The sequence below is a fragment of the Coptis chinensis genome, chromosome 4 (genome assembly GCF_015680905.1).
Source record: "Coptis chinensis isolate HL-2020 chromosome 4, ASM1568090v1, whole genome shotgun sequence".
Classification (NCBI taxonomy): domain Eukaryota; kingdom Viridiplantae; phylum Streptophyta; class Magnoliopsida; order Ranunculales; family Ranunculaceae; genus Coptis; species Coptis chinensis.
This window is the reverse complement of record NC_141459.1, coordinates 59,092,129-59,164,217: the sequence shown is the minus strand read 5'-3', so window position 1 is coordinate 59,164,217 and position 72,089 is coordinate 59,092,129. Positions and strand designations below refer to the sequence as shown.

The window sequence follows — 72,089 nt, the reverse complement described above, 5'->3', positions numbered from 1 at the left end:
ATAATCAACAGCACACCTTACTTACAATGTCATTACCCAATCCATCGAGTTTGTTGATTCACCAATGAATCTCACTCATTTGATGATTTAAAGTAATGTACAATGCACGTAAGTGCCCGTTATTATATCCGGATTAGGAGGACAATCATCCATAATAATAGAGGCGTTTGTTCTCTTATATGGTCAGTATAAGGAAAAACAACCTCACTTGGTCCTGTTCAATACACACAAAGTGTACTAGTGTAATCCTATAGTCAAGATAAGATTAATACCAGATTATACTACAACCGTACCAATGGTTTGTCCAAATCCATCTAGGTTGTGAACGATTACTTATACTTTATAAGGTACTGATGATATGATCTTCTGTGTGTCCACACCATATCATCTACAACATAAAGTATTAGACACATGCATATAACTAATAACATATATAATATGCATAACATTTGCCCATATGATTCTCATTCAAAATATAAAGAATTAGAGTTAATACAAAAGTAATGCTTTTAGTATATAACACTATCAATTGTATGTTAGGGTTGTTATTAAAAGCAAAGACATTGTCTGGCTGTGGTGGTGGTTGTTCATAGACAAGAGGACAATTGAAGTCGGAATACTCAAAACTAAAACAAAAATTACAACGAGGAGAGTTTATATGTTCATGACAGGAGTGGGTTTCGATTCTTGTTTATTAACAGAGAGGGCATCGACCTTACGAGTGAAGGATTAAATTAAAGTTCAAAGTTCAGGATCTTGTTTTCCCTTAAACGTATTGGTTGCCTTAATTGTTGAAGAAGAAATATTGGAACGGGAGTAATCGTTACCTCCCCAGTTGTTGCTTTTCTTGGATTGAGTATTTAAAAAGTTATAAGCATCTGTGGCTCTTTTACTTAGGAAATTTCATCCATTCATGATATCTAAAGTCTCTTTATGATGTTGGGATAAGCCTTTGAAGAAGGCACGAACTAGTGTGTCTTTACCAAGATTATGATGGGGACATTCTACAAGAAGATCAGTGAAATGATTCCAAGCCTCAGAAAAAGATTCTTTAGGCTTTTGGCGAAAGAAGTGTATATTTTGAAGCATTTCGTCAGTCTTCTGTGGTGGGTAGAATTGTTCCATAAATAATTCAACTAGTTTTTCCCATGTGTCAACAAAGTTTGGCTTTTGTGTTGTTAGCCAAGCAGTTGCTTTGTCAACTAGGGTGAAAGGAAACACCCTTAGCTTTATTTGTTCAGGTGTTACATTAGGATGATGGAATGTAGTAATAACTTGTTGTATCCTACGTAAGCATTGATAAGGCTTATCATGGTCTAAGCCATGGAAAACAGGTAGCAGATTAAATATATTGGGGGGGATTCTAAAATCTCCCATGGTATCTGCAAGAATTATGCAGGACTCAGGTCCATCGTTCAAAGCCTTATAAAAATCAGAGAGGGGTCTCTCTGCTATTTCTCCACCCATTACTACAAATTGTAGTTGGGGTGGGTGTAGGTGGTATGTGTAAATTTCTAGATAGACGATTATTTTTGCATCTATAATAAACTAATAAGGCAGGTTTATGCGTACTAGATCTTAATCTCATGCAAGTTTTAAGTCTAATATGTAATTCCTAACGAGCATACAAAAATAGCCTGATTATTACTAGAAATAGAATCCTCTTACAGTAGATTCGAGGATCCAGAGAGGTGTTACCTGGAGCGTCCTTGCTACGCGTATAAATAGCACCTTTAATAGCCTTGAAGCACATCTACTTAAAACTTTTCAAACCAACGGCCGGGCCACTTAAGAATTGAGAGAGGTTGTCCGTGCGTGCACGTTCCTTAGTTAGATAACCCCAATTCTTTGAGTTTTCTAGACACCGTAAAGTATGAAAAAAAAATTACGCAATTACTAAAGCGGTTGAGCATACGAGTACTATATTGTACTCGTGAGGTAATATTGCAAAATAAATTTATTCTACCTAACCTAGGGCGCGCACGCGCTCCAAAATATTCTAAATTGGGCACGGGTCACATTTTGGTAAAAAGTCTTTTTCTTTTTCCGTAAATTAACTAAAAGCTTTATTGATAAGGTATTAATGGATGCTACAATTCTAACCCTAATTTACTTAACTAAACCTAAACTAAACTATTCTAAACTAATTAGAGACTAAGAGGAGGAAGGAGAAATAAGTTTAGCCTTAACCCTCTTTATATAGGAGAAGGTTAGGGTTACATTTTCATCATGAGCTAAAAAGGGGGACTTTGGGCCTCTAATATGAGCCCAAAGTCCATTAGGTTAAGTCTAAAGAGGCCACGACTGCTAAAAATTACTTAAGTGCCCTTTTTGTTCACTTTTATAGTTCTGATTGGGGAAAGGCCAGGTCCATTGGAAAGTTTATTCTGAGCCAGCAGTCGTTTTGACATAAAGTAGGCCCAATTCTGAAGCCCGAGTCCAAATATACGCCTATTTGAAGTTCTATTGACTTTTCTATTTTTTTTCTACCCGAATTGACTTTGACTTCTAAGCTTTGACTGCGCTTGAAAAGGCTTTTTCTTCTTGATTCTTGGGCTTTAAACATATAACTCTTCTAGCAATCATCTTGACTCTTTTTTCATGCAAAATGACATCTTTAAGCACATAAACTATACTAACTCTTATTTATTATAAGCATAATTAGCTGAAATAGAATACTATTAAGGGGTTTAAACTACACTTTTGGGTGCTTATCAGTTCTCTTAGAGCAAAACGCTTACTTGAACTAAAACGCTTTCCATAGCTTAAACGTTCTCTATGCTAAAATGCTCACTCAAGCTCACAGGCTACATAGCCTTAATACTTCTTACTAGTTGAAGACCTACAACTCTAGGGTCAACTAAGTGCAGAATGCTATCTAAGAGCCAAATGATTACGTGAACTTAAACGCTCTCCAGAGCTTAAACGTTCTACACAATAAAACGCTCACTCGAGCTCAAGGCTACATAGCTCGCACACCTCTCACTAGTTAGATACCTACACTTATAGGGTTAACTTAGTGCAAAACACTTATGAAGAGTAAACACACTCACTCGAGCCCAAAACGCTCTCTAGAGTCAAAACGTTATTCATAGCAGTATGGTCAATCGAGCTCAAATACCTCAAGGCATCCTAAGTCTTCCTAGACAACAGGACATACATCTCCAAGTCAAATTCATACTGAGATGTCAAAACAACATGCAATAAGCATTCCAACAAAAGTAAGACAAAGCAAACATGCATTTCATAAGTGCAAAATACGAACTGCCTGAATATACTCAAGAAACCAATTCTTTAAAGTCTACCGAACTGCCACTTATGTGGAAACTAGTTCGTTTATATATATATATATATATATATATATATATATATATATATATATATATATATATATATATATATATATATATATATCATAACGGTAGATAAAGCGAACTGTCCTGGTTACCCCAGGGTCTCAGTTCTTAATGTATATGGCCAATACCACAACAAACATAAAAGGCGAACTGCCCAGGCAAGCCCAGGAAACCAGCTCTAATATTTCAGGCTCAAGGCCAATCAACAGACTCTTACTCATACAACTTTCCTAAACAATGTGTTCAAAAGTCTCAACTTGAAGCGGATCCAGCTCGGTAGAGGAGATAGGATCGGTCGAGATCGCAGTAGGAGGGACTACAAGGTTCATTCCCAGTTCGTCACCAGCAGGAGGGTCAGCAACAATAGGCACCAGGGCAGGAGCGGCATCGGCATCTATGGGTGAGGAGACCTCCCTCTCACCTGCAACCATAAGAGCATGCTCCTCCTTGAGCCGCTCATGCTTATACTCTAGCTCTTCTAATTCGACGCACATCGAATTGTATGCCTCCTTCACCTGTAGTGTGACAGCCTTACACTTCATAGCAAAGTCGTTGACTGTGGCCAGCTTCCCCTTTAGGTATCTCAACTAGTTAACCACGACCGTTCTCTCCAAAGTCACGGAAATGAGTTGAGCTTTCAGATCGTTCAGCTCCTTCTGCTCAGCCTGTTGCACATCTTGAACGTTTTCGAGCTCGCCTTTCTCCAAATCAGCAGTCTGGGCGCCGTCTTCAATTTTTGGTAGCCAACTATAAGTTGCTCCCATTTACAAAATATCACACACCCAAATACAACATATACAGACGAACAAAATCAATCAAGTTGTAAAAATTTGGCACTTACCAAACAGTGGTCCAGTTCCATCGCTTTCAGATTCTTTGTCAAGTCCTTAGAATCCAAGTCCTTCCTATCTCCGTCCAGCCTCATCCCTTCTAGCAAGCAGGACGCTATAGGTGCAAATTTCTAGTTACAATCCGACCTCTTCACAGTTGTCTTCCTCCCAGTTCTCTCATTCACATAGACAAGGTTGCGCTCCAAATTATCCTTACCCGCACTAGGACAATCCTTCCCAACCTCTTTCCTAACAACCTTCTCTTTCCTTTTACCACCAAAAGCGCCCCCTACAATGGTGGTCGACCCAATTAGAGCGTCCCCAAGACCTAGAATGCTGAAATCGACCTGGGTCTTCGATCTGGGGACACGAGCTGTCTTCCCACCACTTCGGTCACCACTAGCTGCCGCAGAACTGCTACTAAGAACGTGTTCAGCCGCTTTAATGACCTTCGCAGCTCTCGTGTCAGGCTCATCAGCCTTCCTCTTCAGTGAACTCTTCCGTTCACAAGGAGTGAAGGAGATGTCCTCCATATCGAAGGGGGAACTTGAATCTGTAGAAATAATTTTGATTTGGGTTGTGTTGTTCATCTTAAATCCTTTGTTTGGAGGAATGGTTTTGATGGTGTAAAAACTAAACTTCTAACTCTTCTCTCCTACTTTCTAATGAGTATTGAAATGTTTTCTTAATGTAAAACTCTTGTTGCTTGAGAGAAAACTAGAACTTCATTTTAGTTTAGTTATATAAATCAAAACTTGGAATGAACTTGATTTGAAAAGGTAACTAAATCACAAATTTGTTTTCATTTGAACTTGTCAAATGAACCCAACTTGGTGGTGGAGTGTGAATTAAATAGACTAGTGATGAAAACAAGAGTGAGTAACTAGGATTAACTTTGTAGAAACTTGTAGCAACTTGAAGGAAAAAAACTTGTAGAGAATGGAACTTGATAAAACTTGAAATGAAGAACTTGAAGAACAATAATGGAAATTGAAATAAAGCAAATAAAATAAAATTAAATGACTTAAAATTAAATGACTTAAATGTAAATTTAGGTTACACTACTCCTAATCAAACCAAATGGTTTGGACCCTAAAAACATTGGATACCTAATTCTCTACGTCTCTTTGGTTTATATAGGACACCAATTACATATTTGCCCTTTCTTCTAGAAACACCTTGAGGATAAGATTAAGCTTTGTGGGCTTTTGACTTAAGGCCATAGAATTAAATTCTTGAGTTGGCTTTAAGTCCCTGAGTCTATAGCTTTTAGCTTTGAGTCCTTGAGTCTTTAGCTTTTAGTCTTGAGTCCTTGAGAGTTGACTTTGACTTTTTGGCAATTTTGCTCCTAAACTAAAATCTTCCCAAGCAGCGTCAATAGCACAATCCTTTTTGCGCTAAAATGCACGTTTTAGGAATATCGTCATAAATGGCTTGTATCCTGCAAAAGGTAGCAAAGGCTATAAGTTGTAAATATAAAAAGCTATAAAAAGGGCATAATTGAAGCATTGTAAATATAATAAAACACATATTTAAGGACTGATCAACTACCCCCAAACAGCATTTTGCTTGTCCTCAAGCAAAGATAAGAGAGAAAAAACTAACATCACAAATGTGTGATTTATTCTACTAGTCTCCTTTCGTGGAGTGCGATTGCATTTACCATATGCAAGAAAGTCTTAAACCACTAGGAATTCCCTAGTGGATAAGCTTAAGCCTCGTGAGAGTTTTCCATAGAAGGTACTCACAAATTTCTTCTATCTAGTACAAAGGGTCTTGTCTCCTTGTTATTCTCAGAAGTCTATACATCTCGTTAGTGGGGGAATAAAGAAAAGCTCCTTTGAACTCAGAATAACATATACACAGTAATTTAATCATCTAATGATAAACGTGCAAAACATGAGCGGTGAAATACAAAAGCAGAGTCATTTTCGAAACTTTTGGAGAGCGTCCTAAAAGTGGATTCTCATAAGGGTGTGTTGCAATCACAACTCTCTGATAGATTCACTCAAGTTTCATTTTCTCAAGTGCAGAGGGCATTTATGTTCCTCACATACACGAATGATGTCCAAAAAAATCGAGGTTGATTGATCACAATATCCACTTACTATCACACTATCCTATTCCTAGTCGAGCTAGAGGTCTTTTATTAGGAATTACAGGGCTAAGGTAGTGGTTTAGAAATAAAGGGAAGGGAAAACAAACTCTGGTAAGTTGAGAAATTGGGTCTTCAGGATATTTCTAACTAAAGAAGAACCTCGTTTTGTTATTTTGCTTCCGAATTTGTGATTCATTCTTTAGCCCTTTGGCTTTGTGACTCCATATGATTTTGATTTTTTTGGAGTTCTAACTTTTCTTTTGATTCTTTTGAAATCGACTCCTTTTGATTTTGAACTTTTGGGAGATTTTGATTTTTGAATCTTTTCTTTCTTTTCTTTTCGAAGCTTCTAACTATTATGTTTTTGTACAAGGCCTTCTATTATCTTTTTATTGTTCATCCAATTTTCAACTCGTTAGCTAGGTACGCTTTTTATTATGTGTGTAGTAACGGTTCAGGGATTGATGGTGAAGAAATAAAAAGGTTTTTAGAAATTAGTGAAGGCTCAAGGGGGGTAATTAGAGGAAAAACTGTATTTTTGGGGTTTTAACGTTTTTTTAGCTATGTCAATCCAAAAAGGGCCTAAATTCTCTCCTAGGATATGGCGTGGTGATCAAGCAAGTGGACGTATTATCTTTCTATCTGAACATTCTTTGTGTCATCACTCAATAATCATTTAGATTAGGCTTTTGGCTATATTCTCACAAGATATGGAACTTAATTGTTCTAACCTCGGCTTTAGAAACTTACTACTATATACAATAAAATGTTGATGCATGTCATTCATAAAAAAATGTAGAAACTATTGTATATGTATATTAGTCTGAGTTCGAAGCATGAATCTTTACTCTATTGCTATAATGAGACTTCTAAACCATTTGCTCATCATAGAAAAAGAAAAACAAGACGTTTAGTACTAAACAGAAAAATATATTTGGTCTTTCTGAAATATTTTAAGAAAGAAAGAAATATAAAAATATACTTAGTATATCTAATATAAGGATTGCTATATAATAAATGTCTAGTTTTCACAAAATATTACTATACCACCCCCAAACAGAAATTTGCTTTATTCTCAAAGTATGAAGAAAAGGAAAGAGATTACCATAGGAACATGAGCAAAAACGGCAGTAACCTGTACTTTGTTCTTCGTGATCAGAATATACCACCCCCAAACAAGTTTAGAGCGTGGTTTGATAGATAAAGAACAAGATGTACATGAGTTATTGTACTAGGGATTTACGTAATTATCCTACTATGAAATACTTAACATGCATGCAGAATTATACTTAGAAGTTAAGAAATAAAAAGATGGGAAATACAAGTATATAAACAACTATCTATATGAAATGTGTGTGTGTGTGTGTGTGTGTGTGTGTGTGTGTGTGTGTGTGATAACTATAAAATGAATAGTTTACCTACGAAATGAACTACGTAATCCAAAACGTAGTAAAACTAAACTTCCTTCTTTTTTACTTCAAATCTATTATCAAAGCTTCTACTCTCAATGCTAATCGCGAATTGCACTAAATGGAGTACTGAAGTTCGTTCCACTCCTAGTTCCCTAGCATGGATTGTTTTCTAAGTCTAACTAGTCGTTTAAGTCTATGAGAGCTTTACGAAGGGTGTTATACTAATGATGAAACTAAAATGAGTCTACGTTGAATTTAACTACTAATACTATGGAAATATGCTTGTTTTTTTTTAATCTAGATAAAAGGATTAGAGGGAATTGAATCCACCTCAAATCCAACTTAATAACCTAGTATAGATTCTTGTATCTCGATTCTCACGCTTCTTAAAATTGAAGTTCTAATCCCTAGTGTTCATGGCATTTCTACCGAGTACTAACTAGCATGTGAAGTCGTCCACCCATTCTCATGGCTAAACACGACTTTCTAGAGTGGAATAGATTCTACAACCAATTCTATACTAACCACTAAAGTTTTCATCAAGGCTTCATCAACCCCTCTAATGGAGGATTTAGCCTTGATTCATCAAACTAACAATTCCCATTAATCTAAACTAAACATAATGAAAAGATTCTAACTTTATGCGATTTCACTAAACAATAATCAAAAATTGCACTAATAACTATGAAATGATAACAAACAATAATGGAATTTAGATCTATAAATCAAATTGTCAAAATAACTATTTTTATTATCTAATCAATCAAGAACAATAATTTGAGAGTTTAATCTAAAACAAGAATTGAAATGAAATTAAACTTAATTAATCTAATGAAAACTAGATCTAGAATTAAGGTTTAATGGAGGCTAACTAATCTAATTTATTTTCTAACCTAACTATCTACCATTAACAATGAACTAAGCTTTTGTTCTTATACATTCAGATCCAAAATTCGTGCATGGGCTTGGAGCCATGGGTTGGGCCAGAGAATAAAGTTGACTTCCACAGACTTTTCGTCCACTTCTGCTCCTCTGATTGGGTCAAGGCTTGGACCATTACAAAGCTCTTTCCGAGCCGGTCGTTTTGACATAAGGTATGCCCATGAAAAAGTGGTACATTTCTCGTGGACTTTGTGTGCATAAAAACGTCGGTGGTCTAACAATATGATTATTAAGGGGTTAAAACTACAGTTTTGGGCTCTTATCAGTGTGTGTTTTGGTTATTTTTCTCAATCTAAATGTATCTCTAAGCATATAGAGGGTTTATACAAGAGAATAAAATCATACATTTATCCAGTATCATTTTGGTTACTCTGGGACGTAAGATTTTCATTTTTATATCCTCAAGTTTTGAAAACTATGTAGAGATGTTATAAAGATAACTCATACAAAAACTATTATTTCTAAATCTAAGTTTAAAAAACAAACCATAACAGGTGATCTTAGTTAACTTTCGTGTGGGCTCTTTATTGAACTCAATCCAGTCAGACTGTGGCTTCAGTTATGTGTGTTGGAGGATTTACTGTGCAAGACGTAAGATGTCTTGTAAGAATATCATGGTGATATGGGCGACCCTTAGTAACACATAACTGATCCTCAAACCGCCCTTAGAAGAATGGAGATTGCGTACTTCTAAGGGTTGGTCTATGTGGAATCCATTGCCCGTGTTTTAGAAGATCATATAATTATTGTTGTATCGAGAATCATCTATTATGAGAACGGAGAAAAACAAACATTTATGAAAGGGTAAGAGAAGGATTTTTCTTTTTGTCTTTTTGGGTTTTTGTTCCTAAATTACTTAAAACAATAACAGAAAGAAAAAGAAAACTACTAAGAAAAATCACTTTGAAGAGAGTGATCCACCGAATAGAAGGACAAGATTTTTGAATTTAGGTGACTCAAATTGCGAACCATCCCATGGTTTAGCCTCCCTAGATCTTCCACCTCTAGTTTTGCAAGTAGGAAAACCTAGTGAAGAGGACTAGCTCTATTTCTAGATAATCTAGTCTCTCCTCTCATACTCTCTAGTTAGCCCTAGTTAAAGTTATTCCAGCTAGATTGTAAGACGAAACTCGAAAAAACTAGAAATCGCCCACAGAAGGAAAAAAAATTTGAAATAAAAGGGCTCAAGTTGCCAACCATCCCATGGTTTGGCATGCCTATATAAGACGAAGCATGTTATACAACCATAAGTCACCTTCACGCAATCACCATCTCACCTCTGCTTTGTTTCACATCTCTTCTTTATAGAGAAAATACTACTCAAGCGTCAATAGTGAAGATTGAAAGAAAGAACTTATGTAAGACAGAAAACTGGGAAATAACATAAAGCAGGAAATGTAAAGTAAATTACAGGAAAAGAAAACTATTTTAAAAGAATGCAAAATAAAGAAATAAAAAATGTATACTTGCTCCATAAGGGTACACTACTCAAACTCTAAGTAAAAGTGCAAACAAGGAATATGCAAGGTATATGTGGACTCAAGGCTCCGACACTTACAACCACACACTCCAAGTGGAGTGGCCCGGTTACCTTTGTGATGCATTCCCATGGAATGCATCGATAAAGCATAGCATGAATCTTTTATAGTTAGATATTCAAGACTATATGTGGGGTCGTTTTAAGTCAGATTCCCCAAGACTATGCATAAGATGAATGATATGTTATTAATTATATACTAATAATCTAAACAGTTGGGGATTAATATAGAAAAACATATTAAAACATTTACCCCCAAACAGAATGAAATGATATAGTTAGAGTGTAAGATGCAAAATGATAAAAGAAAGCTTATGTAAACCATCATGGAACTTATGCAGTAACCCATCATTGAATTGTCTAAGAGAGTGTGAGTGTGGTAGTAGTTGTTTTTCATGAGGCTTAGATGATGCGACATATGACAAACTGGGTTTTTCAACCACTTGAATAAATGGATCATCATATGCTCTCAAGAACTCATATTCTACCTTAGATTCTATTTCCTCTTTTTCTGGCACTTCAATCAATGTGGGGCTCTTCTCAACTGGAATGATAGTCTCGGGAGTTTGTATGTTGGGCAAAGTCTCTTTATTGGGAAGGTTTAGAAAATTATGAAGGATTTCATAGGCAATTGGCTTAAGTGTGAGCTTGAGGTTTCTTTGAAATGTTTTAGTGGTGTAGTCCTCAAAAATTGGTGGATTTATGATGAATGGAGGTTGGCTTCCGAGAGGTGTTAACTCGGGGGAATGATGGTCAGGTGGTGGCTCTTCATATGATCTCGAGGACTAAGGGAACTCTTCATCTAGCTTTGGCGTTTCCACAAATTTGTGGTTCATATCAGCAATATTAAGGATGTCACAAATTTGTTCCATCGATAAGTTTTTAACGACCAAACTAAAATTAGATCCACTTTCCACTATAGAATTTATATTCTCTTCTTCAAGCACTTCATTTTCTGTGTCCTCTTTATCTAGAACTTCATAAATTTTTTCAATGTCATTGTCCAAGTTTGCGAGTTACTTTCCAACACAGGTTCTAGAGTTTCTTTTGTCGAAGTGTTCTCATGCATATAGTTATTATCATAGAATCTCGAATTCACACGATAGTCAGGTGGATGGTGATGTGGTTTTAATTGGTCATAAATATCATGATAGGCTTTAGCAATTGGCTCTATTATAGAAACACCTTGTTCCTCTTTTTGGTTGGGTTCTGGACTAGTAGGAAGAATATTAGTCTCGGATGTGGTATCGATTGCAATGGATTGGAGAAAACAAAAGGTTTTTGCTCTTTGTTGAATTTGTATTGTTTGCTCGGTCATTGCTTGGTAAAGTTGGTCTGTGATAGATGGTGGAGTGGAATATGAATTTGAAATGGATGGTGATGTGAATGATAATGGACTATTAGTGAACCCATATTCCGATTGACTGGGTATATATATGAATGATGGTTGACTATTTATGGTGGAATTACATGAATTGTTTGCATGATTAGAAAATTCTGGCATGTATTGGGTACTAGGGAAATTTGAAAATTGAGGTTCGTAATCATAAGAATATTCCATAGGAGGCTCGAACTCGGTATATGATGTGTATTGAGAGGCCCAATGATACGTACTACCACAACAAGAACATGGTTCTGGGTTTGCATTATAATTCCATGATGGTTGCGATGCATATTGATAAGCCATGTATGCTCAAACAAGAATGATGCACAATCTGCAGAAATTCATTTGTGACCTTGAAGTTTTTGAAAAGTTTGCATGCAATGTCTATATATCAGATATTATGCCCTGTTCGAATTGAATAGTGGGCACAAATATAGGATTTTGGCTCTACACGCGTCAAGAGGGAAGATTGCCACTTCACTAGATGGTGTGCCACCAAGAATCTCACTCACGGTATTTATGGGGGAGGGGAGTGAGTAAGGTGATTGGTGCACTGGAATCTGATAGCTCACTACTCTCTTTGTTCGTGCTAGATGTTTGTCCTGATGGACATGACAAGATTGGCTCTATTTGATTGATTTTATCTTTTTAGTTTGGTCTATGTGACAAACAGTTCATGCAACATCCGTTCTAAAGTGGGGCTTAATCCTACTTTTTGTTCTTTTAGGGCTCGGGTTTAGCCTTAGTGTTAGTGTAAAGGCGAGACTGAAACATAAATCACGTAAATCATCCAAGCATGCTTAGTAACACACAAGTATCCTCTTACACTTTGTAGCGAGGAGGTTTAGAAATTACCGCCTGTGCATACACGACCCTTGGGATGAAGGCGACGTGGTGGGGTTGACGAAGTGTTTAGTGGCTTGCGTATCAACCCACCATTCGAGCTTTTCCTTACAGTACGGTTACAAGTTTAATCTATCTAAACCCACAAATCGGGTCGAAATGTGGCAAAGCCAATAAGATACAATTAGTTGCCTTCGTGGGCCTAAAACAAAGTTGCCTTCATGGGCTTAAAACTATGAAAAACACGAAAAGTAACTATGTTTAGCTAATTAACTATTCACTAAAGATTGATCTTGGCTTAAAACTAATCGCTGGATCACAAACTTAATGATTTGATCTTGGCGGATAAGGAAGGAAAGATGTATCTGCGAATATCATAGCCCCATAAATAAAAGGTTGGGGAGTCCTAAACCCCTAGTTATTTCAAAAAAATAACTATTCACTAATGATTACTTAAACAAAATATGTAAAAGCTTGGAAAGTGTTCGTCAAAGATTGGAACTCCAACCCCCAAGTTGGGCTGAGATGCGTGAGCGTGATGTTACACTACTCGCCTCGCACATCCAACCAGTCCAAGTTGGTTGAATCCCCAACTCTTGGTAAGTAAACTTAAACCAAAAGACTAAACTTTCAAAACTTAAACTATTTTGTATTTATCCTAATTAATTTTTTTTGTATTTTTACTTAACTATATGATATTATCTTAATCTAATCATGCATAAACAACAATTAACAGAAAATAAAACCTAAACATGCTACTAAACTAATTTTAATGTTTAACTTTACTGATATATTATTAATTCATTTTAATTAATAAAATTTGTAATTTATAAATTGCTTTTTTAATTGGATTTTTGGTTTTGAAAACTCAAAACTTTGCAAATCTATCTACTTTTTATTTACTAACAGTTGAATTAAAAAGACTAGGGGGAATTAAAGGTAACTTACACATGAAGATTTTGGGCCAACAAAATCTTCGTTGGAAGAAAATAAAGATGTGGCACGGGTTCAAAGAGTACTGAAAATATGCGAAAAAAGAAACATCAGTAACAAAATAAAGGAAAAAATAACTTGAAAATTTTGAAAATAAGATTGAGAAGAAGAGTTCAAAGAGTGATTTTTTTTCTCCATCTTCCTCTTTCCATTTGGATCCATGACGGATTTGAATATGTAGAAATAATGGTGATTTGGGTTTTGTTGTTCATCTTAAATCCTTTGTTTGGAGGAATGATTTTGATGGTGTAAAAACTAAACTTCTAGCTCTTCTCTCCTACTTTCTAATGAGTATTGAAATGCTTTCTTAATGTAAAACTATTGTTGCTTGAGAGAAAACTAGAACGTCATTTTAGTTTAGTTGTTTAAATCAAAACTTGGAATGAACTTGATTTGAAAAGGTAACTAAATCACCAATTTGTTTTCATTTGAACTTGTCAAATGAACCCAACTTGGTGGTGGAGTGTGAATGAAATATAGACTAGTGATGAAAATAAATAGTGAATAACTAGGATTAACTTTGTAGAAAATTGTAACAACTTGAAGGAAAAGAACTTGTAGAGAATGGAACTTGATAAATCTTGAAATGAAGAACTTGGAGAACAATAATGGAAATTGAAATAAAGCAAATAAAAGAAAATAAAAAGACTTGAAATTAAATGACTTTAATGTATATTTAGGTTACACTACTCCTAATCAAACCAAATGGTTTGGACCCTAAAAACATTGGATACCTAATTCTCTACATCTCTCTTTGGTTTATATAGGACACCAATTACATATTTGCCCCTTCTTCTAGAAACACCTTGGAGATAAGATTAAGCTTTGTGGGCTTTTGACTTAAGCCCATAGAATTGAATTCTTCATTTGGCTTTAAGTCCCTGAGTCCATAACTTTTAGCTTTGAGTCCTTGAGCCTTTAGCTTTTAATCTTGAGTCCTTGAGAGTTGACTTTGACTTTTCGGCACTTTTGCTCCTAAACTGGAATCTTCGCAAGCAGCGTCAATAGCAATACTTTTTGCACTAAAATGCACGTTTTAGGAATATACGTCCTAAATGGCATGTATCCTACAAAAGGTAGCAAAAGCTATAAGTTGTCTGTTTATTAAGCATAAGAAGGGCATAATTGAAGCGTTGTAAAGGTAATAAAATGCACATTTAGGGACTGACCAAAGCTCTCCTGCCCTCTACCCCTAGGGACAGCCATAGACCTCTCTACTTTAGGTCGCTTAACCGACCCGCTACCACCAGCACCACCTCCAGGTTGTACCTACCCAGATGATATAACGTTGATTTCACATTTTGTTTGGATTTTAAGTCCGAGATCCACAATCCGAAGTCCGAGGACCTAATTCCAAAGTCCAAAGTCCGTATAGTCGTCCGTTTAGTCAAGTTACCTTACTCACGTGGGTTTGGTAGGATAGGTCGAGTAAGGGATCGTCCAAACCTTAGGGCTCGGCAATGTTTACAACTGGATTTACAACTTTTGGTGATTAGGATTTTAGGTTATTTAGTTAGTTTAAGTATTTTAACGGTAATGCAAATAATGTAAATAAATAACGGTGATTTCGACGTAAATAAACAAAGATAAAGAAACAGGGAGAAGGTTAATCGTGCTCATGCAAGAATCATTTTCAACAGTTTATACTATTACATCACTATAGCTCTAATTTGTCTCTAGTTCATAGACAAACCCGAGACTACGTTGAGTATCGGTCTCTAGTGAAATACACACATCTCTGAGCGCATCTTACTAGCATAAGGAGTTGAACTAATATTTCATCTCTAGAATATCATTTCAGCTCCTAGTTCGATTCTACATTAGCTGGACAAATTGGAGAGCTGTCTGACACCAGAGAGTCGCGCGTGAGACATTTTGGGTCTCTCGCGAGACTGTTCTGGAGCATCAGCACTCCAAATTTATACAGTCTCAATCATTTTGGGGCCGGATGTATAATCTACACCTAATTCCTAAGTAGTGATTCTAGAACATTAGAGTGTCAATCCAGATTCTCACACGAGCATCATAACCCTCCCCCTGGGGGGGTGGGGGATTAGCTTATGGTCATTGGAGGAATAATTAAACATGATGTATACAATAAATAAGTAAATGCAGAACAGAAATTAAACTTGAAAAGAAATGACTTTTATTAAGAAGAAAGAACTTACAGTACTGAAGCTGCTGAAAAGGAAAATGACGAAATGTAAACTACGTACTGGAATGAAGCTACAGACGATAAACTAAAGCTAACTAACTAATGAGCAAAGGCTAAAGCATAAAATGCTGAAGGAAGAATATAGGCTCCAGACCCTTCACGTGAAGACCAAACATTAAAAGGTTTTGTTTCATTCAATTGTTAAGATCAAAACATTACAAAGTTTTGTCCCATTATAATTTGTTTTGTCCTTTTATGTTTTGCTTTTGTCCTTTTGCCTAATTCAATTCAAAACATTGAATTGGTATGTGTCTTTTCCTTTTGCAAGGTGGCACAAAATTGTGACCATCACCTGCCACCTGCCTATGCTAACTTGTCATGCCTTTTGGGCCCGTAGAGTGGGTCCACGTGGTGTGTCCAGTGGCGGCCCCGATTTTGGCGTTTTTACAACTTTTCTGTCTTTGTGTAGAGTTTGTCGCCCTGGTTGCTCTGGCAGTTCACTATCCGACGTCAGCGTCCAGGTTTGAAAGATGTGAGTTTCGGAAGTTTGCTGCTTCTTTACATGTGGACCCGTTCGGCACTGGTTTTGTTCCTTTGGAAACTTCAGCTCTAGTCAGGCTTTGTTGGGCTTCACTGGGGCTGAGTGGGAAGACTTCAAGAATTCCAGTATTCCTGTACTTCAATGCATGTTTTATTATCATATTCACGTTAACTGCGGAAACCTGCAAAAGTACGAAAACATAATTATTACATGATTATTAAACACATAATTGACCAAAATGTTATGTCTCTCGGGGTTTAATATTACAGTTTTTGGTGCTTATCACCAGACCGGTTTTTGTTCCTAGCCTCCCTACTGACAATACCACTGTATTCACGCTCCATGCTCGAGTCACTAGACGACTAATTACTTCCTAACCTCTCGACCTAGTCTTCTGTTGCTTCCTCTTTGCTTTGATCCCTCGTCCTTTCCTTTCAACAAAGTAGCTCGCTACTTCAGGCAGCTTCTTCCGCTTCTCAGCACGAGTAAGACAAGCAAACTTCTTAATCACACCACGTTCTTTCCTTCTGGTAATAGCGACCTCTGCAACATAAACAGTTCAAAGGTCAGTTCATTCTAACACATACTTCTCAATATGCAACACAGAGGCATGATATAACAAACAACCTAGTACGTACCAGAAAAATTACAAACCCTAGTCTGGACACTAAACCCAGAAGCACAATAATTGCCAAGTATCAACAACGACCTCTTCTCCCAGGGTTCGTTACTAACCCCATCCAGAATGCTTGACTTCCCAGTCTAAGTCTGTAAGCTAAAGTTATTAGCTCTAGATCGCTTCACAGCAGAATGCTCAGCAACATTAGCAACCTCAATGTGGTACTTACCACTTTCATTCAAAAGGTCGAAGACTAAGCAAACGCCATGTGTTTCCAACAAGCTGGCATGGCGCTTTCTCATAGAAATTCAAAAACTCACATGTCAGCCTAGACAACGGTAACCTCATCCCCGCTCTCAGTGCCCTTCACATATAAACTACCCTATAGTCCCGGGGGATGAACGCATTACTAAAGACATTAGCGTCCTCTCCCAGTTCGTGTATTTCCAGGTCGCTCACACGAATATCATAGGCATGCCTCAAATCTCCAAAGCTGAGAGCTCGCTTATCTACTAACCTAGGAGGTAAACCACGAGAGGATGATGCAACCCTATCACCAGAACTGCTCGCCACCGCGACCACAAAATCAAAACCAACCTCCTCTACCTCCTCACTCAATGAAACATCTCGAATCTCCTCAAATCAAGTATCATCTGAATCAGACATACTTCCTCTTCTTATACAACTTACCAACAAAAAATAATGACAGCGAAAGCCTAGCAAACCCAACAAAAAGCAAACAAGCAGCAAAGAAAAGAAAAACACAAACGAAAGGGGCAGAAACTAACATTTGCCTTTCGAACTCAAGGGGTGCAAATGAGGAACTCTTCAGTTCTCCAGACGTATATCACAAGCCACCAGTTCATTTTCCAAAGCAGCGCAATCATTTTATTTAGGCCTAGAGTGCCACGTCTCCCCACAAAACGAGGCGGTTCAATTGCAACTTTTCAAATCAGCCGTCCCACGTGCCATCCAACGTGCCAATTTAAATCTCTCTCAGTAGGTCACTCCCTTGCACAAAGCGACCTACTGAGATAGGGTTGTGTGAGGGAGTAATGTACACTTACAACAAATATTAAGCACGTGTCAAGCACACTAGGATGATCGCACTCAACCACATGCCCAAGTCGCTGATGATCAGTTCATACAGATTAAGCGACCTCATAAGCACCCTGAACGTGCTTCTCCCAGAACGTCCATGCCCAAAACATCAAGCATCCAGAATGCTAACTCTAGCCAACATACTAACGGCTAATAACGTATGTAACAACTAGCATCATCAAGACCGGAGTTTCAACTGCGCATACCATTACTCTACCGCAGGACACTTTCATGGCTCATTGAATGTCATCAAGTCCAGAACTTGACCTGATGCGAGAGAGGAGGAGGCTCGGTCATCTTTTCCTATATAAAGAAAAGGAGGAACTATGTCTGACCTGATTCAAGTATCCCCCCAACAGAGATAACTTGATACGTAGGCAGTTCGCCTATACGAACTCAGTCAAATCCAACCCATCAAACCAAATCTCTTTCTGTTTGCCTACGATAGTAAGGTTAATCCAAATCTAACCTTTACAATATCCATTATTTTGAGGTACATTTTGCACAATTCCATTGTTATTAGAGTTTGTAATCTAACCAGACAAGACTACAAGTCTCATCGCTTCCACCGTTGGGTGTGCAACAACTCTCGTCACTTCCGCATAAGACACTCTTTGTTGAGGTGCTACTGTTGCTGTCTCTGGCATCATTTCTTTTACTTCATCTTGCTGCAAACCAGGTTGGCAGCTTTGATTGCTCACTTCTCGATGCTATGTTGTCATTGTTGGGTTTTCAAGCTCATAAAGATCCATTGTTGTTTGTTTTATCTCCTGAACTCACACTGTCAACAACGGAGGATTTTACCATAAAAGGAAAGAAACATATAGGTTGGGCGGATAAGACTGTTTTACCTAATATTTTTTTTTCTAATCTAGGAAATAAATGAGACACTGGATCACTAAAGCAGCTTAAGTTATTTCACTACCAGTCACTCTAAAGGGTGTCCTATTTTCAGTCTTTGTTAATAAAGAGGTTGCAAAAAAACACAAATAAGTTTATTTAATATATAGTTGAAATATAGTTGAATTAGATGGATATAAATAAAGTAGGGTTATTTAGGCTTTGGTCCTACTTATTATGGGGTATTTAGGTTTTAGTCCTAAAATTATCGATTATTAGGTTTTAGTCCTACTTCCATCTATTGACCGTGAGTCATCTTAGTTGACTGTGGTTAAACCGTTTTCTAATAATATATTTTTCGATTTTGTTGCAAATGGCCAAACTACCTTTGAGCGTGCTTGACGCGCTACTTTATATTGAATTGTTGAAACACCACGTGTCGAGCTGTGAGGGATGAATATTGAATTGTTGGAACAAAACCAGTTGCAGACATAGAAGTCTTTGGCCGCAAACACAGTGGACTTTGCCGCCTTATTGTTTCCCATCTCTAAGTAACCAATGTTGTCCATTTCTAATTCAAGCTTCTTTCTAGCCCTTTGTAAGCTTCAGAAGCGTCCTCGGCAGTATCAAAAGTACCCAACCAAACTCGAACCTGTCGAATTGGGTCTCTAATTTCCGCAGCCCATTTACCCCATTTATTTCCTCTATCTAACACCTCGGTATCTAACACCTCGGTACTTTTTGTTCAAACTTCGCACCAGTCCTCGTATTAGTAGTATTCATGTCTTTCCAAGTTTCGATTCAATTCTTAAAAATGGAGAGGAATTTTTGCAAAGTTCTAACCCACTGAAGCCAAGGCTTTTGCTGAATGCTGAGAAACTTTACGCCAAATTAAAGGTTTTGAATCAATAGGTCTTTTTGTGCCGCTGTAATTAACAATCCTTGATAAGAACTTTAAGAACTTTGGAGTAGTAGGAACAGTGAACTCCCTTACCAAACGTTTAGCTCTCACTCGATTTCTCCTTTCACATGAATCATCTTCATCACTTGAAGAATCTGTTGCATCAGGATCACAACAGATGACATGAATTTTTCTCATCTTTTGTTGACTCTAAATATCTCAGATTAGAGATTGTTTTCTTCTTTATTTTCTTAAACACCTTATCTTGATTCAAGAGTTGCCTTTGAAGTCCTGGCATTTTTCCAAACGAACCAAAAAATAAACCCAAAAAATTTCCTCAAAAATAACAAAATGAAATCCCTCAGATTCCCAAAAAATTTAAACCTTAAAAAAAAACCCTTTCCTTAAACCCTCAAAACCCTTCTTGGTTTTAAGTCAAAGCGCCTCTAAAGAACATAAACAGATATAAAAAACGTTTTATATGAAAAGCACCAAAGCATTCTACACTAGAACCAGTCCTGCAAAAATAAACCCCCCAAATTGAACAATAATCAGTACCCATTTCTTAAAATTGAAAAAATAAGAAAAGGGTATGGTTCTGATCTTACCGTTTTGATCTCGAACGCATCGAAGTCGTTAACAACCCTTGTTTGAGCAAACAAAGTTGCATGCAAAGAGAGTAGAAGATGAAGAAAAAGGTCACTGTAAGAGCATTCCCAATGCAGGGGATTTCAAGGGGTTTGTGACTATAGTCACCAGTTTTGGGGAAAAACTGCTCTGCAATGCAGAGGTGATTATTATTTGGTGAATATTTTGCGAAGTTGATTTCAACTCATCAGTGATTATTTTGCCAAGTTGATTTCAAGGTGAAACTCATCACCAAGATAGTAGCTGACTTGTTAACTTCGGACCGGATGTTGGATTCCGTCTCGTGTGTTTTTTTTTAAAAAATTGGGTTTTTTTTTTCGGACGGGATGTTGGATTCCATCTCGCATGATTTTTCCGACTTTTTTTCGGGTTTTTTTTTAATTTCAGACAGAATATTTCATTCCGTCCGGAGTGTTTTTTCGATTTTTACGTCCAGACGGAATCCAATATCCCGTTCGAGATATTTTTTCACATTTACATTGCACAACTTCACCTTGTTTTTCACCAAAACGGTGAAAATAGGAGAATAACTGCCTACGTGGAGGTGATAAAGGGGAGATTATTTTGACTTGCATTGGGAATACTCTAAACACCAGATGAAATCACATGCCAAGCATGCTCAAGAGTTGTTTGGCCATTTGCAAAAAAATCGAAACATATATTATTAGAAAACAATTTGACTGCGGTCAACTGAGACGATTTACGGTCAATAGGTGGAAATACAACTAAAACCTAATAATCGATAATTTTAAGACTAAAACCTAAATACCCCATAATAAGTAGGACCAAAACCTAAATAATCCAATAAGGTATTTTTTTTAAGTGGGGGAGGGGGGGTGTGGGTGTTGTGTTGAAAAATATTCTAGTTTTTTTTTGGTAAAATCACTAGATATATAAACCACTAGTGGTCTTACAAAAAAAAACCTAAAACATTTTTCAACCCAACACCCACCCATACATATATTTGCACTAAAGTGCGTTAGGTACCTGAATATTACATGTCATAAGATCTTCCTGCAAGTGTCCTAGCAATACCTGAATATTACATGACATAAGATCCACCTGCAAGTGTCCTAGTAACCAAGGGGTGCTTCCCTGTGCTCTAGTAATACCTGAATATTACATGTCATAAGATCCTCCTGCAAGTGTCCTAGTAACCAAGGGTGTTTCCATATCCCAAAAACAGTCTCTGAAATGATGAGCCCTGGTCGCTACCGTATGGAAAAATATTCTAGTCAGATGGACATAAATAAGGTATTTTGTTTGCGTGGGGGGTGGGGGTGGGGGTGGGGGTGGGGGTGGTTCGGATATGGGGGAATCCCCTACTGCCTATCAAGTGGGGACGAAGGATGAAGTGCGCATGGGGAATAATAAAATTGAAATCGGAGTTAGGGATGACAAACCCACCCCCAACCTGCCCCACTCACATCCCTATGCTAAAATGCTTAATCATAATGTTCGATTACTTGACGTTTTGCCTCACCTGGTCCTTACATTATTTGTCTCCGTATCTAATCGAAGTTCACCTTTAAAAGAATAATAATAGAAGCTAAATTACAGACACACACACATACGAATGAGGAACACATTGCTAGAACTGTGATATTCACACTGGTTTGTTTGTATGTTGGCAAAATGTCAGCTGCAGTTTTAAGGCAGCAGTAAAACAATATCCGGAGCAAAATCTCCCCAGTACCAACACCGGATTTGGATTACACGACCTGTCAAGCACTAAAGACAATTAACAGAAAGCATAAATTGTGCCTCTCACCGGTCCTCCTATCTTTTTGCAGGGTTATATTAAATCCAACTTGACGATTAGATCAATTTTCTTGAATAGGTGCAGCAAATCTAACATTTTCTGGCCTAGACACAACAACCGTCTCATCGGCGAACAGGGATTTGATGAATGAAGGAGTCCTCAGTGGGCGTCGACCTGTCATCCTTGGGTACACATCTTCTAGGAAATAATATGCATGACCAGCCATCATCCCCTGTGTAATAAAATCATATTAGCAATGGGTAATAGTGTTATATTCTCCACAGTTTACTCGAATGACTTCTTTATGCAATCAGTTTGTGACTTTCCAAGACATCATGACACTTTTTTTTGGAAAAGTATATACGTTACGAGACATTTTCTAGCTTAAAACCAATATATTGAGTACAGGACTCTTAACCAAACCACCTCTATTAGAACATAAACATAATAAGTTGATAGCTAATTAAATAAAACGTTTTCCCCATAAATTTGGAATTACACTATGATTCTTTCATTGTCCAACCACCAATTCTTAATCATAGAAAGATATACTTCTAGAGCCCTATTTTTCCTCTAAGATGATGTAATGCAAGGTTATTCCTATGTTTCAATTTTCATATGATAGAATACTACTGGTTCTGGCTGAGAAAACACTTACCAGCAGATCCACCCAAGCACTGGTACCAACTAGAACAGAGAATCCCAAGAGAACCTAAAAAGGAGACATTAACATTGCAATCAGTGTAACAAACCCAGAAATGAAATCATAAGACGAGGCAGATAGTGACAAATTGCAAGTCAATCCAGAAACCAAAATCCATGCATGCATAAAGATTTTGAGTGAACCACCAAAAAGATATTTATAACAATAAATGGAATTTGCCTCCTATGAAATCTAGAAGTCAATCCAGATACCAAAATCCATGCATGCATATAGATTTCAAGTGAACCAACAAAAATTATTTAGGACAATAAATGGAATTTGCCACCTACGAAATCTCGGAGCAGTAATATATATATATTTTTTTTCTTTTTCTTTTTTTCATTTCTCTCATATTTCATTTATCAGCAGAGCACAAAGAATAATGTAGCGACTGAATGCAACAGAATTCCACTACCCCCATTTAAAACCTTCAAGTTTATTGCTAATAATAGTCTTCCAACATTTCTTACCAGTAACAGAACAATCATTCCAGATTGAGTTACAGACTTACAGAGAAAGTAAAAGTAAAGCAAAAGATCTAAACATTGTAGCATGAGTGACTGTTCTCTTCGAAATGTTTATGTGCGTGGATTTTAAGAGTAGAGATGCCTAAACTAAATTAAAAAGATATAGAATGCTATGTCATGTCAACCAAACATATATCTCCACAAGAGCTTGCTTACCCAGGGTAGATAAGCAGCCGTAAAGGTAAAGAGGCCCAAGAAACTCATGTGAATAAATGGATTCTGCTTGCTCCATACATATACCTATACAGCAGAGAAAAAGCTTAATAAACTTACATAAATGGACAACACAAATTCTGCATTATATGAATAAATGAAATAGAATATAAGTTTAAAATAAGTGGGTATGGTATAGTTACTAACCATCATGAAAGTCAGTGAATTGCTGAGAAAGGAAATTTTAGCAAAAGACTCCGACACGTAAGGTATCATTCCACCAACAAGTACAATCCCAGTTAAAACAGTGGCACCAAACAGGAGCATGTAAAAGAAATCCGCAGTCCTCCCCCTGAACGAGTTCTCCTCCAGAAGCTTGCAGTAGCGTGCAAGAAAGAACATGTGAAACAAGAAATCCAAGTCTGAGAAAACCAAGAAAGAGCAAATTTAGTACAATATTTGTTTTGTATAAAGTAAGAGATGCTGAGAAGCCTATAATAAAAGAAAACATATATAATTTCTAACGTCAGCAGAATTTAACAGAAATTGACATTCCATGGTAGAACTTTTCATAGAATGATAGTGTGAGACTACTCTACAGCAGATCCTATTCTGCATTTAATAATTGTTTTCACTTTTTGGTCATTCTCAAACTACTGTGCCTTGGATCCCTTGTAGAACGCATATTAAATGGCATGCTCAAAGAGCCACATGGAAATGATCGAAGGGCTGACACAGTATACTTCCAGCAAGGCTAGAAATTTCAAAGTGAGCTAATCTTTTGGAGAGTCCAGAAGTGTGTTTGTGTATGTGTACCTAAAATTTGGAACACACGTTAATATTTCCTTTTTCTTCATGCCTAAAAATGAGGGCACAGTATGAATATAACTTCATTATTCATACAATCATATCCAATACAACAAAAGAAAGTCATAGTTTCATAATGTCAATCTTAGTTCCCTTGCTTTCTATGGATTCGTAGTCTTGGTTAATGGTTTCTTTCTTCTACCTATTGAAAACACAAAAACAGACTCCTTTCATCATTATTCAATTTTCCTTTCTCAATTCTCTTTGAAAAAACAAATAAAAATAACCCCTTATTGGGAAATATAATGCTAAAATCATATCCCGAAAGGACTGTCAACAGAAGTTTATAGTGCAATTTAATTTGTTCTCACAAAGCTATCATTGTCCTTCTTTCTTCTATCAAAGCATAATAATAGACTTTTACTTAATTCTCAAATACATAAATTCTGTCTAGCAATGAAGAGGAATTCTCCTTTAGTAAGGAACAGGCTCCTATGTTAAAGGATGCTTCGACCAAGCTCCTTTCAAGAGGAAAAATGTGGTCTTGGAGTGTTACCTTAATTAAGAGTTATGCACGTCAGCTATTGGAAAGGTGTTAATATTTCCAATAGCTGGCGTCTTCAAAAAAAGTTGAGAATTAAACTTGTAAAGATGATAACCTCCATGCAGATCCACCTCAAAATATTCATCTATATTCTAATTGCGAGCCATACAAAATATGGTAACTAAGCAAAATAACAAATATAAACCAACAGCAGCTCATAGTTAAATGCAAGTCACTTATGTGATATTGGGTATCGAATTTACCAATTTGTAGGGGATTAAAATTAGAAGATCTTGTAGTTACATGGGACGCTGTGATTGAGGATTAGCCTTTGTATGCTCATAGTCTCATACCTTTTGTAGTGTGAACCTCTCACATTACATCACTATTATTATTATAATATAAAATATTATCTTGCTGATCAAAAAAAAAATGCTGCAGGTGCCATTACCTGCTCCCCTATGCGAAACAGATGAAAAATTAATGTTAAAATGAGTTGAAATTTTCTAAAGACATTGTACTTGAGGAATCATCCTCTTGTGAAACATAAGAACTATCTCCAATTCGGCCACGTGAAAGTTTTACGCACAAAGTAAAACAGGAACCTACTTATGTTTACATGAGTAGTAAATGTAGGTTATTCACGGCTACTAAGAAGGAACTGCCCCATAGGCCCATACGACTCCATTAATTAATCGTTGTTACGTAAATAGTAATAATAGGAAATAACGATTTCAGTGTATCTTTCTTTCACTTCTCCCCATCAAGCCAGTATATAGAATCTTCCTATGTTACATGGACATGCCATATTTCAAAAATAATCCATGTCGGATACGTATCCACGTGTCCGTTTCGTACACACATGGACACATATTTCATGTAATATACCTCAATTTTAGATATTTCACCGTGTCAGACACTTCCTATCCGTGTCATATGTAATTTAGGAATCTTCTCAAGATACATGTGCCACACTAACAAAAATGTGTAACAACTTAGTCCAGATACAAGGTCATCGAAAACATGCAACTTACACTAACAATCATTTAAGACATGCATCTAAAAAATCAACTACATAACTTTTTCCTTAACTTTCACAAAAATACAAGGTTAGTATCTTTTTTCTATTTCTTCGGTTAATGTTTACATTAAAAATAAATGAAATAAACAGAATCATATATAACTAAAAAATAAAACATACCCATCTTACGGAAGTAAAAGAAATTAGTGATAAGGCGCCAGAACTCATACTGTCGAACAACAAGCGTCGGGTTCAAATACAAATTATAAGGAGTGATAATCTACAAAACAAAAACAAAAAAATAAATAATCCAACAACAAGGGTCAATTAGTCAATACCACAAAATTCCTTCAACTTCAAACCCAATTCTGAAACAAACCCCCAACTTTCTTTTTCTAACTAATTTTTAACATCACTAAAATTTAACAAACAAAACCCCAATCCTGATTCAATTAAAAATAAAAATTCAATAATAAGGACAAAAAAAGAAATAGTACCTCGAGAGAACATCCGATGGTGGTAACAATTGCAGCAGTAAGATAAGAACGAGTAATTATTGGCATCTGTTTATACCACTCTTCCACAGCTTGAGCCATTATATTCTACTTTTCTGCTTCGAACAAAACCAAACAGAATTTTTGGTGTTATATATTTGAATTTATGATTGTTATTGTCACAGAAAGGGGAGGAGTTCTGTTTTTTTTTCGATAATTAAAGGAGTGGAATTCTTCACACAAAAGAAGATCTTTTTTGTCGTACTTATCTTGGTTTAACCGCAATGACGAAAGTGTCCTTTTCTTTTAAATTTTTGGGTATGTGAATAAGTTTATTTAATTCGGGGTAAGTTTGACTTTTGCTGTTTTAGTAGGAGATGGAGAGTGGGACTGGTTGGTTGTCCTAAATAATATATATATACAGTTGGAATATGAGACGACAGCCATTGGATTGGATAGCGTTTGTTTCTCTTTGAGGTTATGATCTTAGATTGCCAGCAGAGTTCAGCCAATCAGGTGGGGGACTGATGGTGATTGTATGAACGTAGTGTAGCCAATGTTTCGTGATTATCAACCACATATGGGCCTCGTGGCCTGCACATGGTTTTATTGTCTTGGCCCAACCAAATATGTTAAGTGTGTCCAAGAGATAATTGCATTTCGGGACGTAGTGTAGGCCAAGGCCCATAATATCGATATCGATGAATATATCGGTGTACCCAAAAACCGATATATATCGAATATTTCGGATATATCCATTTTTTTAGTAACCAGTCCAAACTATTTAAAATATCAGAAATATCGGATATATCGGAAATATATTGGAAATATCGGATTTATATTTTAAAATGGTCAAAAAGTCAACTGATATATATATCGATTATATCGGAAATATCGATTATATCGGCGATATAAAGTTTCATTTCGGAAATCCCGATATATATCAGAAAAAAAAAAGAGTTCTATATTCGGTGGATATATATCGGAAATATCGATGTCGGTGTACCAAAATACCGATATATATCGGCAATATATCGGATATATCGGCGATATTTTGGTCCATGGTGTAGGCAATGTCTTGTGGGTTGTGATTATGGACCTCATACTACAGTTTACAGTTACGTCGACATATGTTAAAGCTTTTTGGGTGGTTCCTCGTCTCCTAGAGCAGGACTTTTTCATAAACTTTTTCTCGATTTCTTGCTGGATTCTACAGAAATTTAATCCGGATAAATTTTCGATTATTGCGTCTACCGTCTAACGCAGAAGCTATCGTAACAACTACTAACAAGACCATTCAACAACTCTCAAACGACTCAAAGTAACACTGATTATGAGATGTCAGTTATTTGCAAAATTAAAAAAACTCTTTACGCTGAGAGAGGAAAAATAAGCGTAGCAACTTTTTTCTCCCCTTCTCCTCTTTTCTCTTCCTGATTTCGAATCCTACCATTGTTTCTTGATTATTTTCTTTTCTAGCTCTTATATCTCTATTGTTGTGACATATCCTCTTCTCCTCCTTTCCTATTCTATTTATAATCTCTCATCTCTCTGTTAGGCCATCCACGTGTCCCTCCATCTCTCGATCCATGGATTGCCGCGTGGAAGGTTCCCGTACGACCCTAGGATTTTTCCCGTGCTCCTGTTGGGCACGTGCCCTGATGGTACAATTCCAGGTCAGCCATCCCTTCCCGTCGCGGCTCTACACTGTCAGTCCTCGATTCTCAGCCTTCATACTTGACTCCTATGTCCACGACCCTAATAGAATGCCCTTCACCCCACTGCATGTCCTTTTTCCGGATCCATCACCCACCAGATCATCGCCCATCATAAATTGGGTCACTACAATGCCCCCTCTCGAGTCCGCGAACCTCCTGAATGTTCGTGGGCTCGAGAACTCAATTTGCCTGCTTTTTTCCCTTGGCTTATGTTTCACGCTTTCTTATCATTGGCCCACGTGTGCTTGGTTCGGATCGCCTCGTTTCCTGCTCCTCCACGTGTCACGCATCCTATGGTTCCCCTGACGGCTCCTTGGTTTCTGATCCCCTTCTTTTACCCTTTTACCCCCTTCACACTTCAACTTCCACTTGCTTCCTCTCTCCTTCTCATTTATTCCTCACTCTTCTTCTTCTTTCTCACCAGACGCCATTTTTAAACTCCATACTTTCTTCTTACACTACTCTCTCTTCTCTTTACATTCAACCCCTTCCCCTTTCTAGTTTTCTTCTCACTCTTCCTCTCTATATACTTCGCTTGCTCAAGTGTTTGCTCTTGTTGTTGGGTTGACGCATCAGGTTGGTAATCTTTCCTCTTCTCTTTTGCATTTCTTTTCGTGAACTGCTCATCTTCCTTAGCTCTCTCCCATGTAGGATTCCCAATCAGAGGATCCGACTTCCTCGCGGTCATATGCGGAGGAGTCTTCTCCTCCGTCTGATCCCACCGCGGCCCCCTCCACCACTGGGCAGCCTTTCAAACTTCCACCGCCTCCCCCACGCTCCCGTCGACCTAACCTGGAAGCGATTAGGGTTGGCTATGGTATACCAGACGACATCCTCCTTGAGCACGTGCCCGACGTGACTCACTTCCCCCATTTGGTTCCCCCCAAACATGGATGCCTCGTGGCCACGGTTGGTCAAATTGTCTCTGGCTTGCGACTACCGCTGTCTCTACTAGATGTCAAAGTATGTAACCACTTCAACATTCCCCCCTGCCAGGGTATAGGCAATTTTTGGCGTATGATGTATGCCGCCAACCATTACAACCTCCACCATGAACCCCAAATAGTCATCCGCGATATAATTTCTCACTAATACATACGCAAAAGCACCAAAGACGTGAGCGTTGGATATCACTCCTTCTGTGTCCGTCCCGGTAAACAGTCCTTCATCCTCAAACTCACCTCCTCGGACAAAACTTGGCACCATTACCCCCTGTACGTCTCTGGTAATTTCTTGTCTGCGGATGTTCCATCTGAAGTGACTCTCAACCATCTCACCTTCCTACCTCGCGGTGAGTTCGATTTACTACATCTCTTTCTTATATCGATTATGCAGCGGACTCACTCCTTATCTTTATTTCTCTATTGCGCAGGTTGGAAGTCCGACTCGAAATCCCGCTTTTACACCGGTGTGGAGTCCGCGGTCTTTGAACAAATCCGCAACCTGGGCTCTTCTCAAGCTGCAGTTCTCGGCATAGATCCCTCACACGGAACCCCCTTGTTGACTGACCCCGCTCTGCATACTTTGGGTAAATACTCTGCTCCATTCTATCATCCACCGCCCCCCAAAGAAAGAAAGCCTCGGCCTTCACCTCCTCCACCATCTCAGGCCCCCATCCTCCCCCAAAGTAAGCCTCGCGATCGGCTTCACTCATAAAAACCACCAAGTCTCCGAAGCCAAGGCTCGGGCCCTAGCGGAGATAGTGAGAAAATCCAATCGCCCACCTTCCTTCTCCGTCCCCCGCCCGATACACCCCCCTTCCTTCCGCTCTCATTGGGGGAAGATCAATATATTCCTCTAACTTCCCCTCACTGTCGACTCCCCGCCTTCCCCCATGGACATATCCAAGATTAAGCTATTCGACAGTGATTCTGATGATGAAGTAACTGAAGTCCCCAATGCCCAAAGCTGTCACGCCTCAGCTCCCCCACCGTCCAGCGGATCTCTCATCTGAAGAGCCCCCACATAAGCGCAGCAGATCATCTCCTACCACAAGACTTTCCGCGGCTCCTCACCCATCTCCACAGCTGCATCGCCCTAGCAAGGAAACTGCTCGATCTCTCCCAGGGTCCACGGCTCCGGAAACTTTCCGCCCCACCTTCAAGGTGCGCGGCTGTTCCGTCAATGTGGAGGACTCTGCTCTAGAGAACCCTGTTGTGGCCTCAGCCATGTTCTACGACTCCCATCTCCCCCGCGACCTGGCCTATGCAGATACTAGGTCCTTTGAACAGCATCGCACCTCCCTATATGCCGACTGGGAGAAGGTATGTCCCTCTTTCCACACCTTCCACTCTTTGTTTTGCCTTTTATTCTGACTGCTTTTCCGTTGCTAGGTGAGCTTGGACATGGCCTACATGATCCGCGGCCTCTTCTCTTCCCTGGGTACTGTGGAATCTTTAGAGAAGGAGGTCGGCGGCCCCAATGGACTAAGGGCCACCTGTGCACGCCTTCAAGCTGATCTGTCAGCCGCGGACATGGCCAAACTTCGAGCTGAACATGAACTAAGGACGGCCAAAGCTTCCCACCAGGCCTTCATGGACGGAGTGAATGACCACTTAAGCAAGCAGCGGGAAGCCCTTGTCCTCCAGCACACAGAGAATACTACTGCTCTCCTTCTGCAACACACTCAAGACATGGAGCAGCTGCGGATAAGCTTCAAAGCTCAAGCCGACAAGCGTGTGGCCAAGAAGCTCGCTGACGAGCATGCACGTTTACTCAAAGAAGGCCAGCTCCTCCCAGAAAAACCTCCCTCTCCCATGTCAGAAGATCCAATCGTCGCTGTCCCTATTTCCGCGGAACAAACTGTTTCTGAGTCAGATGATGTTGCCCCTCTCGATCTGCTGCTTGAAGACCCTATTTGTGAAGACCTTGTTTGTGAGGCCACCTCCCCGGGCCCTGTCTCGAGTGCTCTTGACCATGCACCTCTTGTTGAAGACTTGTTGACGAACTTAGATTAGCCCCCATGTTGGCTATCTGTCATTTTACCAGTTGTCTTGTAACTAACTTTTCCGACTAAGGGTGCCATTGATATTATTTATCTTCTTTTTTTTTTCTTTCCCTTTTCTTTTTACTTGTGTGTTGGTTTGATTATGAAATGTTTCACTCCTCCCCATTATATGCATGGTCTCTTGGCTTTAGTTACTGTTTTGTCTGGCATGCTGCTATTCATCCCTTTCTGTCTCTACTCTCTCTCCCTTTGTCAGTCTCTACCCTGAGGCCTTCTCTCTTCTTGCCCCCATGTGCAACCCACGCCTCTCACTCGTGAATATCTCATTTCACTCCGTAGTCACTCATAGACTTCGAGTTCCATCGGGGCAGCTCATCCTGCCGTGGACACGATTTAGGCAGTTTGTCCGCGGAGGGCTCATCCCCACCGCGGTCTCTCCTTTGGAGTGGCTTCACCAACCGATGGGCTTCTCTCTTTGCCCCCGGTGCAGCGTATGCCTTTCTTCCGCGGATGGCTCTCCCGGATCCGCGGCTCTAATTTGAGGTGGACCTCTCGTCCTTGGGCATCTCTTTCCCTCAAACCGTGTTTGGCCGAACTGTTACATTTATGCATAAGGGAGAAATTTACTCCTCAAAAGTGTCATTGTATTATATATTTACAAACAGCTCCAGTGTGTCTTTCTGGATTTTCATTACATTCAAGCATGGAACTTTTTTAACATTCTCACATTCCACGGTTTTTCTAGCACTTTTCCTTCCGCTGTTCGCAGCTTGTAAGTTCCAGCTCCTCCTACGTCGACCACCATATAGGGCCCCTCCCAGTTCGGTCCCAGCTTTCCATCATTCTCTCTCTTGGTACTGTGCATCACTCGTCGCAGCACGACATCCCCTACTCTGAACTGTCGTGGCTTGACTCTCTTGTTATAACGTCTCTGAAGGCTACGGTGATATTCCTCTAGTTTGATTCGCACCGCGTCTCTTCTCTCTTCTGCTAAAGTCATATCCACTGCCAGTATGCTCTCATTCAGTCCTGTTTCCACCGCTCTTGTCCGCGTTGTGGCTGCCACCATTTCCGAGGGAATCACGGCCTCGACTCCGTAAGCTAAAGAGAAGGGAGTTTCCCCGGTTGACGTTCGAGGCGTTGTCCTGTATGCCCAGAGAACATGACTCAGTTCAACTGCCCACAAGCCTTTCTTACCTTCTAACTTCCTTTTGAGATTGTTTATAATGGTCTTGTTGGAAGATTCTGCTTGCCCGTTGCCTTCTGGATTGTATGGAGCTGAGAACCCCTGCTTCACCTTGTATGCTTGTAAAAACGCTTGCACTTTGGATCCGGTGAACTGGGCTCCATTGTCCGCTATGATAATATATGGCAACCCAAATCTACAGATGATATTCTCCCACAAGAACTTGATCACTTGGGCTTCCTTGACCTGTTGCAGGGCCACTGCCTCGATCCACTTGGTGAAATAATCTGTGGCCGCTAACATAAATCTCCTTTTGCCGATAGACATGGGCAGCGGACCCACTATATCCATTGCCCACATTGCGAAAGGCCACAGACTAGACACACTATGTAGTGGTTCCGCCGGCGCAAAGATCATCTGAGCAAACTTCTGATTCTTTTCACACTGCTTGGCATAGTTCACGGCATCCCTCTTCAATTCATGTGTGGCCAAAAATAGCCCTGCGTTATCAATATGTGCGCTGTTGTTCTGCCCGCTGAGTGACTTCCACAGTCTCCCCCATGTAACTCCGCCAACACCTCTAGGGCTAACTTCGGCCCGAGACACTTTAGCAAAGGCCCATTAAAATTCTTTCGATTCAACTCTCCTTCTATCAGCACGTACCTCCGAGAAGTCTGCTCTAATCTCTTTTTCTCCTTTTTATCTTCCACCACGTCCCCAGACAAAAAACTCTTGATGGGTTTAATCCAACCCCCCTCGTCCTCCTCCGCCTGACATATCCCAGCCCCTTCCTTTTCCACTTCCTCTGTACTAGGTTTCTCCAATCGCTTTACCCTTATCACTCTTTCCTCAGACTCTGGGATTGCGGCAGCCACGTACGCTAGGGCATCGGCATGGCTGTTCTCGCCGCGACCCAAGTGTATGAACTTGATCTTAACAAACCTAGCGGCCCTCTTTTGCAGCACTTTCAAATATTTTACCATCCGCGGGCATCGCGACGGAAAACCCCCCGTTTGCCTGGCACACTACCAAATTCGAGTCCGAATACACTGTCAGTTCTTTTACCCCCACATCCTCTGCCATTCTCATGCCCGCTATTACCGCCTCATACTCTGCTTCATTATTGGATGCCGCAAACCCTAACTTCATGGTTAATTCCATTATGTTGTTCTCCGGCGTGACCAACACCGCTCCTATCCCACTGCAAGCGTCTGTGGCTGACCCGTCGATGAACACTCTCCACCCATTTCTTCGATCCCAGGGGTCTAGCCAGTCCTGTTCCATGATCTTTGTTGGCTCCATGATCATCTCTTCTCCCCAGGTGGGATCCTGCGTTGGAAACTCTGCTAAGAATTCTGCCACCGCCTGCGCCTTCTCCGCTATTCTAATTTGATATTGTATCTTGTAAGAACTCAACATTACTGCCCATTTCAGCATCCTCCCAGACTTTTCTGCCTTCAACGCTTACTTTAAAGGCAGATTTGTCACCACCACTACAGAGTGTGCTTCAAAGTATGGTTTCAACTTCAAGGCAGATAACACCAATGCTAAGGCATATTTTTCGACTCTGCTATACCGGGTCTCAGCCTCCAGCAATGTTTTACTTTGAAAATACACTGACTTTTCTAACTTTCCCACAATTCTGACTAGTACTGAGCTAATGGCATACTCCGTGACCCCCGAATACCAGTACAATTTTTCTCCCTGTTCCGGTCGCGACAGCAGAGGAGACTTACCTAAATAACTCTTCAACTCCTGGAACGCCTCCTCGCATTCCGCAGTCCATTTGAAATCCAGAGTGTTTCTCAACAACCGATACAACGGCCTACACTTATCTGATGACTTGGAGATGAACCTATTCAAAGCCACAACCCTTCCTGCAAGTCTTTGCACCTCCTTGATATCCTGAGGTGACGGCATCTCTACTAGGGCTCTTATCTGCTCGGGATTGGCCTCTATTCCCCGGTAAGTAACTATGTATCCTAGAAACTTCCCCGTAGTAACGCCGAACGTACACTTCTCTAGATTAAGCTTTAAATTGTATGACCGCAGTATATTGAACGTCTCTTTCAAACCCTCTAAATGCTCTTCCTCCGACATGCTCTTCTCCACCATGTCATCTATGTAAATCTTAATCCCCCTTCGGATCTTGCTTTCAAACATTCTCTCCCCTAGCCGCTGAAATGTGGCCCCGGCATTCTTTAATCCGAACGGCATTCTCGTATAACAATATGTACCACCTTCCACCACGAAGGCTGTCTTCTCCTGATCTGGCCCATACATGGCCACCTGGTTATATCCCATTGACGCGTCCATGAAGAAAAACACTTTAAACCCTGCGGTTCTATCCACCCGGCTTCGTCTACTCGGCATGGGGGGTAGCTGTCCTTGGGACATTCTGAATTCCGCGTCGGTGAAGTCGACGCCATTACGATACCTTGCCATTCTTCTTAGGCACCGCTACCACATTTGATAACCAGTCAGTAAACGACACCTCTCGTATTATACCTGCCCCTTTCAACCTCGCGACCTCCTCGCGAATTCCTTCGGCGTACTTCGGTCAAATTCCTCACATCTTCTGTCTTACTGGCTTCGCATCTTCCCTCATATGTAACCTATGGCACGCAAATTCTACGTCTAATCCGGTGACTTCCTCAATTGTCCATGCAAACACATCTTTATTGGCAGACAAAAACTGTACTAACTTAACCTTCCATTCCTCAGGCAAACTGGCCCCACTGATGTGAACTTCTCCTCATCGCCTTCCCCCAAATTCACTACCTTTATCTCATCCAAGGTCTTCGGTCCCTCTGTTAACTCCGCCGACCCCTCCCCGACGGTGCACTGTAATTGCTATGCCTGCCTCTTCCTAGACCGCGAAGTCTCTTCCTCTGATCCACGGATCAACCTCTTCACTGTACTCTGGTGACTGTTTTTAGCTGACACCTGATCCCCGCGAACCTCATATACCCCGGTTGGGGTAGGGAATCGAATCACTTGGTAGTAGGTAGAGGGAACTGCTTTCATCTCGTTAATCCACCTCCTTCCCAGGATGGCGTTGTATTGCGAGTCGGCATCCACCACCTTGAATCTCGAGAACACCATAACGGGTCCCGTGGTCACTGGGAGCAGAAGCTCCCCCAAAGGTTCCGTCATGCTTCCGTTGAACCCATACAAATTTGTCAGTGAGGGTCTCAACTGCTTCTTTTCTATCTTCATTTCTTCCATTGTCCCTCTAAACAGTAAATCTACGGAACTGCCGTAGTCCACTAACACCCTCTTTACCATGTAATTTCCCATAGCCATAGTGATCACCAGTGCGTCCTCATGCGGGGAATCGATGGCTTGAAGGTCCAGCGTCGGTGAACATTATACTTCCCCTTCCATTCACGGACCAGGAAGTCGCCCGCGAATGCCCTGCTGATTCATGTATCTGCTGTATGCTTTCGCTCGCCGCGCCGCCCGTGTCGTCGGTGTGTGCATTGTGACTCAATATCTCTCTACTGAAGATCACGTTGATCATCCCCAATATCCTCCCCTGGGTCGGTGCTTGCTCTACCTTCTCTTCTTCTGTTATAAATTCCTTCAACAACCCCTTCCCTATCATCCTCTGAATTAACCATCTTAACGCATAGCATCCGTCCGTCTCATGGTTGTGTATTTGATGATAGGCACAATAGGGTCTACCTTGTACCTCCACTGGTTTGGTTCGTGGACCCTCATACCCCTGCAAATTCTGAATTAATGGTAGTATCTCGCTCAACGACTTGTTCAGTGGCACTTGCTCTACCTCGCGATAGGGTTTTTTGTCTCGACTCTCCCTCCTAGCCTCTTCTCTGCTCCTCTCGGGCCGCGACGAATACCCTCGGTATCCACTGCCCCCTTTGTCCGATGACTCATACCGCCAACGCCCCTCACCTTTTTCCAGCGATAACACCGCCTTCCCTGGCCTTCTCACATCCTTCTACATGGTGTCTTCATACCTGATGTACTTCTCCACCCTCGGGTACAGATACTGTAATGTTGCAATCTCATTCTTGGCTACCGACTCATGTACCCTTGTTCCCGGGCGCAATCCTCTCTCAAAGGCTATCACCGCCGTCCTTTCGTCCAGATTCTCCACTTTCAAGGTCTCCGCTTTGAATCTACACAAGAAATCCCTTACCGATTCAGCGGACCTCTGCCTTACGTTGAACAAGGCCGCGATGTCCACCACACGCTTCTTTTGGTGTATAAAATGATCAATGAACGCCTGCTCCAACTCCTGAAAGTTATTAATACTCTTAGAAGGTAATCTATAATACCAATCAGATGCTCCCCCTTTTAAGCTTGCCGGGAACATCATACATCTCAGCCCGTCATACCGCGGCTCCTGCCACAACGACATCTGCTGCCGGAAATGATGAATGTGGTCAACGGGGTCCCCAGTCCCATTGTACCTCTCAAACCTTGGTTGGTTGAACCTCTTCGGCACCTCCGACTTCCAGATCGAGTCCGCCAGTGGGTTGTGGTTCAACCCTGCCACCACCTGACTCGCCGCACCTTCCATGCCCTTGGTCTGTTCCAGACTAGCCTTCAGATCGTTGGTGATCATTTATCTGACTTGCTCCTTGGTGAGCCCCACCACCGTCTGTTCTTCCGCATCTGTTCCCCCTTCCTCCTCTTTCTCTGCTCTCGACACCTCCCTTTCCGACTCCTCTATTGTCTCTTTCTCCCTCCTTAACCCCTCATTTTCTTCTCTCAACCTCGTTATCTCCTCATGCAACAACCTTGTTTCCTCCGCTTCTGACATTACTGTCTCTTCCCTACCTTGCTCCTCCCCTTCACTCCTAACTGATTCCACCTCTATCTCGGTGACCGTTGTCTTTTTTGGTCGACCCACTCTTCTTTTTGTTGCCATCTCCCTATTTTCCACTCTCTCTCCCCACAGACGGCACCAAATGTTGTGACCTATCCTCTTCTCCTCCTCTCCTATTCTATTTATAATCTCTCATCTCTCTGTTAGGCCATCCACGTGTCCCTCCATCTCTCGGTCCATGGATTGCCGCGTGGAAGGTTCCCGTACGACCCTAGGGTTTTTCCCATGCTCTTGTTGGGCACGTGCCCTGATGGTACAATTCCAGGTCAGCCATCCCTTCCCTGTCGCTGCTCTACACTGTCAGTCCTCGGTTCTCAGCCTTCATACTTGACTCCTATGTCCGCGACCCTAATAGAATGCCCTTCACCCCACTGCATGTCCTTTTTCCGGATCCATCACCCACCAGACCATCGGCCATCATAAATTGGGTCGCTACATCTATCTTGTTTCTCCTTCTAGTTCTTATATCTTCTCATTAAGGTTTTTTCAAATCTACTTTTCGGGTTACATGTTTTTTCAATATGAGTAATCTGGATCTCGATTTCATTCCTTATGAGAGTGAAGAGGATGAGCTTCACCGTCTCCATCTCCAAATAGAATCTATGTGGAAAATCAATAGGTTTCCAGACGAGATTAATTTGGATTCCATTAATGCTAAAGAGCGAAAGCTGTGGGAGAAATCTCTGATTGGTAAACTTTTCTCTTCTAGAAAATTTGATGAAATTGATATTCGTAATAAATTAGTTATATTATGGAATACTAACTCCAAGATTACTATTACTTTCTTATCTAAGGGTTTATTTAAATTCACTTTTGAGGATGAACAAGAACTGAGGTTTGTTCTTGAAAATGGTCCATGGTCTGTTCATGGATATATTATGTCTCTTAAGCAATGGTTACTAGACAACCCTACTAATAATTATATTTTTTAGGAATTTAGATTGTGGATTCAGGTTTTTGGTCTCCCGCTTGAAAGGTCTACTTGGGAAAATATCCATAAAATTGGATCTGCTTTTGGGTTAGTTGTGGATATTGATTCAGTAGGAGGTTCTGATGGTGGGAATTCTTTTTCTCGTGTTCAAGTCATGTGTCCTATTAGGAGGAGGATGGTTACTAATGCTATGGTTAATCTTCATGGGAAAAAGTCTATTCAAATCTATTTCAAATATGAGAAGCTTCCTGTGTTTGTTATTGTTGTGGTTTAATTACTACAAGAAAAATTACTTTTGGCCACAGGTACATATTAGCTTTAGCCACGGCCATAGGCTGTTGCATAATAACCACGGGCTTTAGCCGTGGCTAAAACTTTTGACAGGTGTGGCCAAAGTTCTGTGCGATTTGAGTTTAATTGGGTTTTTGGCCATAGTCGTGTTTCTATCTCTATTAACCGTTGATATAGACCTGTGTTTTTCTTATCCGTTGATGTAATGAAAATTAGATGGAGTGCGGAACGAACCGGCCCAAAAATTCTATCTAATGTAAACCGCCCAACAAATACTCTCTCTGTCTCGGTTTTCTTCCCTTCTCCTCTCTCTCTCAAGCGGTGATCAGATGGAACCATACCCCCCTCTTTAGTAACCCTTTCTTTGTTTTGTTTTCCTTCTTCTGCTAATCTCACTTCGAACATCTCTAAATCGTTATCTTTTCGAGAAAAACTTCATCTTTAATCACTAAGTAATTGTTCTTCGTCTTTCCCCTCATGTCTCTCTATCCCCTCTCATAATTCATGCTTTTTAAAAGTTAGTGTTTACCAATTTCGATGAAAAGGTAGTGTTTGTAAGGTTTGTTTTGTTAAAATTTAGTTTAAATAAAATAATATCACTCTTGGTTTATGATATTTGTTGTGAACAGGTCCGGATTATTGTTTTTTTTCCATTTACATCAAGGTGAGTTTTTCTCCCATCTCTGGTTTGGTGTTAACTTGAAATGAGTTTTTTCTAGAAAAGTTGAAATTTGTTTTGTTTTACTTCTCTTGGTTATAGATACTGTTAGTACTGGTTCTATCACCAAATGGGGTTGTGTTATTGTTATATGTTAGTCCTGATTCCAAGTTACCTGCCATTGTATTTTCAGCTCTAACTATTTTTTATTTATTCGTATTGCAAGAACTACAGTATGGAGGGGTTTGGGGTGATAGATAAAAGTTGGATTGATCTACCAAAAGAGAGCGATCGTTTTATTCATGGTGTTAATCAATTTGTACAATTTCCAAGGGATAATTGTCACCACAAGGATGTGATTCCATGTCCATGCGATAACTGTAGAAATAGGGGTCAAGCACTAACCCATGAAGTGGTCACATTGCATTGCTACTACCAAACTGGTATCATTTTGTTTTTATTCAATGTAATACCTGTCTTATTTTGCTAATATCAATGTATTGAATGTTTGCTTTCTTTGTTTTTGCTAACCCATTTTTAACTTCGCCAATGCAAGTAAACTTTACGTTTGCATTTGCTTTGCCGGTCCCAAGCCCGGAAAAAGGAGGAGGGAGAAGTGGTGTATAATATGTTTCTCTTTGTATTTAATTATGTTTATTTTTCTCTGGGCTGCAGGGAAGAGCTACCAAGAGGTACAATGGCAACAAATATACAAAGCGTGACTGATGTTGAGTATTTATATTCTGAGAAGCCACCTACTTGGGTATGTAAAAGCATGCATGCATTTTGCCTATGATGATTGTTACAATGTTTTCACAAGAAGTGCATTTTATGAGTATGGCATTTGCAGGGATATGCAACTTCAAAGACACTGGCAGAGAAGATAGCTTGGAAATATGCTGAAGAAAACAAGATAGACCTTATCACTGTTATCCCTTCGCTAATGGCAGGTCCATCTACCACTCCTAATGTCCCCAGTAGCATCTGCCTGGCCATGTCATTGATCACAGGTCTACATTCCCATCCAGTAGACTTGTGTGCTCATATATGATTTCCTTTTTGCAGTTTAACTCTATCAAATGCACAAATATGAATATCTAACATGTTAGGTTAAGTAGCTGATCGATGACCGTGGCTAATGCTTAATATTCTTGTAGTGACAGGGATGAACAGAGAATCAAAAGAGTTTGCTGGGAGCTTTTCAGCGCATTAGCTCAAAGGAGAAATATTACAGGAGACTCGATCAACAAGGCAGAGCTGAAAGAGTTCTGAGAGCAGGTTGCTGATCAAAGCTTTGACTCCAGGCTTCAAACTTTCTTTGACATGTATACACACATCCTAACTTTTTTTACAATTAAAGAAGCTTTATTAGTTTCTCTTCTTGATTTCTAATCCTCAAATTCTGTTCACAGTTTCACACTAATGAATACTAATACAGGGTCGACAAAGATGCTGATGGGAGAATCATTGAGGAAGAAGTCAAAGAGGTAAATATACATATATATAAATTCGGCTATGTGTATAATGTTCACATCTGGAATAAGTTTTTGATATATTTCCTTGTGCAGATTATCAGTCTAAGTGCTTCTGCCAACAAGCTATCTAATATACAAAAACAGGCTGAAGGATATGCCGCTTTGATCATGGAAGAGCTTGATCCAGACAATGTTGGTTTCATCATGGTAATTACATACTAATCACAAAATCATATAGGCCACCCCTTGTGCAAAGGGAACACACCTGATAATTCTTTCGATTATTAAATTTACAGATTCACAATTTAGAGACACTACTGTTGCAAGCTCCGACCCAGGCCGTTAGAGGGGCAGACAGTCGAAACCTTAGCCAAATGCTCAGCCAGAAGCTTAAGCCTACAAAAGAGAGTAACCCGATACGGAGATGGTACCAAAACACCAAGTATTTCCTGTTAGATAACTGGCAGCGGGCCTGGGTCATGGCACTGTGGTTTGCGATCGTACTGGGTCTATTTACCTACAAGTTCATTCAATACCGGAACAAAGCTGCCTACGATGTAATGGGCTATTGTGTCTGCACAGCCAAGGGTGCGGCTGAGACTCTTAAATTCAACATGGCATTGATCTTCCTACCAGTCTGTCATAACACTATCACCTGACTCAGGAACAAAACCAAATTAGGCGTTGCCATACCATTTGATGATAATCTGAACTTTCACAAGGTTTGAAAAACTTCCCCTTGGCACTATAATGTTGTATCTATCTGCATTTTATGATTCTTGTCGTAAATCGTTAAGCTGTTCTTACTAAATTTCTAGAGTAATTTGGAAGTCTAAGTTAATGTACTTTATTCTTCTTTATGTTTTAGGTAATTGCAATTGCAGTTGCAGTTGGAGTTGCATTACATGCAAGCGCTCATTTAACCTGCAATTTTCCCCGCCTTCTTAGTGCCATTGAAGAGGAATATGAGCCCATGAAACCTTATTTCGGGGATAACCAGCCTAAAAACTACTTGTAGTTTGTGAAGGGCATCGAAGGTGTCACAGGGATCATAATAGTCGTGCTTATGATAATAGTATTTATATTCGCCAGTCCATGGTTCAGGCGCAATAAGATCAACCTACCAAAGCCCTTAACAATCAATTGTCAAATATGGGAACTCTCTTTTGGAAGAACCATTGGCATCGTTATTTGAGTTTTCTCTCTCTCTTCGGGCATCGTCTCGTTTATTGGTGATTTACCGTCAGTTAGCCGAGGAGTCTCTGTCTTCTTTCCCACTAGAAGACGAAACAAAAAGTAGCTTTGGAAAATGTTGTTGGGTGGATACTGGTAATTCACTTTTTTCCCAAGTGTCAGACCTGCAGTCGTGGCTTAAGACTGCTTTGGAATCGTAAGTCGTATTACCTTATTCTTCTTCCATTTGTAATGATTTACGGAGTTCACAAACTGAACTACCTAGCACATGCTTGTGGTGGGGAGAAAATTTTCTTATACTTATGCCGATGCATTATATTCATTTACAATTTTCAGAGTTGAAGATTCGTCTGGGATGCCTGAAATTTTCGATTTTGATCATGTTCATTCTGATTCAAAGGGTGGAAGCCCAGTTGCTATTCTCTATGGAGCCTTGGGTACAAGCTGCTTCAAAGAATTTCACATTCTCTTGTCAGACGTAGCAAGAAAGGTTGTGTACGTCTAATTGCTTTCCAAGCCTTTTGTTCTTCATGAGTTTATGTTTTACTATTTTTACGATTATTATGCCTCTGGTAGTTTGGTTGTCTTTGGGTGGATAGTTTTTTTTAGTGAGGAAATTATGAATACATTGCCTTCAACCACAACCACACCAAAGGTCACAGATTTTTGACAACACCATTTTCGTAGTTTATAAGATATCAGTAAAGATTATTCATTTATTTTTATAAGTATGTACTTGTCTACAACGAAAGTAGTACTTATGATTATATATCATGGTATCTCGGGTAAGGTATTGCGAAGAACTCCCTGAGATATTTATGTTTGAGATTCTAACACATTAATCTTATTGTAACCACTGGATGTCTGCAATCCCTACCATTATCAATTTATCACCCTGTGGGTAGGAACAACTTTCCCAAGCTTAGGACTCTTTTCAATAGCTTTTTGTGTTCTAAGCTGGCCCTTTCTGTGTGTGTGTGTGTGTGTGTGTCTAAGCTGGCCCTTTCTGTGTGTGTGTGTGTGGGGAGGCGGGGCGGGGGGGGGGGTGGGGGGGGTAATTAAGTGTGGATGTCTATACTCTGACCAGGCTTGCCAAGAGTCCGAGTAAAAAATCTGTAATAAAAACATGTTCTTTTATAGGAATGATTACTTGAATGGGATAAGGTGTAGTTGTTGATAATGTGCTTCATAACGCTTTCTAATGTTAGTGGATAAGTACATCAGGGTATCATACATACATGTTGCAGTATATCTTGTCTGATCGATCACCTATTTTTCAGCCCCTTCTGTTCACTTGAGCATTACAATGGTAATTATGGTCACTCCTTACACTCTCTCTTTCTCGTTCTTTACTTCATGATGATAATTCTAATATTCTACTTCAGCCAGCACAGAGTCAGTGTATTACCCTTGAAAACATAATCAGTGTGATTTCTGATTTTCAATTCCATTTATATGTTTCTAAATGATCCCATGAATTTGATTCCAGTGGCAATTTATTTTGATGATCATCAGCTTCCTTACTTGATTGCCAAAATTTAGCATTTAACATACCAATCTCTAATATTATGACGACAATTGTCTCTCTTCTAAATTTCTGTGAAGTACTGAGTTCTAAAACAAAATTTATATATGAAACTCTTTCTTCTGTATCGAGATATAGAGTTCGCCATGTCGTCTAGTTAGTTAGAGTTATACAATTTGTTGATGTTAGCTTTTTAAGTGATAAATTGATTCAGAAAGTTTATTTTAGTCTTCTAGTCCTTGATTTAAGACTGTTATCTAATTCTGATATTTAATTGCTCAGGTTTTTTGAAGTATAAATTAAGCAAAGAAGTTAGACTCGATGACTGATTACGATGCAGATCGACTTTGGCAAGGATTAATTAGAACAACATTCCACATGTAATGGTTAGTACTTTCTCCTTAATTTGATATTTGCTATATTAGATGATTTTCAGTTCTAATGATTGCTTTTAAATGTTGTAGCTATATCTTCAAAACCTACTCTAAGGCAAGATCATAAATAGGTACAAACGAGGAAATATTGAGTATGAAATATTGAATTGTGGAGAATTAAGATTCTTGTAGGTTTGATTGGAATGACATAATTTTGTATGAAGTGTAGGTGTGATTCGAATTCTATGAATTTAGTATGGCGCTAGAATAAATTTTTTTTATCCAATTCAATACATTTGCCACGGCCATAAGCTGTAGCTAAACTTTAGGTACGGTCCAACAAAAGACATTTGCCACGGCCTAGACCTGTGGCCAAAATATAGATCCAGCCCACAAAAGGCATTTGGCACGGGTCATGTGAGCATTGGCCATGGTTTAGTGCTGTGGCAAATGGGGAAATTCACCACGGCCCCTGTAACGGTTTATATCCGTGGCAAAAAATGAAGCTTTACCCACGGTCTTTAGCCGTGCCCAAAGATTAGCCACAGGCGCATTGGCAACAGTCATGCAATGGCTTCTAACCGTGGCAAAAGGTCTTTAGCCACGGTCTATGACCGTGGCAAATGCTCAGTATTCTTGTAGTTATTGGGCATGATTATAAGGAGTGCAAGGCTTTTATTCATCATCTTTTGTTTGGTAATGAGGGTATTCATAAACCTCTAGCCTCTGTTCTTCCTTTCTCGAATAGGACTAGAACTGCGTCTTTTAAATTTGGTATTGGAGTTCAGTCCAGGAAAGTTCTTGAATGGGATCCTAAGGCAGAAAAGTTGAAAAATAATGTTCCTATGGATTTTAAGATGCAAGCATACAATAGGAAAGGTAAGAAAATCTCTGAAGCTGATCTTTCCTCTGAGTCTGGCTTTGGTTTTGTTGATGAGACTCGGGTAGAGCAGTTGATGGTAACAGATGAAGGTGGATTGCTGTCTAAGGTTTACGATCATGCTCTCAATATGGATGTCACTAGTTCTGAGGCTTCAACAAATGTTAGCTTGCCATTTGGCAATGTTATTATTCCTGATAGGGCATGCAATTCTGCGGACAATTCTGTTACATTTTCTGAACCTTCAACCAATGCTAGTTTTTCGGATATGGCATGCACTTCTGAGGACAATTCGGTTACCTTTTCTGAGGTTTCTATCAATGCTAGCTAGCCATATGGCAAAGTGGAATATAGTTATGTGGAATAGGTTTCTCTCTGATGCTTCTTCATCCATTGGTGGCTTCCCACCTGGGTCTTTCCCTTGGTTAGTGGCTTGGAGCATGAGGGACTTGCTGATTTGGTTTTGGAGTCTGCTAAGTCTGAGGCTTCTAGCTCTTGTCTGACTAAATTAACAGGGATTAATAATCTAGATATGGATATGGGCTTAGATCTAGGCCCAAAGGCCCTTCCTGATTCTCTAATTTTTTCTAAGATGGATCTGGATTCGGGTATTTCTTTTAATAGTATTAGAAGCCCAGCTTCTACAAGGTATCCTTCAAAGCCTTTGAAAAATGTTATCCTTTCAAAAGCCCATACGATATCCCATTTATATAACCCAGTATCTCATTTACCTATCTCAAAATCACATAGGAAAGCATTTATTTCTCGAAAACAAAAAAATCCATCTTACACAAAACATTCTCTGCCATCTATTCCTTTAAGTTTTTCTAAGGTTGTACCCATTTTTCCTAACGGGTTGCCTTCTTTTAGCCCAAATATCTCTGAGAATATCAAGAAACAGGATCATGAGTCTTATGAGGTCTCCTTAGAAGAAGGAAAAGCTGGTGGTTCGGCGCATGAGCTCATTACTCATGTTACTTCTCTGGTCTGAGAAGATATCTTGGTGTTTCATAGATTGGCTATCAAAAGGGTGTTTGGGTTTTTGGAGCTTCATACGGTTGAAGAAAGGATTTCCAAGAGGAAAAAAAATGAGTAATAGTAATCTTCCTTATCTAGTAGGGAAGGAGCTTTCTCCTTCAGCTAGTGCACGTTGGAAAAGAAGAAATAATAGGCATTGGGAGGATGGGTTAAAAAAAGATCTGGAGGAATCCAAAAATTCAGTAAAGAATAGTAGAGAGAAAAGGAAAATGGAGGGGTTCCATGAGGATGAAGTTTTAGAAGATGGTAGAAGGATTCGAAGGCCGTTTTTTTATGGGAACCTTTTGAGTAAAGGTCCTCTTGTGGAGGGGAGGGTGTAGATATTATAGAAGAAAGAGACAAGCCTATTGAGCATGGAAAGTCAATTTTGCATGTTGCTTCTAAAGAGGACAATGAGGGTTCACGGGTCTGATGATGATCATGCTGCTGAAAGTGGAGCTCTTAGTGTTGTTGGCTATGAAGATGAAAGAGGAGTTGATGAAGAGGGTGGATGTCTTGGTTTGGAGTCTCCTGTTGTGGCACCTACTTTGGGTTCTGGTTACAAAGATCCTTTCTTAAAGGAAGATTCTTTTGGCTCTATCTCGGTGTCTTCCCTTGGTAGCTCCCTTAATCCTACTTTTGCTAATGTGTATGATTCTAGTAATCCCAGTTTCTGCTCATATGGAAATGGTGGTCTGTCCAGTGAAAAGGAGTCCTCATCAACAAGTTGTTCTGTTTCTTACAAAGGTTCTGATCCTTCTGAGGGTCTTCTGATAGCTCTGATAGTTCTAATTCTTGTGGGTTCGCGGTGACTGACCTTTCTCAGTCGCCTCAGTTTCCATGACGATTTAAGCCTAGAATTGTTGGGGAATTGGTTCCTCCATGACAATTCGATCACTAAAGGACCTAATCTTGGTCTCAAATCCTGATATTATTTGTTTAGGTGAGACCAAGGCATCTGAGAAAAAGTTGCAGTTAGTTAGGAAAAGGATTAAGTATGGTGGTAGTTGTTTTATTCCTATTGTTGGTAAAAAGGGTGGGCTTAACCTTGTTGTTTTTTGGGAAGATGGTATCCAGATTGATATCATGGGGGCAACCTCTAATCATATCACAGGCAAGATTTCTAATTATCTTTCTAGTAATGATTGGTTTTTTTTTTTTTGTTTATGGTGAACATATTGCTGCCTTTAGAAAGAAGGTTTGGGATGAGCTTAGAGACCTCTCTCCTCTAATTCCAGGTCCCTGGCTCTTGTTTGGGTATTTTAATGTTATTTCCTCAGCTGATGAAAAAAATAGGGGGAATGGTATTAATTTTAAATGTTTGAATGATTTTAATGAGATGATTGATGATATTGGTCTTGTTGATCTGGGGTTTAGAGAACCTAAATTCACTTGGTCTAATAATCGTTTTTTTGGCAATCACATTCTGGAGAGACTGGACAGAGCTTTAGCCACTCCTGATTGGCTTGAGTTATTCCCTCATGTCTCTATACACAATAGCCCCTGTGTTTCTTCTGATCATCTATCTCTTACTATCAATTTGGATGGTTCTACTGCTCATCTGTGTAAACCATTTCGTTTCTTTGAGATGTGGACTCATGATCCTTTTTGTAAGGACACCATTGCAAATGCCTTGCAGGATTCCTCTCCTGATAATTATGTTGGTATGCCTGCTTGAACTGTTCACAGAAAGATGAAGTTCACTAGTAAGAAGCTGAAGAAATGGAATAAGGAAGTTTTTGGGAATGTTTCTGTAAATATTAAAAAGGTTAGGCAAGCTTTGGAGAAGGATATGTCTGATGATATGTTGGTTGAAGAAAACTATGCTAGGATTGATTCTTTGAAAAAAAAAAGTTGTTAGATTTATTGGAAAAAGAGGAAAGTTGTTGGAAACAGAAAGATGGGTTTAATTGGGTAGCTGAAGGGGGCAAAAATACCAGATTCTTTCATTTGTCTACTATTTACAGGAGAAGGAAAAATAATATTGAGAAGCTCAGGAATGATGAAGGAGGATGGGACAGTGACATGAAGGATATAGGAGAGAATGTCAATCAATATTTCAAGAATATTTTCACTTCAGATAACATTCCTCCAAATGAGAAAGTTCTCAATCTTTTCAGCTCTTGTATCACCCCTAATGAAAACACTATTCTCACCCAAGTTCCTTCTGATTTGGATATCTGGAACTCTGTAAAAAACATGGGAGCTTTAAAAGCCCTTGGGCCTGATGGTTTTCAAGGCATTTTCTTCCATAAATATTGGGATATTATTGGTCCAGATATCTCACTAGTTGTTAAAGAGTTTTTTTATCTACGAGAAATTTTCACCCTGCCTCAATGAATCCTTTATCACTCTCATTCCCAAAATCCCTAACCCAGAACATATTAATAAAATTTAGACCTATTAGTCTATGTAATTTTTCATATAAGATCATTTTTAGAATTTTGGCTACTAGGTTGAAAGCTTATTTACATAAATTCATCTCACCTCTTCAAGGGGCTTTTGTTAAAGGCAGATCTATTGGTGACAATATAGGCCTGGCTAGTGAAATTATGCATAGGATGAGGAAATTAAAGAAATAGAAATAGGGTTGGATGGCTGTTAAGTTGGATATGGCCAAAGCCTTTGACAGAGTTGAATGGAGCTTTGTGGATCAGATTATGGGAAGGTTAAGGAGAAATGGAGGAGATTAATTTAGCAATGCCTTAGCACTGTGTCCTATAATGTTCTGTTGAATGGATCCCCTCTTGAAAAAGTTTTTCCTAAAAAAGGTATCAGGTAAGGGGATCCTCTCTCTCCTTATCTTTTATTATGGTTACTGAAGCTTTCTCAAGGCTTATTGCTCTTGTTGTGGATGAAGGTTCTATTTCTGGGATGAAGATCAGAAGAAAAGCCCCTGGCATTAGCCATCTGCTCTATGCTGATGACTCTCTCATTTTTTGTAAAGCAAATCTCATTGAATATGCAAATATGAGAGGAGTGGTGGAAGATTACTATAAAGTTTCTGGGCAAGCTATCAATTTTGATAAACCTAGAGCTTTCTTTAGTGGTAATGTAGCTTCTAAGCATCAGAAGATGCTCATGAAAAGGTGGAAAGTCAGAAAGTTTGATGAGAAGGAGATTTATCTTGGTGTTCCTATTCTCCTGGGCAGAAAGAAAGCTAATGATTTTGAATATTTGGTGGAAAAGGTACACAGGAAAATTAGTGGATGGAAATCCAAAATTCTCTTTGCTACAAGAAGAACCACTCTTATCAAAAATGTTGCTCAAGCTGTTCCAATATATGCTATGAGTATTTATATTCTTCCAGTTAAAATCACAAATAAGCTGGATAAGCTCAGCAGAGATATTTGGTGGAATGGGACTGATAAGTCTAGATCCTATCATACTTTTAGATGGGATAAGCTATGTAGGAGTAAGGGGGAAGGAGGTCTGGGGTTCAGTAAGACCAGAGAGATGAATCAAGCTCTGATTAGCAAACATGGATGGAAGCTCATGAAAGATGAACATTCTAAGTGGGTCAAGCTTTTTAAAGCTGAAGATATGGTGGATATGAAAACTCTTCCTGGGGATGTCTCTTATTTCTTCAGAGGAATAGTGAGAACCCTCAAGCTCATCAAAAAGGGGTTTCTGTGGAAGGTTGGAGATGGGAGTAATATCTCTATTTTCCAGGATCCATGGCTTTCTCATCTTGGTAAACCTCTTATTCTTAAAGATTTGCTAGATCCTAGACCAGAAGTTATTAATCATCTTAAAGTCAATTATCTCATCTCCCAAGAAGACTTTTCTTGGAACCAAAATAGATTAGGAGAATTGTTTCCTAATCAGATTGTCTTGTCCATCAATCATATTCTTATCAGACCACATTCTGTTCCAGATCATATCATTTGGCCCTCTGACAAGTTTGGTCAAATTTCTGTTAAGCTTGCATACAAATTTCTCTCAAATCAATTTGATTCCCCCATCAAGCTCATCTTTTAAGCCTCTCACTCTTAAAAAGCTATGGAGATTAAAGTTGGATGCTGCTTCTCAGCAGTTCCTTTGGAAAATTTATTCAAATGGTTTACCAACTGGTGATATTCTTCAAAAGCACAAGTTTGGGGGAGATATCTCTTGTGGCTTCCGTCAGAATTGTGTGGAAACGGCTCATCATTTATTCTTCTTCTGTGATTGGGTTAAGAGATTATGATATGTCTCGGATGCAATGTTGGATGTTGATCTGCATCCCGACTGGAATGTTTTGGTCTTTTGCTACTTTATGATATTTGGTCTAGAAGGAATAAAGCTAGGATGGATTTGGTCTTTGTGGATGTCAAAAGTCTATTACAGCATACTAAAGCATCAAGATTGAGATGCTTTGAAGCCTTCCTTCCCAGAAATGACCCTAAATACTCTGATGTCACTACAACAGACAAACTCATTTGCAGCGCTATATACCGTCACTAAAAGTCCTCAAAAGCGTTGCAAAAGACCAATTGCAACACCAAACTAGGCGCTGCAAAAAAGTGGGTCACAAAAGCTAACTTGCGACACAATATATGGCGTTGCAAAAGGTTCTAGTCTTTTGCGACACCATGGATCGTTGCTAATACTTTTTCCTCATCCCTATTTCTATTTTTGAAACTAAAATAATTTTGAAAATATTTTGAACTATTTGCCACCCATGGCGTTGTAAAAAACTCCTTGTAGCCACACTTGATGGCGTTGCAAAAGGGTCACCTGTAGCTGCATTTTGTAGTGTTACAAAAACCAAAGCCTTTAGCAACAATATAGTTCGTCACAAAAGGCTTAAACAATTACCAACACCCAGAACGTGGCAAATAGGCTATTTTTATTGTACCTCAAATGCTCTACTCCTACATTTTACGTATTATATTATATATATTTTGAATCCTTTCAATTTATAGTCCTGCCCAACGCAATTTATGAAGATAACAATAACAACCTCATATCAATTGACAAATCATAACAAAATATATTTCATTAACTAACATCAATCATTACAAAAGTATTTGAATCATCCAACCATTAGTGTTTGCCAAAACATTGAATCAAACAATCTTGAAAGCCATAAACTAATCAATTAGACAAGTTTGATCTTCAAAACTAGATTTTAGTGAAATTCCCAAATGTCGCATTTTGCCTATTGCTGATTTAAACAACATCCACCCAAGTTTTCTTTAATAACCTACCGGCAACCGATGCCAATCTAGTACAACAACAAATTAAGAAAAAGACACATAAGTACACTTGTCTGATACATTACTAAAGCTAAAATGAATTGATAGAAGTAATGCACGGTAACATTGTTGCATCTAATAAAAAAAAAGTGTGAACATTAGCATTACAATTCAAATTATTTTCCATAACAAATGTTTCACATCAAACTCTACTCTCTACTGATCCCAAAAGTAGTAATCAACTAATCATACCATGATTCACTCGCTAAAAACTGCTAGAGTGCTTGAAAAATGACCTAGTTAAAGACCTAAACCAAAGAATTTATAAATAAATCAAGGTCAAAGTAGAAAAAACATAATCCTTAGCTTACCAACAAACTCTATTGTGAAATGTGCAAGTCTTTCTCTTAACATTTGCTCGAGTTGTTCTTGTTGGTCTTTGTGTACATGAATGTCATGAGAATCCTCATCTCATTCAAGTTGACCAAGGGACTGAAAAGGATGAACTCATCATTTAGTTTATCTTATAGATTAACTAACTGCAAATAGTTATCTAATATCTAGCTAACATCTACTACAAACAAAGCTATATGCCAAATGACTATTAAGACTTTAAAAATATTAAGGCAACTACAAAAAGATTGGTTCACATAATCACATATATCATGTTTAATTTTGATAGAAGAATCTAAAATTTATTGAGAAATTTATGACAAATCATTATAGTGTGATACCTATGTAGTAAAGCATTACGTGTACCTCACCAATGTTAGTGACTGTTTTGCAGTCAATCATTAGAATTCACAATAAGAACTGATTTCAACACTTAATGGTGTAATTGATCCCTGGTAGAATATCAAAACCAAAAACATAAACAAAATCATGAAACTTGAATTAATTCTTTTAATTGACAAATTTATAATAGACTATAGAATATATATATATATATATATAATAAATAAACTAAAACCATATAAGAATATAAGACTTACTGTAATACATGTGAGGACATTAGTAACTCAGGTTCTGCTCTCCAAATATGAGCTTGTCTCACTTGCATAACATACACCATCAAAATCACCTTCAAGAAACCTGCAAATAGATTACCTGTAACCGTTTCATTTTATACATTGCCCTTGGGCACCCAGCCTTAATAATACAACCTCGGATCAAAGGACTCAAGGAAACTTGACTTGTAGAAGCACAAATTTATCTCTGGACCATGTGGACACTATAATTTTTTATTGGTCGAAAATGATATATCCAACATAGACATCCTCATAAATTTATCTTATAGGCCATATCCAAATTCTAATATGACTAAACCCTCACCGTTTACTTGAATATGGAACTTACTAAGAGCTTAAAATTTAGAATGGACTAACTTTTTGGGACAACAAACTCAAATATAGTTACTACAACTGTAAGCACACACACACACACACATAATTGGGATCAAATATATATCTCTGCAGATAGTGTAAAGATCTTGTTCATAACTGTTTGAACTTGCAGTAAATACATATCTTTGCAGAGTTTAATTTTGTGATGCAACACACAGCGGAGTGGCCATAGGTACTCAAGAAAATCATTTAATTTGATATTACAAAAAAAAAAAACACACACACACACACACACAGACACACACACACACCAACTCATACAACAATAAACTAATCAAAAGGCTAATATTCTTGACCAGGCCTATTAGTGAATATCAAACTACTACGACACAGACACAGAGAGCTCAAAACATAATATAAAAAAATCAAGTTCATATGCATACGATAAATTGCTTAGCATAAAAATGTAAATCAAAGTGCCCAAACACTAGGAACTTTTTTTAGCTCTAAACACTTCGACTACATAGGGGCTGACACACTTGGTTTGCAAAGCCACACCGTTAGCTACAAACCAAGCTAGTGAATTCTAGTCCTAACCCAACCCAAGTCGCTTCAGGGTGTCTAATCGACCAAGAACAGTGAAAAGCTTCCATCAATAGAACGACAAATCAATTCAATGCAGAAAACTAGGCCCATCATTGCAGAAAATAGTCCCTATGCAGCTCCTCATACGATATCCACTTCCAAAATAATGGGTGTCAATAGACCATATCATTTCAAAGTTCATCATAGTCTCATGAGCTTTACTTTTCAAATTTAGTGTTTGACAATAATACCCACAATTTGTCTACTGTACTAGTGATTTGTAGCCATTACCACAAACACCATTTCCACCCAGTAGATAGTGCGAATATTAATTCCAGGGCCTTGGATACAGTTCCCCACTGCCAGCCAATATACCCACCCTGGACGTAGAGTAAAAATAAGCTTTGAGTGACGTGTAAAAGCTTCACCTTCTCTAACTCACACCTCAACACTGTACCAGCATAACCTTTTTTTACAGTGAAATAAAATCGAGTAAATCTTGCATCACTTGGAAGTTGGAAGAAATGAAAAACACTAGTATCCTTTCAAGGCTGGTCTTACTAATTGTCTTTCATTTCAACAATAGTCTTGATGCGTCAGTGGTTTCAACAAGAAGCTAAAAGTAACTCCTACATATGATGAAATAAAATACATATGATGTAAACCAAAAAGAAAAACATATTGAATCAAAGAATACCCAACCTGAAAAATTGAAGATTCAAACTTTTTTCCCTAGTTGCAATTTCATCTTCTAATCAACCTGTAAAATTAATTAAGTGAGTCAACCTGAAACAATTCAAAGAGAGTCAAAATAAATTAAGCCAAGTAAAGAGAACCAGCCTGAAAAATCAAAGCTTGGCCAGCTGTGTAGGACGGTAGGAGAAACCCAAAATCAAAGTAAGAAATGGGGTTATCGAGAGAGAGAGAGAGTGTTAGCTGCCAATGAACATGAGGAGGGTTTAGACTCGTTGGGCTGCAGGTGGGTATGGGAGTGGTGTTTGAAAAAAGAAAAAAGAAAGTTTGTGTTTTTTTTTTGGTAAAAAAGAGTTTGTTTTTGGGTTGAGCGCCAACAAATAAAAAAGCCCGCCCATAAAAACTCATTAGCAACACCACCATGGTCGCAAGAAAACTATACCAAGTAGAAAATTTGCATTCGTAAAAACTTGTTATAACAAACGCAGCGTGGCAAATAATAAATTTTACTTTAGTCGTGACAACAAAGTTGTAAATGATAAATCCCCTATAAAATAAATGCATTTTTTTTTCTCAAAATTATAATTACAACTATTTGCCAGGCAAGAGGGCGTTGCAACAAATAAATCCATGTACTCCAAACCTGATAGCACGACAAACTTTTAGCACCCCCAAAAGGCGTCACAATAAGTGATCTGTAGCAACAATTTTCTGGCGTTGCAAAAGTGTGCAATGCAGAAAACCCCTTCTGTTGTAGTGTGTTTTGCCTCTGATTACTATTAGATCTTGGTGTCCTCCTAATGCACCTTGGACTAAAATTAATTTCAATGCTGGCTTTGACAGGTCTAATGGTAAGGTAGCAGCTGGAGTTAATTTGTAGGAATGCAGATGGCTTGATTCTAGGAGCAGCATTTAGGAGGTTCTATGCTAATGATGTGGAACAAGCTGAAGCTATAGGAGCTGAAGTAGCTGCTCTTTTGACTCTTAATCTGAAGCTTTCTTCTGTCATCTTTGAGGGAGATTCTTCTTATATTATTTCTAGTTTTAAGAGTTATAATATGTCCTCTGTTAGTTGGAACATTTCTTCTATTGTCGATTTTGTTAAATCTTTAACTGCGAGCCTTCAATGCTGCTCTTATGTATGGGTCAATAGAGCAAGGAATGGGTTGGCACATGGACTTGCACCTTGGGCTCTCAAACAAGTTCCAGGAAGTTAGCCCCCCTTGTGTCTTGAGTATGTAAAGTCTGTTTTGGCTCTTTGATCCATATATAAAGATGATGGGGTTATCGAAAAAAAAAACTCTCAAAGTAACACCCAATCAACACATTATCAACACAAACATATAAACTAAATAGAGATGATAAAAACATACTCACACAAGACCAAGTTTTACGTGGTTCGGCAATTTGCCTACGTCCATACGGCGAGCCTTTGATAGATTAGATGTACTAGATACAAGATTACAAAGAGGAGCACTCAACACTCACTTAGAATGTATCACTCACACTCACAAAGAATGTTCACTCTCATTTCTTCTTGGTTTAGTTCTCTCACAATCTCTCTCACTTAGAAAAAGATTTCTCTCACAAAGAAAGGTTGAAGATTCATTCTTCTCTCACAAAAAAAAGGATGAAGATCAGGTTAAGTTGTACTTGGGCCTTGGGCTTTTCTAGGCCCAAAATAATATTCTCCACCTCAGTGAGGTTTTAACACATAAAACCAAGCCGAACATAAGATCCATCAAGAATCACAAGTCGTCAAACCATATCGCGAACTCGCCGTCAATTGTCCCGAAGGACCTTTCCACAAAGAGTCTTGCCCACGAAGAGCCACCCACAAATAGCTATCTTCACAGAGAGTCATGCTCACAAAGAGCAATCATGCCCATGAAGGGCCATGCCTACGAAAGGCATCAATCAACAATGCATGAGCCTCCACCATTTGTGGAGTACCTCCAACCAATGTTGGAACTCAACTCCATAGTGAACCTTCTACAACCCAAAGCCGTCTTGCCCTTAGGCAATGAAACAAATTCCCAAGTACAAAACTTGTCACAAGCCTCCACCATTTCATGTATATCCACCGACTAATCTTTGCAATGACCATCTCTAACAACTTCTTCGAAGTCGTTTGGTTCATCACCCTCGATATTCAGTGCGTAGGCAACTTAGTCCGGTCGACCATAATGTTTCACTAGCTTATCATGCCCATACTTCGTAACTTGTTTCACACTTCTCTTTGGCTTTGATCTAGCCAAAGCTTGCTGCTCAGGTTGTTGTAGCTTTACTTATTGTTGAATAGTTCTTTCATTAAGAACCTCACTCTCTATAGCATCCTCTAACGCTTCCATCTCAATCACTTGAGATTCTATAGAATCACCACTATTTCCAGCCTTCTCCAGCCTACTAAAATGTAGCACTGAAGTCTCATCAAAGGTAATCTCACTGCTGACCAGGAACTTGTGGTTCTCAAGACACCACAATCCATATCACTTTTCTCCCTTTTGCATAGCCCAAGAATATAGCTTTTTTAGCTTCAGAATCAAGCTTCCCATCCTTCATATGGTAGTAAGCACTAGATACAAACACGCGCAAAATATCATAATCAGCTGGTTTCCCTATCCACACCTTATAAGGTGTCTTACAGTCTATCGCCGAAACTGGTGGTCTATTATACAAGTAACACACCATGGCCACTGCATCTGCCCAGAACTCTTTGCTAAGATTGGCATTGGAGAGCAAACATCTCGCTCTTTCAAGCAACATTCTATTCATCCACTCTGCCATCCCATTCTGCTGCGGCGTGCCCCTCACTGTCCAGTGTCTAGCAATACCTTGTTGCTCACAGAACTCCTTGAAAGGACTATAGGTATACTCAGTACCATTATCAGACATCAAAGTCTTCACCTTTCTTTTTGTGTGTTTCTCAACCATTGCTTTCCACTTTTAAATGTCTTGAAAACTTCATCTTTGGACTTTTAGATATATACCCACACATAGCGTGTATAATCATCGATGAAGGAGACATAATACCGGTTACCTCCCTTAGAAGCCACTCTAGAGGGTCCCCACACATCCGAATGCACATAATCTAGGATTTCTCTTGTCTTGTGTTTGCTTGTATAGAACTTGACTCTGCACTGCTTGTCATAGATATAATGCTCACAGAATTCCATACTTGGTTTCTCCAAGTTTGTCAATAGCCCTCGCTTGCACAACTCAGACAATCCCCTTTGGCTCATATGCCTAAGGTGCATATGCCATAATTTTGTGCACTTAGAATTATCACCATATGTACCCACTGCTACATCGCCTATCACTGTACTACCCAACAAAGTATACAAATTTCCATATGTTTGACCCTTTATAATGACTAAAGAGCCACTAATGATCTTTAGGACTCCACCATTTTCCACAAACTTGTCGCCTTTGGAATCCAAGGTACCAAGAGAAATGAGATTCTTCTTTAATTTAGGAACATGCCTTATATCGGTTAAAGTCCTCACCACACCATCATGCATCTTGACCCGTATAGCTCCAATTCCTACCGTCTTACAAGCAACATCATTACCTATCAAAACGGAACCTCCACTCAAGTTCTCATACGTAGCAAACCACTTCCTATTTGGACACATGTGGTAGGAACACCTGGAATCAAGAATCCACTTTTCGGTCATGTGGTCGTCTTGTGTAGATACCGTAAGACTTACATCATCCCCATCAAAGTCAGAAGCAAGACTTGCTTCATAACATCCTCATTCTCAAACTTACCACTCATCTTGTTACTCTTTTTCGGGCTAGGGCAATCACATAGATAATACCCCTTTTCATTGCAATTGTAGCACCGTACATATTTTAAAGGCTTCTTAGAACTACCCTTCCACTTGCTTGTGGAAGTCATCTCATTCGACATCACCCTCGCCGTCTTTTCTTGTACTTCTTTATCAAACTTCTCTCCTTCAAACCTTGCATTTGACATCTTGGGAGCCATTTCCACAAGTCACACAAAGCAACCCACAAGAAACTTCACTTGAGAATTTTATCGAACACCTTGCCTACACAACTTTTGAGTACTATGATTCTTTACCAAAACTCAAAATCCTAGGTAGTATACCTCGCTCTGATACCAATTGTTGCGTCTAACGCAGAAGCTATCATAACAATTACCAACAAGACTATTCAACAACTCTCTAAGTAACACCCAATCAACACAAACATATAAACTAAATAGAGAAGATAAAAGCATACTCACACAAGACCAAGTTTTACATGGTTTGGCAATTTGCCTACGTCCACACGGCGAGCTTTTGATAGATTAGATGTACTAGATACAAGATTGCAAAGAGGATCACTCACACTCACAAAGAATGTTCACTCTATTTTCTTCTTGGTTTAGTTCTCTCACAATCTCTCTCACTTAGAAAAAGATTTCTCTCACAAAGAAAGGTTGAAGATTTATTATTCTCTCACAAAAAAAAGGATGAAGATTAGGTTAGGTCGTACTTGGGCCTTGAGGGGGAGACTTGGGCCTTGGGCTTTTTCAGGCCCAAAACAAGATCGATTTTAGCACTTTCATTCCATTTGCAATTTTCTAGTTTATCATTTCTTCCAATAACCATTGGATTTGGAATACATTTGGTAATAAACAAATTAGAGGTGTTCTTCCATGGCGCCATACCATCCAATGCATTTTGATGCGCATCCATATCTGCCACACAATTGGATTTAGTTGGAAAAAACAAATTCTAAACTAGAACTTGTTAACCATAACGAAACAATATATAGAGTACTGAATTTACTCATCCATGCTTATAAACAAAATAGTGAATTAATCATATGAAAATACAACAATAGGTGAGCGCTCAATTATTCTCACTCCTTTTTCAGAGGCAGCTCTTATGATTTCTCCACTGATTCAATTATTAGTTTTCTTTATCAATTCATTTGAACTCTCTTTCTCTATTGTTTCCCTCTCTCATTCTCAAATACATAAATTTAACAAATTTAAAGATGGGTTATTATCTCCCAAGAGAAATCTCTTGAATTTGAAAGTTGAAACTCTATATTGATCGAGCATCTCTCAAAGTCTCCATCCCTCAATACACTTCAAAGAACGTTGAACTGTTTGGTCTCTTTGTTCATTTGAAACTCATTTGACTTTTGTGATTTTCATATATTCAAATATTTTCCATGAGATTTGGGTTTGGATATTGTTTTCTATAATTTATGTCACTCTCCGAATTTCGACAAAATCGAAAAACATTATTTGTTCTCTACTTCTCAATTTTCGAGGTATGAAAGTGCACCCAATTTCAAAGTTTAATTATTCCCACAATTTGAAAACCAATAAATTTTTTACATTAAACCAAACTCCACTTAATTACAAAAATTTACAAACTCCACTTCATTACAAAAATTTACAAATATGATTAAGATATACACTTCTTGGAATAACTCTTCAAAATATAATTACATCTAAAAATACAACTTTTGTCTCATCGAAAACATGTATTACACCTCAAAGGAAAACAAACGCAAATTTATAGTAGACGCTAACACAAACAAAAAGCAGCAATCAACCTTCTTCAATATCCTGTCAAAACTTATCGACTATGTTCATGTAAGAAATAACCAGATAAGCAAACATGCAAATCGGGTTATCAATAAGACAGTTAGTTCCTCTACCGAGGCGCCTTCACTTCCAACTAATAATACAACATTCATATGTTTAATGATTAAGGTAGGTAGTTCCTTCACTAAGTCGCCTTAGCTTCCAATCCAATAATATCAAGGCATTTATTAGTTTCTCCACCGAGGCCCCTTAGCTTCCAATTAAATCAACTTCATAAAATAAGGAGAACAAAAATAAAACTTATAATTTATTTGTACTTATGTACGCCTGTCATATCCTGCAAAACTAATTAGTTCGACCCACCCTTCTGTGAAACGATTACGAGTATGGATGAAGTACAAGGAAAAAAATATATATAAAATGCATACGTAATCCCAACCATCTCATTGAACCAACAAGAACAATCTTCATGACAAATTTCACAACCTCAATCAACCATTTATTATAGATTTATCATACACTTTGACATATCATCATAATTATTATTTAGAGTTTAATTATATCTTTTACCTAGTTTTTTGTCTACCACAATTGCTCTCCTTTATTGAGCCGAACATGCACATCTACATGCCTCTCTCATATAATGGAACCACTTCGGCGTAGTTACCCCAAACGAAATGTTGCATACAAAATAACCCCCACACTGACGCCAAAACTATGTGAGTGAGCATATCTTAGGCATACAATATCAATCGTCTCATACTGAATTGGCGACGAGATAAATAAAGTCATCATTTGACTACAAGGGCTCCAAGTTCCCTTGAAACAAAATCATATTCTCTTTATAAGGGTTAATCAACATCATATAATGAAATGAGTTGTGGTAGCTAGGAACTAGGATTTTCGTTACGTAACTTATTCAAATATCATGCATATATCTCAGATCTTAACCATTCTTATTCTGTCACGTGCCAAATAAATATATTGCACTGAAACACAATGTTTGGAAACATCATACAATTCAGTCTATCACATGCCAATAAAATGTGTTGCACTATTACCATGCATATATACCTCATACCTCATAATCGTTATCACTACTTCATGTGCCAAAGAAATTATTGCACTAAAGCTCAAATCTCCAATAACGGTAACATATCTCTTAGTAGCACCTCAAAAATATAAACAAAACATTTAATGGTGTCCTTATTTCTCAAAAATGTTGCATTTAATGAATGAAGTAATTAATACGAGAATTCTAACTACGTAACATATCATATCATTAAGAACAACAATTGTAGCATACCACAAAATGTACGACTGCTCCAAAAAGTGATGTGCAAATCTATTACACAACAATCTATTATTCAATTTATGCCAAAATATTTTCTAGTCCATTCCAAACACCCTTTAATCACCAAATTAACACATGCCTTAACAATAAGTAACTTTTCAACCCAACCAACATGTTAATAAAATATCACATGCTATCAAAGTGAATATCATTACCCATACGAAATCAATCACTGGTATTGTAAATTTCAAATCTATCATTTTTGCATGCTATTACTTCAACCTAAGGGTGTCAACAGTCCAGTTCTGGCCGCCCCAACCCCTTTTAATAATTAGAAGAACATACACAGCTCCATTATTTGTCTTCCAATTAGCAAGTGACTCGTCAATTGAGAATAAAACAATTTCTTTCAAGTTTGGGCTTCACCACCTTCAATTTGTCATCCACCAACAATTATTTGGAGAGTTTAACCATAAAACGTGAAAGAGAAGACAATGAATAAAAAGCAAATACAAACCTTGCCTTCTTTCGTTCTGCTTAAGACAACACATACCTTACTTTGATTTCAATAAGGCGAACTAAAATTGTTCATTCTTCCTTCTCCTTCCTGTGTTTGGTTGGGTATATGAGGGAATTTGAAGTAACCAAACAAACAATTGGTAATATGTCATAGTGAACAATCTATTACTACCTTTTTATTAACCTTGCAAGCTATTTTTTTTTAAAAATAAGCTAGGGTTAGGCAGACTCTCACTTGTATTGATTAATTAATTTCTTCTTACATAGCTATATCCTTATTTACAATATTTTGTAAAACATGATCTAAAAGAGGAATAAAATGTACTATAGAATAACTAACATCATGATCTAGACTAGCAAGATAGTCTGCTACTCTATTCACTTCTCGAAAAACATGTGAGAAAGAAATAAAATTGAATTCTTTCTTCTTCAATTCAATTGCAGCAAGCACTTCCAAGCAATACCAAGTAGGTGGTTTCTCAATCTTATTGATTGCATTCATGGCTCTCATGGAATTAGATTCCACTTCAACTAGTTTGTATCTTTCATTGATGCATCGTCCAAGACAAATTTCTTTGCCTTTAAGCTCTTGAAAAATCACTAATTGTAGACCCCCACATCCACTGAATCTAGCAAGTACCCGCCCTTCATCATTTCTGATAACTCCTCCATGTCCTGGCCCTTTGTTGTTTAGTGCACCATCTGTGTTGGCTTTGACTTTACCGCAAATTGGTGGACTCTGAAGTTTTAGATAGTGGTAGTAAATTCAAAAGAGTTTGTTTTTAGAAGTGAGATTCATCCTAAATTGTTTAGAGTTTGAGTAAGGGAGATGTGAAGAAGAAAGGTAGACTCTTGTATGGATTAGAATGGTTCTAAGCTAATGAAAACATTGGTTGTTGTATTGAAATGACTTGAAAATATGGAAGGAAGATTGATTAAAACTTGAAACAAGAACAAGTAAACAAGATTGAAGATTGAAAACAAGAACAAGTAAATAACAAGTTTGATTGAAAACAAGAACAAGTAAATAACAAGTGATAGAAAGGAAATAAAACAACAAGAAATTATAAACATGAATTGAAAAACTACACAAGAAATTAAACAAACCAAATGGTTTGGATCCTAAGACAATGGATGGTTTCTCTCTCCCTTGCTTTTAACTTATATACCCCTACTTTTGCCTTTTACAGATTTGCCCTTCTCTATTACAAACTAGACACCTCACACTTCACTTTTGCTTTTGCTTTTTGGTTTCTTCTTGACCAAGGTAGGTTTAGGGAGAAAGTCATCATATTTTGAGATAAGGGCCTCCATCTTTGGTCTTCTGATTTGAGGGCTTTGACTTTTGACTTTGACCAGTTAACTTTGACTTTTTCAGCACTATTCCATAGCAGCTACTGGTCTTCATAATAAGCATGACTAAAGCTGCTTTTGGTGCTAAGATGCAGCTTTTATGATAAGTGGTCTGAAATACTCCTTAACCTGAAAAAGGCAATAAAAGCTATGAGTTGTTTTTTTGTTAAGCGTAAGAGGGACTGTAATGTAGCAATATACGGGTAATAAAAAGCACATTTGGGAGCTAATTAGACTCCAAACATAGTCAGTGCAAACTTGTTTCTTGAACTAAGGTTTGATATTAAGATGGAGAAAAAGATTTATGGCAGGGCCTGAGTCTCTCACTTTATGCTTTAGTACCTGCAAATAATTTCTTGTGCCTTTTTCCAGTTTGTTAAAAATCACCGACGTTAGTTTGGAAGTTTGTTGGAATTTGCGAGCATTTCGTTCCTTCCATATGCAGTCAATCGAAGCGTCGATAAAGACTTTAAATATTTTCCCCAAATTCTCTGTGTTACATAATCTAATGAGAGATGACCATTCCTTGTTGGCATTTCTGGTATCGGAGACAATTCCCAGTAGTCCTTTCACTCTAGAGAAAATATCTTTCGAGTAAACACACTCGAAAAACAGGTGTTGAGAGAACTCTCTGCTGTTATTACACTAGCAACAGGAGGATTGGTTAAGAATTTTCTTATGCACTAACCTGTCTTACGTTTGAATGTTATTCGAGAAGAGCTGCCATGTGGTGAAGGAGTGACGTGGTCGAACCCATTTTTCCCAGACCATGCTATGTCAGCATGTATTCTCCTTTTTTCTGTGATAGGGCAACTTAACATAAGCACTGTTAGATGTGAATTGGCCACTCTGATGTGGAGTCCAAAAGATCTTGTCCACGTTGAGGTGTCTACTGATGTCAATTGCAGTGATTACTTCCCTCAAAGCTAGTGATCTAAGCCCATTTACTGCTAAATTCCAGGTACCATTCGAGATGAGTGCACTAACTTTTGTGTTTAGGGGAAAAGTCCATTCGGACTTGGCTTCTGCATCCTTTATCAAGGGTGATCGAGAGCACCAAATATCGTGCCACAGTAGAGTGTTCTCACCGTTAGAAATAGTGTACTTGATGAGTTTTTTTGTTTCTTTTATTGTGCTCAAAATGCTTCTCCAAGTCCAAGAGCAGTCCTTAGGGATCTTCATAGACTAAAAATATTGATCTTTGATGTGTTGTTTCCACGTCCAATCTACCCATATCGTTTCTTCCCTTGTAAATAATTTATAAATCATACCACAGTAGGCACCAGTAGTGTTCCATCTGTGTAGATTCATAATTCCCAAACCTCTTTCTTCTTTAGGTTGGCATACCATATTCCAACTAGCTTGATGATGTTATTCTTCATGATTGTACATGTCCATAGGAATAGAGCACATAACTTAACTTTTCAACTTGTTCCAACATTGTCTTAGGTAAAATGAATGTTCTTGCCCAGTAGGTATGGAGAGCAAGAAGAACATAAATTATAAATTGTAGCCTTCCCGCATGAGATAGTAATCTTGATCTTGTTCGTGACCTTCTCCACTAGTGGCTGACATTCTCTGATTCCCAATCTAGCTGAGATGAGGGGAAGCCTGAGATATTTCATTGGTGGTTTAATCAGTCCTACCCCTAAGACAGTTAAGGCTTGTGCTTCTTGAACAATGAGGCCTCCAACTAACAAGGTTGTTTTATACTTATTAGTATGTAGACTAGTAGCTCTGCCAAAAGCTTCTAAATAGTCCTTGATAGCTTGTACTGAACCTCTCTCCCCTTTATAGAACATGAGCACATCATCTGCAAATACCAAGTGAGAAATTTTCACCTTCCTGCATTTTGATTGAAATAGGATAGCCTTGTTGTTGATGCATTGTGTGAGGACACAACTGAGGATCTCTATGACCAACACAAAGAGATATGGAGATAGGGGATCCCCTTCTCTTATACCTCTCCCTCCCGCAAAAAAACCTTATGGAGCTCCATTGATTACCATATAAAATAAACTATATGTTGAGCCACGAGTATGTTAAATGTATTAAGTGGACATTCATATTGGGTAAAGACAACGAAAGATTTCATTGCAAAGTTGGATATTAATTAAATTTGGCCAAAAAGTTCTTCATGGTAGTTGTGTCATTGGTGGAGGAGACTTTTACATGGATGAAAACTTTGATATTGATGTCACGGGGATTGATTTTTTTGTAAATATGGTTTCTTTCGATCTTGATCGTGCCATTAAACGCAAATCCTCTCTTGAATTTGATGTTATTGACTATACCCAAATGTACTGTTGAATTTGATGTTGTTGACTATATGAAAAAAGAAATATGTACATTCACAAGAATTTTTTTCCTTAAACGATGTGACATTATACAGTATGAATAACACTCACGAGCCTAATTGATTATGATTCATGTGTCGCATACTTGCATTATCATAGTGTACCCTTTCTTCTTTTTCCTATTTATATCATAACATTGGAAAATGGCTATTGTTTATTAGGGTAAATCTACCTAAACTAATAAGAGGATTGGTTTTGGGGACGAAAGGTATTAGACTCCAGAGAGCTGCCTACGTGCCCTTGCAGTAAGGGATCAAGTCTCAAATAAGAAGAGAAGTTTGTTTAGTCTTGCTTGCGTAGTTCATCAAGGATTTTTCACTCTGTTTATATATAGAACTTAAACCGTCTGAAAGAGTCCTAACAGAATTCTTTTTCGGTCACAATCCTACTTTAGTGGCACGATTGAATTTATCTTTTTAGAATATGCCAATTCAATATTGGACTTGTTTCCCAACTCTTTAAGGTCGATTCCTCGTTTGATTTAGGAAAGTTGGATTCGGGCTTGAGCTGTTCCAAGTATAAATGTCCAATAGATGTGGATCGGGTTTAATTATCAATCGATTTGAGCCATTGGGCTTTATTAGAGCTGAGCCAATTAGGCTTGATTTTGGCTGATCTATGCCCATTACAGCTAGGGTATGTGGACATGGACTTAGTAATGGGCTTGTACCCATTAAGGGCCTACGAAGGAGGTCCCAAACATCACCCCATCTTTGTCATGTGGTAATGACGTGTGACAAAGAAGTGGATGTATGTAGGGGAGTGTGGTCTTGTAAGGGTTTGCAACGCCCGAAGAGAAGTGGAGCGATTTTCGGCAAAATCTTTTCTTGAAAGGGCGCGACTTTCCAAACGTGGTTGTGAAATCGTTATGGGTAAGTGTTTTGAAGGAGAAATTATGCCTCATTTCTTCAGTTGAAAAAGAGTAAAAGTATAGGGTTAGAGTTTTTCATTTTCCCCAAATTTGGGATCTGTTCAAGATAGAAGGAATTCGAAATGTCATCCAGTAGTAGTTCAGCCGATGAACCTATTAATCATGTTCCATACGATGCAGTGGGTATTGATAAGAATAAATTTGATGTCACTCAAACTCACACTTAAGTCAAGTTCCTTACTCTTGATTCGTGTTGAAATTTAGTTCGAGTAAGGGAATCGTCACATGCCTAAACACTTAAAGCACTTTTCACACCTTTGCTAGACTACTCAAGAGAGAACTTAAATGAGAGAAGGATTTTGTTTTGAGATTTGATTATTCTAAATTACTAAATTTAATTAATATGCTAGTTAAAATATCATACAAGATTAATATACTATATATAATGACATATAAGATCTAATTTAAAGATCGAGATTGAGAGAGAAAAAGAATTGTGGAGGATTAAATCCACTCATGTAGGTTACTCCTACACTGCTTACAACTTGTCTTACATCTCTAATCTCTCATTTGATTAATAGACAAATCAAAGGCGAGTGTCGACTCGTGATCCCAAACACGATGAACTCATCTCTAAGAACACCCCGTTAGCATGAGGAGTTGAACAAATACCTCATTTTCGAGAGTATATTTCAACTCCTAGCTTAATCTTACACCTGTCGTTCAAAGATGGGAGTCTGATCTTACAAACGAGTCGTGGGAGCTACTAAAATAGTCGCGCCCGCTACTGAATTATAAACACATGTCCTTAAATTTGGGCGGTTGCTACCATTTTGTAATAGGATGTAAGATTAGGCTTGAACTCCCTGAACAAATGACTAGAACTAGGTAGAAATAGAGTCGGACTCCTCACATGAGCTTCATTAACCCTCCACAAGGGAGGGTTTAGCTCATGATCCTAGGAAATAAAAAACTAAGGAAGAAGGAAGACGAAGAAGAAGAAGAAGATTTGTATTAAGACCATGGAGAGGACGCCATTAGAGTTTTTCAAGCTTTTCTAAACTAAAACATATAATCAATAAAATTTGCTTACAAATCTAACTTAATGGAATGGAATGAGTGCAAAACATAAATGCTCTCTCCATTCCCCTTAAAATAATAGATAAGTGCTCCACTTTGTTTATTTAATTCTCCACGTCACTTTGCTTTCCATTAGTGCTCAAATAATAGAGCAACCTAAGTGATGGGCCCACGTGTTTTGACCAGTAGTGGGTCCATGTTGACTTTTACAACTTCACATCTTTGCGTAGAACTCGCCGTACTGATCAGTTTGATAGTTCACTCGCCAAATTTGGAGGCCAAAATCACAAGATACGAGCGTCAAAAGTTTTACAACTTTTCTACATAGTTATCCTAGTTTGACCCAGAAATGACGGGTGTTGAGTCCACGAGCTTTATTTTGGCCTTTTTGAGTTTCAAATGAGTATAGAGAGAATACTTCAAATTTAAGCACTATTCCATACAACGTTTTCATGCTAAAACGCAGGTTTTGCTTGTATTTGTTGTTTGAATGCCGAAACCGCCTTTAAAAGCACGAAAATACAATTAATTTATATTTATTAAATACATAATCAACTAATATGTAGTGTCTCTACGAGGTTTATAACACAGTTTTGGGTGCTTATCACACCACCCCCAAACAACATTTTGCATGTCCTCAAGCAAAGAAAAGACACTAAATAGATAAATGGCAAAAAATGTGTAGTCTAAGCTAATTCACTTTTTGCATAGTGCGATTGCATTGACCGTATGCAACAAGGCCTTAAACCACTAGAAATGTTTTAGTGGACGAGTTATATATAGTCTCGTGAGAGTTTTTTAGAGAAGATACTCACAAACTTCATCTATACTACAACGACTCAGTAACAAAGGTTTATTCCCTTAATTAATCTCATATATAACATCTCATTAGCAAGGAACAAGAACTAATTCCTTTGAGACTTAAGTTAATAAATACATTATAATTAGAATATCTACATATGATCATGCATGCAGTGAATTTTTACAATGAACTGTACAAGTAGGGCCGTTTATGGATCCTTAGTGTTGAGCCCATGTCTTGGAATAGATTGAGCCTTTGGCCTTTGAGTTTTTGAGTGTTGTTTGAGCCCCTGAGTCTTTGAGTTGACTTTGGATCATTGACTTTGACTTTTTGGCATTTTCCCCAATAATCTTTAATCTACCCAAAAGGTCCCTTTTAGGCTCCTTTCGACTCTAGAATGCGTATTTTGAGATATTCTGTCCCAGAATAGGCTTGTATCCTTAAAAGCAACAAGAAGGTGATTACTCTACATTATTAATCATACAATTCAACTAAATTGAAGCAATGTAAGGGGATAGAAATGCATATTTGAGGTCTTATCAACTACCCCCAAACAACATTTTATTTGTCCCCAAGCAAAGATGAGAAATTAAAACATAAGAAATCAAATATGTATTTATTATACTAATCTCGTATAGCGGAGTACGACTGCATTGACCGTATGCAACAAGGACTTAAACCACTAGGAATTCCATAGTGGACGAGCTTAAGGCTCGTGAGAGTTTTCCAGATAAGGTACTCACAAACTTCCTCTAACTTGCACAAAAGGTATTGTCTCTTTATTTATTCTCAGAAGTCTATACATCTCATTAGCAGGCGGAATAAGAACAAGCTCTTTTAAACTTAGGATAACATATGTACAGTAATTAAATCATCTAAAGATAAATGTGCAAACATGAGCGATGGAATACAAAAACAGAGTCGTTTCCGAAACTTTTGGAGAGTGTCCTTAAGGTGGGTTCTCATAGAGATATGTTGAAAACACAAACTATCTTATAGATTCACTCAAGTTTCGTTCTCCGTAGAGGGCACTTATATATTCCTCGCATACACGAATGACATCCAAAGAAGCCGAGGTCGATTGATCGTAATTTCCACTTACTATCACACCATCCTATTCTTAATCGAGCTAGAGGTCTTTTATTAGGAGTTACGGGGCTAAGGTGGTGGTTTAGAAATAAAAATATAAGGGAAAAACAAAATCTGATAAGTTGAGAAATCGGGTCTTCAAGATATACTTGTAACTAGAGAAGAACTTCGTTTTGTTCTTTGCTTCCAAATTGTGATTCATTCTTGAAAAAATAGTCAAAGTGGGTAACGTACTTTTCCGAAAAATTCAATTTGGGTAACGTACTTTTTAAATTCGTCAATCCAGGTAATCTATTAACTTGCCGTTCAAATAAACCGTTATCTAATATAAATAAATTCTTTAATTCAAAAGTTTTTTCCAAAAAAGAAAAATATTGACGAGAAAATTGTCAATCCAGGTAAATGTTGATGAGAAAAATGTTTTTTCCATATGAGGTGGCCAGAATATGTATACGTGTCCAACATTTTTCTTTTTTGGAAAAAAAACTTTTGAATTAAATAATTTATTTATATTAGATAACGGTTAATTTGAATGGCAAGTTAACAGATTACTTGAATTGACAAATTTAAAAAGTACGTTACCCAAATTGACGAGAAAAAAAATACGTTACCCAAATTGAATTTTTCGGAAAAGTATGTTACCCACTTTAGCTATTTTTTTCTTCATTCTTTTAGCCCTTTGGTTTTGTGACTCCATATGATTTTGATTTTTTGAGAGTTCTAACTTTACTTTCGTTTCTTTTGAAATTGACTCCTTTTGATTTTGAACTTTTGGGAGTTTTAATTTTTTATATGAATCTATTCTTTTTTTTTTTTTTTTTCTTTTGAAGCAACTAACTATTCCGTTTTTGCACAAGACCTTCTCTTCTCTTTTTATTGTTCATCCAATTCTCAACTCGTCAGCTGGGTAAGCTTTTTATTGTGTCTAACAACAGTTCAAGAATTGATGGCGAAGAATAAAAAGGTTTATTGAAATTTGAAGCCTCAAAAGGTAAAAACTAGAGGAAAAAATATTTTTTTGGGGTTTTCAGCGTTTATTTGGCTATATCAATCCAAAAAAGGCCTACATTCTCTCCTAGGATATGGTGTGGTGATTAAGCAAGTAGACGTGTGGTTTTTCTATCTAGACATCATTTGTGTCATCACTCAATAATCATTCAGATGAGGCTTTCGGCTAGAATCTTACAGGATATGGAACTTAATTGTTCTAACCTTGGTCCCGGAAACTTACTGATATATATATATATATAAATCAATGATGCTTATGCATGTCATTCATGAAAAGATGCAAAAACTGTTGTACGTATATTAGTTTAAGTTTGAAGAACGAATCCTTACTCTATTGCTATAATGAGACTTCTAGACCATATATTCATCATAGAAAAAGGAAACAAGACTTTTAGTACTAAATATAAAAACTATTTTTGGCCTTTTCAAAAGAATTTTAAGAAAGAAAGAAATGCCTAGTTTTTGCATAATGTTACTATACCACCCCCAAACAAAAATATGTTTTGTCCTCAAAGTATGAAGAAAAGGAAAGAAATTACCATGGGAACATGAGCAAAAATGGCAGTACACCTGTACTCTGTTCTTCGTTGAAAATATACCACCCTAAAACAAGTTTGGAGTATAGGTTGCTGGATTAAGAATAAGCAGTACATGGTTTATCTAAATAGTAAGTTACGTAATTATTCTACTATGAAATTTTGGAGTTTTTGGATTTATTTTTGGAAACATACATACTACAGAAAATCAAAATTTTGGCATGATGTATTTGTATTACCTTCTACTCATACCACATTCATACATGATTATTATTATACTAACATTTTAAGAAAAAGACAAGTGACGAAAAGTAAAATATATCTATCTATACAAACACATATGAAATGTGTGTGTGTGTGTGTGTGTGTGTGTGTGTGTGTGTGTGTGTGTTTAATTGATTTTCTCGATCAAAGGGTAACTCTAACCATATAGAGGGTTTCTACAAGAAAATAAAATCATACATTTATCCAGTATCATTTTGGTTACTCTGGGACGTAAGATTTTCATTTTTATATCCTCAAGTTTTTGGAAAACTATGTAGAGATGTTATAAAGATAACTCATACATAAGTAGTGATTTTTAATGCTAAGTTTGAAAACAAACCATAACAGGTAATCTTAGGCAATTTTCATGTTGGCTTTTTATTGAACCCAATCCAATCAGACTGTGGCTTCAGTTATGTGTGCTGAGGGGTTTACTGTGCTCGTAAGGTGTCTTGTACGAATAGCATGGTGATATGGGCGACCCTTAGTAACACATAATTGATCCTCAAACCACCCTTAGAATAATGGAGATTGTGTACTTCTAAGGGTTGGTTTGGGTGGAATCCATTGCCCATGTTTTTTTTTTTAGAAAATCACATTACTATTGGTGTATTGAGAATGTTTCATTACGAGAACGGAGAAAAACAATCATTTTTGAAAAGGAAGTGTAAAATAAAGAAATAAAAAATAGTATACTCGCTCTATAGGAGTACACTACTCAAAATACGAGTAAAAGTGCAAGAAGGGAATGCGAGAGATATATGTGGACTAAGGTTCCGGCGCTTACAACCACGCACTCCAAGAGGAGGGCCCGGTTACCTTAAGGATGCACTCCCATGATATAAGAATGGAAGAGAATACATCGAGAAAACATTATGAGTCGTTTATAGTCAGATACTCAAGACTATATGTGGGGTCAGTTTAAGTCAAATTCCTCAAGACTATGCATAAGATGGATGATATGTTATTAGCTATATATTAATAGTCTAAACAGTTGGGGATCAATCTAGAAAAACATGATAGAGCATTTCTCCCAAAACAGAATGAAATGATGCATTTTGAGTGTAAGATGCAGAATGATAAGAGAAAGCTTATGTAACCCATCATGAAATTTATGCAATAACCTTTCATGGTTGAATTGTCCAAGAGAGTGTGAGTGTGGTAGTAGTTGTCCTTCATGAAGCTCAAATGATGCAAAATAGGACATACTAGGCTTCTCCACTACTGGAATGATAGACTCTTGAGTTTGTATGTTGGACAAAATTTCTTTACTAAGAAGGTTGAGAAAATTATGAAGGACCTCTGATAATTGGTTCAAGTGCGAATTGGAGGTTTCTTTGAAATGGTTTAGTAGTGCAGTCCTCAGAATTTGGTGGATTTGTGATGCATGTAGGTTGGCTTTCAAGAGGTATTAACTAGGGAGAATGATGGTCTGGTGGTGGCTCTTTACATGATCTTGAGGACTCAAAGAACTTTTTATCTAGCTTTGGCGTATCCACAAAATTGTGGTTCTTGTCGGTATTATTAAGGATGTTACAAATTTGTTCCATCGATAAGTCTTTAACGGCCAAACTAAAATTAGATCCACTTTCCACTACATATTTTACTTCAAAACATTCTTCCTTGTCATTGTCCAAGTGTGTTGAGTTATTTTCCAACACATGTTCTAGAGTTTCTTCTCCCAGAGTTTTCTCATGCGTAGGTGATGGTGTACTAGGACAAGTGAGAGAAACTGTAACTTCAGGCATGTAATCATCATCATAAGATCTGGAATTCACATGATAGTTAGGTGGATGGTGATAAGGTTTTAATTGGTCATAAATATTAGGATGGGCTTCAGCAATTGGCTATGTTATAGCAACACCTTGTTCCACTTGTTGGTTGGGTTCTGGACTGGTGGGAAGAATATTAGTCTCAGGTGTAGTATCAATTGAACTGGATTGGAGAAAACATAATGTTTTTTCTATTTGCCCGCTAAAATGTTTTTGTTTGCTCGGCCATTGCTTGGTAAAGTTAGTCTGTGATAGATGGTGGAGTGGAATATGAATTGTGCATGGATGGGGATATAAATGGTGATGGACTATTAGTGATCACATATTCTAACAGACCAATGGGAGGTATGAATGATGGTTGACTATTTGTGGTGGAACTCCATAAATTGTTTGCATGATTAGAAAACTCTTGAGTGTATTGGGTACTTGGGAAGTTTGAAAATTGAGATTCGCAATTGTAAGAATTTCCCATAGTACGTATGCTCGAACTCGGTATATGATGGGCA

General features: G+C 38.3%; 3 protein-coding genes, 1 long non-coding RNA gene and 1 pseudogene across 4 annotated transcripts; 1 reads left to right on the top strand and 4 right to left on the bottom strand.

Moving 5' to 3' along the window:
• Window positions 1–21,788: 21,788 nt before the first annotated feature.
• On the bottom strand, window positions 21,789–26,553 carry LOC147504213 (derlin-2.2). Its single transcript, XM_086557245.1, has 6 exons — window positions 26,215–26,553; window positions 25,898–25,997; window positions 23,553–23,767; window positions 23,349–23,432; window positions 22,621–22,674; window positions 21,789–22,194 (listed from the first exon to the last, which is right to left on the bottom strand). The coding sequence occupies exons 1-6, from the start codon at window positions 26,311–26,313 to the stop codon at window positions 22,024–22,026; spliced, it is 723 nt and encodes a 240-aa protein (XP_086413371.1). The 5' UTR covers window positions 26,314–26,553; the 3' UTR covers window positions 21,789–22,023.
• Window positions 26,554–34,915: 8,362 nt separating this feature from the next.
• On the bottom strand, window positions 34,916–35,368 carry LOC147504212 (uncharacterized). Its single transcript, XM_086605098.1, has one exon. The coding sequence runs from the start codon at window positions 35,366–35,368 to the stop codon at window positions 34,916–34,918; it is 453 nt and encodes a 150-aa protein (XP_086461224.1).
• Window positions 35,369–36,026: 658 nt separating this feature from the next.
• Window positions 36,027–36,656, bottom strand: LOC147504211 (uncharacterized). Its single transcript, XM_086605097.1, has one exon. It carries the CDS (start codon window positions 36,654–36,656, stop codon window positions 36,027–36,029), a length of 630 nt encoding a protein of 209 aa, XP_086461223.1.
• A 785-nt stretch (window positions 36,657–37,441) lies between these two features.
• On the top strand, window positions 37,442–41,470 carry LOC147504210 (respiratory burst oxidase homolog protein C-like; annotated as a pseudogene).
• Window positions 41,471–50,258: 8,788 nt separating this feature from the next.
• On the bottom strand, window positions 50,259–53,368 carry LOC147504209 (uncharacterized). Its single transcript, XR_015220358.1, has 6 exons — window positions 53,214–53,368; window positions 53,076–53,133; window positions 51,438–51,537; window positions 51,205–51,290; window positions 50,817–50,937; window positions 50,259–50,474 (listed from the first exon to the last, which is right to left on the bottom strand). It is a non-coding gene; the product is annotated as an uncharacterized LOC147504209 (long non-coding RNA).
• Window positions 53,369–72,089: the final 18,721 nt, after the last annotated feature.

Bases quoted from the DNA above. Each gene is read 5' to 3' on its own strand.
- LOC147504211 (XM_086605097.1), bottom strand. From the start codon at position 36,656: ATGATCACCAACGATCTGAAGGCTAGTCTGGAACAGACCAAGGGCATG.
- LOC147504213 (XM_086557245.1), bottom strand. From the start codon at position 26,313: ATGGCTCAAGCTGTGGAAGAGTGGTATAAACAGATGCCAATAATTACT. The intron at 23,768-25,897 runs GTATGTTTTATT...TGGTTTTCTCAG, and splicing joins CTTTTACTTCCGTAAGATGG to ACTTGGATTTCTTGTTTCAC. The intron at 22,675-23,348 runs GTAAGCAAGCTC...TCTCCTTTTTAG, and splicing joins CGGCTGCTTATCTACCCTGG to GTTCTCTTGGGATTCTCTGT.
- LOC147504212 (XM_086605098.1), bottom strand. From the start codon at position 35,368: ATGGCTATGGGAAATTACATGGTAAAGAGGGTGTTAGTGGACTACGGC.